Source organism: Miniopterus natalensis, chromosome 2 (assembly GCF_054644295.1).
Source record: "Miniopterus natalensis isolate mMinNat1 chromosome 2, mMinNat1.hap1, whole genome shotgun sequence".
NCBI classification, from domain to species: Eukaryota; Metazoa; Chordata; class Mammalia; order Chiroptera; family Miniopteridae; genus Miniopterus; species Miniopterus natalensis.
This window is the reverse complement of record NC_142082.1, coordinates 92,480,438-92,552,249: the sequence shown is the minus strand read 5'-3', so window position 1 is coordinate 92,552,249 and position 71,812 is coordinate 92,480,438. Positions and strand designations below refer to the sequence as shown.

Sequence of the window (71,812 nt, the reverse complement as noted above, 5' to 3'; positions counted from 1 at the left end):
TTTTCATTGATTTCAGAGAGAGGAAGAGAGAGGGAGAGAGAGAGATAGAAACATCAGTGATGAGAGTCTTTGATCGTCTGTCTCCTGCACGCCCCCTACTGGGGATCCAGCCCAATCAAACCGTGATCTCCTGGTTCATGGGTCAAGGCTCAACCACTGAGCCATGCTGAGCCAAATATCTTTTGAAGCTGGTTTCTTGAAACCAGGAACCAATCAAGGCTCATGCATTGCGTGTTGTTTTTATTTCTCTCAAATCTATTTTAATCCAAAGCAATCGTTTCTCCTTTTGTAATGTCTTTGACTTGTGAACCCTGAGAAAGAATATACCTACTAAGAAGGGCTCCTGGTGGCTAACTGGGCTCAAATTTTTAAAAAACAGAGCCTAGCAGCCACTTCTACACAGGGGCCTCTCACACAAACTACACTTTAGGGAGAAACCTGCACTGACCTGCCTGCCTGTACTGTGTTCCTGCCATCTGAGCCAGCCCTTATAAAGGAATTCCTGGAATCCTATTTCAACCAATAGGACTGAGGCTTTCCCCATACAATTAGAGTTGCACAGCTATATTCCCGTCAACTTATTTATAGACCAATCAGATTGGCCTATTCTGACCAATCAGGACAGTATCTTTTGGACTAATCAAACTGAGGATTTGGAGTCCTTATTTGCATGAGGGTGGGCCAATCATGGATCAGGGGTGGGGACTTCTATCTACATAAGACAACTCTCCTCTGGCTTTGGGAGTACACTTTCCCTTTCCATTGAAAACAGAACTGTATTTCACAGGCTGAACTGAAACACTGAACAGGTCTTGCCAGAGCAGAGTGGAGCAGACCAACATAGGCGAGAGCAGACTGGCACAGAATGGAGCAGAGCAGAGCTGCCTGGACCCAGAGCCATCTCACAGCCATGCTCTTTTCACCGTCATGCTGTATCCAATTGAGCTGTTTTGCACTGAATAAAGTTTCCTTTGCTGCACCCCAAATTGGGGATACCTGTTAGTGTTGAATTGGCACCAACAACCATCCATCAACAGACTCTTGAGATAGACCAATTCTCAATGTACAATATTCTATATTGTGAATTTGTCTAATTATTTCCCTACTGTGTTATTTAACTTGTTCCTTTATATGTATATTTTCTGTAAACGGAAAGTTAGATCTTAAAGATTTGCTTAGATCCTGATTAAAACTTCTTGGCAAGAATGCATGGCTCTATCTTAATAATGGAAGCTGTGATCAGATGGCTCTTTCCCGGGTGGAGGACAGGCAGAAAGGAGGCAAAAGGTGGACTGAGAGGAGCCTGGTCCTTCCCTCAGCAGGTGACTATAGCAAATCTCAGTTTGTGCCGGTGCAGAAGGGTTTTCGTTCACCAACTGGGGCTTAAGAGGTGGGCCTAGGCTTTGTACTCTGGTTTAAGAGTCCAGTTGTAGGAAGCAGTTGTCCAGAGAACCATGAGCTTCAGCCCCATGTCCCTCCCAGGAGCTTGGTGACAGCTCTAGCACCCTTGTCCTGGATCTGAGTGGCAGTTGTGCAGTATGATGTAAGAGAAAAGGGCAGACTTTGGAGACAGATTGAGCTGTGCAATTTGTCAACTTTTTGGTCTTGGGCAAGTTATTTGAACTCTTTGAGCCTTGGTTCCCCTATCTGTGAAATGGATACTGTAATTATCCTACTTACCAGAGTAGTTTTAGGGATTAGAACTAATGGACCAGAGACACCTGGCACATGGGTGGGTGCTCAGTAGATGGAAGCTAATGTTAATGAATAAAGCTTTGGGCACAATAATGGGCAAGTGGCCAGTACTTGGGGCTGCCCCTTTTATACCTCAACAATAGGGTGACTGAATACTATTCTCCCAGGTGTTGGGGTGGGGTGAGGTTGAAGCAGCTGTAGCCTTCCTGGCACAAGGGACTATTAGTCCTCTAATTAAAGCAAGCCAGTGGGTGGAGGCTGGCAGCAAACAAAGCCATTTAGGTCTTCAGAGCTGGCCACCAGTATTTGGTTATGCAGTATTTGGTTATTTTTACCGGCTTGTTAATTTAATGGAGGATTGCTGGTGGAAGTGCATCTGCTGTGGCAAGGTCTGTGCCTTTGTCATGTGTTTCCTTGGTTAACCTCACTGTCTTTTGTAACACAGTTCTTAGGGCATATAATTTGCATAGAAACTCTAGAGTTAAGATGAGGAAGAGCTCACCTCTTGAGATTTAAAAACAAACATCAACATTTAATGTTTGAGTATAGCTTTATACATGAGAAACTCACCTCAAATATAGTTAATGAATTGAGCAAATGATGGAAACCAGGGACGTGTCCTAATGTTGGCAACAGGATTCATGATTAGAGTGTTATACTCTTGTCAGGATGCTTTTGGTTTCAAATAACAGAATGTGTAACTAGAATTGATCTAAACAGTAGGACACATCTCACATAACAAAGTAGTGTTTCTTGAGAAACTCAGATTTAGGCCCCTTTTCTTAGGAATTCAAGGAGGATTGGTTATGTTAACCAGTGGTTGTTCGCATCAACTCAACACCAACAGAAATTCCTAATTTGGGGTGTGACAAAGAAGAAAACTTTATTCAGTGCAAACAGCTCAGTTTTGATATAGCACGGCTATGGAACAGCTCAGTAGTGTTACAGCTCAATTATGAAGCAGCACAGCTATGGATCTGCATGGTTGTGAGGTAGCCCTAGGGCCAGGCCCCTGTCCAGCTAGACAGCCCTGCTCTGCTCCACTCCACTCTGCCTTGTGCCAGTCTTCAGTGTTTCAGCCAGCAGGAGAAACACAGTCTTCAGTGGAAAGGGAAAGTGCACTCTTAGAGCCAGAGGGGAGCTGACTTATACAGTCAGAAGTCCCCACCCTTGGTCCCTAATTGGTTCTCACATTTTGATTGGTCCAAAAGGCACTGTCTGATTGGTCAGAATAAAGCCACTCTGATTGGTTGGTGAAACTGCTGATGGGGATATAAATGCACAGCTCCAACGGAATGGGGACAGCCTCAGTTCTATTGGTTGAAATATAATTCAGGAACTCCTTTATAAGAGCTGCTTCAGCCCTAGCTGGCCTTGCTCCGTGGTTAGAGCTTCAGGGGTGGACTGAAGGGTCCCAGGTCCAATTCTGGCCAAGGGCGCATACCTTGGTTGAAGACTTAATCCCTGGCAACAAATCTGTGTGTCTCTCTCACATTGATGTTTCTCTCTCTTTCCATGCAGTGGAAAAAATATCCTCTGGTGAGGATTTTTAAAAAAACAGAGAGCTGGCTCAGTGGCAGGAACACAGTGCAGGCAGGCTTCTCCCTGAAGTGCAGTTTGCATGAAAGAGCCCTGCTTAGAAACAGGCTCTGTTTTTTTAAAAATTTGAGCTCAGCCCAGCTGGGCGTGGCTCAGAAGTGAGAATTGACCTATGATCCAGGAGATCATGGTTTGATTCCTGGTCAGGGCACATGCCTAGGCTGTGGGCTCTATCCCTAGTTGGGGGCATGCAGGAGGTAGCAGGTCAATGACTCTCTCATCATAGACATTTCTATCTCTCTCTCCCCCTCTCTTTCCTCTCTCTGAAATCAATAAAGATATATTTTAAAAAATCTGAGCCCAGTGAGCTAGCAGTTCTTCTTGATAGGTATCTTTTTTTATCAGGGTCCACAATTAGCATCCTTCTATTCCTGTTGTTAAAGCCATATTCATGATGAGTCAATGCTTCTGATGAACTACTAGTGTCTTTTGGAAGTCAAACACCAGAGACACAGGGGAAGTTAAATGAGGATGCTGTGACCCTACAGTCTTCCCTCCCACCTCCACCCAGCAGTTATTCTATCAGTCTCCAGCAGTGGCTTGTGTATTGAGATGGGCATTAGCTTGGGGCTGGCTGGACTTCTAGGGTTCACTGGCTCTGGGCCAGCTTACTCACGCCATCCCCATTTGTTTGGTTTTGCCCTACTGATCTCCATTCTATCCCAACAAATGTTCCTAAAAGGGCCATGGGACACTCAATAAAAGTGAATTCTAATTTACTTGGTTCTGATAGGTTTTAAAGATATTCCTAACATATCACCTGAAATTAAGGCATTTTATTTTGGTCTGGGTCACTGCCCTGTGGATTCATGCTTCTCTGTCTCTGGATCTATTTAGTTCATTGATTTATTTTGTTCATTAGATTCCACAAATAAGTGAGATCATGTGATACTTGTCCTTCTCTGACTGGCTTATTTCACTTAGCATAATACTCTCCAAGTCCTCCATGTTGTCTCAAAGGGTAAGAGATCCTTCTTTTTTATACCTGCATAGTATTCCATGGTGTAAATGTCCCACAGCTTTTTTATCCACTTATCTACTGATGGGCACTTGGGCTGTTTCCAGATCTTAGCTATTGTGAATAACACTGCTTTGAACATAGGGGTGCATATATTCTTTCTGACTGGTGTTTTGGGTTTCTTAGGTTATATTCCTAGAAGTGGGACCACTAGGTCAAATGGCAATTCCATTTTTAATTTTTTGAGTAGACTTTACACTGTTTTCCACAGTGGTTGTACCAGTCTGCATTCTCACCAGCAGTGTACTAGGGTTTGTTTTTCTTCACACCCTCTCCAGCACTTGTTGTTTGTTGATTTATTAATGGTAGCCATTCTGGCAGGTGTGAGGTGTTACCTCACTGTCATTTTAATTTGCATCTCTCTTATGATTAGTGACTTTGAGGATTTTTTTATATGTCTCTTGGCTATTTGTAATTCCTCTTTGGAGAAGTGTCTATTCAGGTCTTCTGCCCATTTTTTAATTGGGTTGTTTGTCTTCCTTTTATTGAGTTGTATGAGTACTTCATATATTTTGGAAATTAACCCCTTATCAGATGTATCATTGTGTGCCACACAATTTAGAACTGGTGGTATACCTTTTGTTTCATAAGAGTTTGCCTGGCATCCCCAACAAAAATTTTGAGCTCATTCAGGACTGGAATCAAATATGTATGATATTTCTTTAACCCCCACCACTCAATAAATACTTCTTGATTAGATTAGGCGATATCTGCATAACATTGAGGCCTGGTCTCTCATCTAGTCTTTACCTTCACAATACTTGGCATAGAGAAGTGCTCAATAAATGGTTTCTACATAAAGGACTGATTATTTTTCTGTTTACAAAGGACAAGAGAGAACTTTCTAAAATTTTGTAGGGGTTATTTGAATCTAAACTTGATCTGCTGCCCTGGCTGTTGTGGCTCAGTGGTTAGAGTGTTGGTCTGGATTGGAGGTTTGATCCCCTGCCTGGCTGGGGCACATGCTGGTGGCAACCAATCAATGTGTCTTTCTCACATCGATGTTTCTCTCTCTCTGTCTCCCTTTCTACCTTACACTCTCTCTAAAAATCAATGGAAAAATATCAGATGAGGATTAACAACAAGTTAAACCAGATCTGCTGATTCTAACACATTTCTCTATTCTCTCCCATGGTCACTTCCTTCAGCTAGTGAAATGGACTGGGGTTATTAGTATTCCTTACTCAGATATTGCTGTGTCCCCCCAAATTCATATGTTGACACCCTAACCTCCAATACCTCAGAATGTGACTATAATTGGAAATAAGACCTTTAAAGACTTGATTAAGTTATAATGGGGCTGGGCTGTTAGAATGGACCCTAATCCAATCTGATGGCTGTCCTTATAAAAAGAGAACATTTGGACACACACAGACACACCAGGGTGCACAAGCACAGAGGATAGATCAAATGAGGACACAGGGACAAGGAAGATGTTTCTAAGCCATAAAAAGAGGTGTCAGGAGAAACTAAACAGGCAAACCCCTTGGTTTTGGACTTTTAGCCTCCAGAACTGTGAGAAGCAAATTTGTGTTATTTAAACGACCCAATTTGTGGTATTTTGTGTGGCAGCCCCAGCAAACTAATAGAGATAGAGAAGTTGAGATCCCTCAGAAGGGAAGTAATTTTTATCAGTGAGTAAGTGCTCAAGCTTTCTGGAAATCCCCCATTGTCATTGTCTACATAAGTGAGAGTTCCCAAACAGGTACTACAGTCCCACTGAGTCCTGGGCTTACTCCTTCTGATGCTCCCTACAAACAAAAAAATGGTCTCTGTCTCCATCCAGAATTCTTCCCCATCCTGGCCTCTCTCTCACACTCTTCCCCCACATCCATGCCTTACATTGTAAGGAAATGCAAGGCTCAGACTTCATTGTGATTGAGGTGACTCCTCAGAACATCCTTCCATGGCTTGGTTCTCTCTGCACAGGTGGACCACAAAAGGCTGTCCATCCACAGGTTGTCTAGTTTAAGCTGTTACTATCATCAGGCAAGCCGAGTGAGGTAAGGGCAGGCAGAGGCCAAGCTCCCTAGATACCAGCCAAGAAGCTGTATCTAGAGGTGGGCATTTGGAGAGGTGAGTCTGAACAACTCATGGGAAAAAACAGATGAGACATAATGGGCAAAAGATCAAAAGGTGACCAGTGAGTGAAGGCCTACTTAGGTCACTTGGAGAATGACCTGCTTGTTTAAGAGATCCAACAAGAGGCCTTGGCCCCAAGGGCAGTGTTAGGCAGACTCTCCCTGCCAACCCCCCCGCAACTTGATCCCCAGAGCTTTTTCCTGTGTGTCTATCAGACTCTGCTCTTCCTTTATCTCTGAAAGACACCTGGGAAAACTGTTTTCTCAACTGAGTTCCTATTTCCCGAGGTCAGCTGTGTATCACACTCTGCCAATCTTTGCTTAACAATGTAGAATCTGAACTGAGCACACAAACTCCTTTCAGGCTCTTAAAAACATTTTGCAGTTAATAATTGAAGGCACCTCTTGGTTCACTCAGGCTTGCTTTGTGATTTGGAATGTTTTTTAGGTAGGCCTTTAACTGACATAGTGCCACACTTCTGAGGATAGCATGCACTGCCATTACACAGTGCCCACCCCTTCCAGTGTGGCCCCCATAGTGTGTTATCAGGCTGTTCTGAAGATGTGGTATGACAGCTGATCCTCTGAAAGGGCAGTTTGCCTCTTCCCTCAGTACTCACCAAGTTTGCCTAACATAGCAGGGGGCATGCACTATGTTTGTGCTTATCCAACACCAAGAAAGTTTCTGTTGTTACCTTAAGCCCTTGAGACTTAGTGGCCACCTGGACATCTGCGAGGACAAGTCTAGGGCCCTCCCCACCTTCTGAAATGCCTCTCCTCTCTCTCTTTACTAACTCCATCTCTCATCCTAGTCATTTAAAGGAAGGTGGTATACAAGCTAGGGCACAAGATGGTTCTCAACTGTGAGCATGCATCAGAATTACTTAGGGGTTGTTAAAGCACAGATACCTGGGCACCTCCCCCAGAGTTTCTAGTCAGTAGATCTGGGAAGAGTCTGAGATTTAGCATTTTTAACTAGTTTAAAGGTAATGCTGATGATTCTGGCCCATACTTTGAGAACCCCCAGGCTGGGATAATAGACTGTAATATCTCTTTGAGTGTGTGTAACTAAGCATTTGATTTTTCCATGCTTTCATTAAAACTCTCTTGAGAATGGATCAGGGTCATAGATAGGAGTTAACACAATAGAACCAACAGTGAATGTGTGGCCCTAGTTTGTCCAAAAATGTAGATGGTACTGTGTCTGATTTTTTGCAGGCCTCATCTTGACTCATGGTCTAAATTTCATTCAAGGAACAAAAAATACAAATAAGGAAGAGATTTTCTGAGCACCAATTAAAAACGGAATTTAAAAAAATATTGAATGGTTTTCCATTACTGACATAACAAATTAACACAGATATAGCAAACTAAAAGCACACATTCATTTTCTCACAATTTCTGTAGAAGACCAGGTGGGCTCAGCTGAGTCCTTTGCGACAAGTCTCTCAAGATCAAAATCAAGGTGCCTGACAGGAGGCTCTGGAGAATACTCTGCTTCTGAACTCATGTTGTTGGCCAATCCCTGTTTGTTTGCTGGCTGTCAGCTGTGGGACAATCTGTGCTCCCAAAAGGTGCCTATTTCCTTCCCAGGCTTTCCATGTGATCCCTACAGCAATAGCAATCTGAGTCCCTCTGGCACTTCCAATCTATCTGCCTTTTGCTGAATCTCTCTGACTCCAGCCAGAGAAAGTGCTCTATTGGTAAGGGCCCATGTGATCAGTTTGGGCCCAACCAGGCTAAATTCATTTTTAAAGTATGTGACTATAATAATATCTACAAAGTTTCCTTTGCTATATAATACAGCATAGTCACATGGTCCAAGGATTAGGACGTGGACATCTTTAGGGAGCCCTTATTACCACAAATAAGTAATATGGTTAAAAAAGCTCAGAGTAACATAAAAATGTTTACAGGGAAAAAAAGTCTTACTGTCACTCCCTGTCCTTTGCACCTGATTCCTCACCCATCCTTACCAGCTAACCACTATTTTTGGTTTCTTGTGTATTCTTCCAGAGTTGGTTTTTGTAAACAGTCATGAATATGAACATTATTCTTCTCCCGACTTACATTGAAGGTAGCATACTGTGTACTTCTGTGCCTTAAATGTCATTTGCAGATATTTTTCTTACAGTGCCTAGAGAAAGTTCTTCACCTGTCTCTGTAAAGCATAGTACTCCATAAATGGGTACTATAATTTACTTACCCTGTCTCCTGTTGATGGACTGCTGATCTGTTTCCAATATTCTGCGACATAATCAATAGCTGTCAGTGACTAGCTTCACACAAACATTATTTCTTCCATGTGAGCACTGATTTTTTTTTTCCAATTCTAACATCTCAAAGGTTAGTGACAAGTTGGTTTGGTGACAGTCTCTTATAGGCACCCATCTTGCTTGGTGGCCCAGGAAATGGAGGCTTTAGCCTGAATTTGTGAATCTAAATCATTGCCATTGCTGGCTAGTCTCAACTCCTCCAAAAGCATTCTCAGCTTTTCTGTAGGACCTCTGACCATCCCATTGCTCCCCCATACTACACACCTCCTGGGGGTGCCATTAACCTCAAGTTGATATGAGTAGTACCCCCTGAGGTTATGGCACCAGCAAGTATAAGCTGCCACGCAGTCCCCAAGCCATTCTGTCTCACCCTGTTACTCTGACTAGAAGGAAATTCCATTTTAGGTCCTTCATTATTATTCCCTCTGACCTTCTGGCTGATGTTCATGCTCTTCCTTTTGTTATCAGAGAAATGTGTGGATGGTCTTTCTCCATTGCTAGTGGGAGTGGGGTATCCCCTTCCCCACTGGTTACTCGGAGTTTGGTCTTTATGATATCTTGAGAAAAAGAATTTTCTGAGCTCTTTGGTCCTGGCCGAAGAAGCGAGATGATGAAGGGGACGTCATTGTTTGGCAAGTGCCGCAACAAGATGCACATGTTGTGCCGCCGCTGTGGCTCAAAGGCCTACCACCTTCAGAAGTCCACCTGTGGCAAGTGCAGCTACCCTGCCAAGCACAAGAGGAAGTATAACTGGAGTACCAAGGCTAAACAATGAAACACCACCGGGAATGGTCACATGAGGCATTTAAAAATTGTATACCACAGATTCAGGCAAGGATCCCGTGAAGGAACAACACCTAAACCCAAGAGGGCAGCTGTTGCCACATCCAGTTCATCTTAAGGGTTTCAATGATTAGTTGTGCAATGAATGTCATGGTTTAAAAAAAAATAAAAAAAGAATTTTCTGAGACTCACATGGGAGGATGAGTGATTTTTAATTGCATGGAATTACATCCTTAGGTTTCCAAAGTCCCATTTCCCTTAATCCAGTCCTGGAAGAGGTGCAGCTGGGTATTCAGCAGAGCTAGAAGCAAAGCCAGTATCCAGAGTTTCCATTCCATGGTAGTGCATTAGCCTAGTTATAGTCCGTTAGTCCATTTTGTGGGATCCACATGGGTGTGGGCCATGTGGGTGAATGCAGGGGAGCCAAGATAGTGCACCCTTACAACAAGATTCCAAGAGTCTCATGTGAACCAAGAGTGCAAGAGGATAAATTCCTTTGTTTAGGAGCTTAAGTATCTCAAATGTTCCAGAGTTTGCAGTGGCACACCTACTCTAGCCAGTGACCTGTTCCCAGGTGTGACTGACAGACGATGTTACCCAGACTTTACTGGGCATGCATCTTGTCTAAACTGCAGCATCCTGACAAAGCTGCACAAATGGCATGCCCGTAATATTTGGCCCTTCCCGTACTCCTTTCCAATTATTTAACAACTAGGTTCATTACAACTGTTAGATGAGCCAGGTACAGAAGCCAGGTACAGAAACTTAGGTACAGAAACTCACTAGGGCAGGAAGTCCCAGATGTGTAGCAAGGGGTGAAACTGGGAAAACAAGAACTTTGTCCGCAGGGTAATCTATCCTCTAGCATATCACTGGTCATGCAGTTTAGACACTCTGAGCATTCCTCCCTAAAGATAACATCTAGGCCTCAGTTTTATTTCAGCTCCAGGCCCAGAAAAGCAGTAAAACCAGACAAGTGGTGCCCTGACTGCCCCAGGACCAACTACATTGACTAATGACCCCCTGCCTTGGCACCGACCAATCAGTGGAGACCAGGACCCTGAAAGAGCACACCTGGAAAGCTGATGAATATGCTGTTGAGAAACTCCCCTGAGACCTCCCCTAAGATCTCCACCTTCAAGAAAGACATAAATATGCTCAGGACAAAGGACCCAGCACATGCTTCCCATCAGGGGAGGATGCCAATGATGGGAAGCATGCCAACGTAGTCTCCATCCCTTTGAGGGGACCCCACAAGACTTGCAAATGGGAGCAATGAGCAATGAGAGCTTGTCCCAGGCTTACCCCCTGAACCTGTCTCTAAGGTCCCGAACCTGTCTCCAAGGCCCCCTTCTCTCTGACTTCTCAGTGAGCTAAAGCAACCCAGTCTAAGTTCTCCTGCTGATTCTTCTATGCTGTTCCCTGTTTTACTGTCCCAAGAATATTTTTGCTGCCATCATGGACCCAATACCCTTTGGCTCAGTGCTGTGTAGCCCTTCCCTTTGGCTATCCCCATCCCCTTTTAATAAATTTAATTGTTCTTTATTCACCAGTTTGAGATGGCTATTTAGCCTACCCACACACCACCACCGACCATTAACCTTTCAACAACTGTATCATTTTGATCCCTTTGGAGATCTCTGGCTTCTTGGCCAATCCATCCTTTCATACTTTTTCTGAGTTTTCTTCACCTGTCTGGAGAAGATTCATAAGCTGATTGTTCTTCATCTACAACAGTACACTCAGCTTATTGCAAGGCTTGGGCACTCAAGGCACTCATAATACACCTCTTGTCTTAAGCCAATTTCCTGTCCACCTCCACACCCACATTTCTGTGAGCAAACGTCTCATCTCTACCCCTTCCTATTCAGTTCTACAGAGGCCTCAACTTTCAGCTTCATTATGAGACAGAAATGACTGAAGTCTTTTTTTTTTTTTTTAAATCCTCTCCTGTGGATATTTTTTCCATTGCTTTTCAGAGAGAGTGGATGGGAGAGAGAGAGAAACATTGATATGAGAGATGCACATTGATTGTTGCCTCCCACACACACCCCGACCAGAGCCCGAGCCTGCAACCGAGGTGTGTGCCCTTGGCTGAAATTGAACATGGGAACCTTCAGTCCATGGGCTGATGCCCTAACCACTGAGCAAAACCAGTTAGGGCAGAGCGGAAGTCTCTTGAAGAGCTCCTCAAGTCTCCTGCTCGGCTCATTTCTTTAGATTCTTTCTGGTGACTCACAAGCAATGAGTCCCCGAAAAAACACACACACACACACAAAACCACTTTGCTATTACCATTGCAAATGACTCCATGAGGAAGTCTTTGCACAATCAGTATCGGGCAGTCTTCCATGCCAGGGAGGAGCAGGGTTGCTCCCTAAGTCAGGTTCAGGGGCTAGGGGAAAGCAAACTGAAACAAAGACAGGACCTGGAAACTGGGAAGATCAGAAAAAGATAAGAAGTGAGATGAATGCAAACCTATTTTAAATCCATTGGAATGGATTTCCTTGTCTTCTCTCAGTGCATCAGATGGGGCAGGGCTTCTAGATGAAAGTTAATATGCCTGTCACCTCTCAGCATCACATAATGTTTTTTACTTGCTTTCTTTTGCTGCCAACCTGCCTTGCACCATCCTTTTTTTCAGTCCTTAAACTTTCCACTTCTGGACCTTTGCATATGTTCTTCCTTGGCCTAAAGTGCTTATTCTCCCTCTTGCTAACTTCTACCCAATCAGATCTCATTTTAAATGTCATTTCCTGTGGGAATCTCTGGATTGTGTTTCCCTGTGTTGCTATTCTTATCTTTCCATATGCTAAATGTAATTATTTTCCTGTATATAATTAGTTAACCATTTATTCATGTTCTTTCTCTCTCTATAGACTGCAAACTTCATGAGAGCAGGGACAACACACGTTATATTGCCAGGCAAATAGCAGATCTCAATATTTGGTGAATGAATGAGTAGAGCTAAAGCAGAGGCAACAAATCAATCATTTCTTTAGCAGTGAGCACTTAATAAATGCCAGGCTCTGGGAATATAAAAATAAAATTCAACATAGTTCTGAAATCAGGAAATCCACAGTTGAGCACCTTCTTGAAAAGAAGAATTAGCTTTGAGCATGAGAAGCTGCTGGAGGAGAGAAAGCCTGGGATGCTAAGGCAGAATATTCCTCATTTGCTGAGTTACTGCATTCAGTTCTGAGAGAGTACATTCCTATCCTATTTTAATCTCCGACAACCTCTTGGTTTTCTTCTGTCTCTTCCTTTCCACCCTTAGTTACTGACTCAGGAATATGGTCTTCTTTCTACATGATGACCTGCCCCTAGAACTTTTTATCAACTCTTCTGGGTTTTAGCATCCCCTTTTGGTCTTTTTCTTCTTGGCCCTGGTGGTTTTTTAACAATGCACTGGAGCTCACCCAGTGGACCCCTTCCCTCCAGCCAGAGTCAGTTTATCACCCCAAGAATAACTGGCGCTTAAAGATTCATTATTTCATTTGCATATAAAAAGTAATCCTTTTGGCCCAGATGCAACTTGTTACTTATATTACAACTTTAAAAATATGTAAGGCCCTTCACTTACATTTTAACACAGACCTTGCTAGGTTCCACGTTTGGGGATAACCTGATCCTAGCCCACAGGTGTTCTGGGGGGAGCTATTACTTGGAGGTTTTGTCCGAAAGTCAACTTGGAGGCCTCCTTGATTAAGATTGTGGTGGCGGTGATGGTCTTCAGGCAGCTGGGCCACCCTGCTGCTACTGGGTTAGCCTTTTGGACAAATAGGCTACTGGCCTCCTCCAGGGTCCCAAAGTTTGAGTTAGGACCCCTTTTGCTACTCCTTTGGTTTCTGCCACATGTAGTTGGAATGGTCTATCTAGATCGGGCAGAGCCAGGGCGGGGGCACTGGTCAGAGCCGCTTGAACATCTGGAAAGCCTCTTCCTCAACCTTGGTCCAAATTAAGTCGGACCCTGGGCCTCCTGGCCGCAGCCCAGAGGCCCCTCAAGAGAGTCTGGCAAAACCTGTCGAGAGCCTCCTTTCCCTGTTCCGAATTTGGATCCCAAGTGGGCCGGCCACCAGGAAACACAGCCTCTAGCCCGGCGGGGTCAGTGGTCGGCTGGCCATCTGGCCCCAGGACTAATTTCTGGACCTCCACCCTTATCCTCTCTCTCTCCTCCTAAGTAAAAGGGTTTGCAAGAGTTGTTGGCCATCATCCCAAGTCAGCTGGTGTGTGAAAAAGACCGACTCAAGGAGGGAGATCAGGCCCTGGGGGTCCTGAGAAAAAAAGGGATTCTGCTGTTTCCAGTTATAGAGGTCGCTGGTGGAAAAAGGGACATAAACCATAAAAGGCCTCCCAGCAGGGCCGCCTGCCCCTACAGGCCCAGCCTATCTTAGGGGGAGAATCGGGGCTGCCTGATCTAAATTATCTCCCTCCATTACTGGGACTCCAGATCCATAGGAAGAACCTTGCCTAGTGTGGGGAGGGCTCAAGGGGTCTCTAGGTGTTGGGCTGAGGGTCCCGTGGAGTCTGGAGAGGGAGGCCACTGGCAGCCAGCAGCCAGCAGGGGAGAAACATAGGGAGGCAGCCAGACAAGGGGAAAGTCGTCTCCTCCCTCGTCCTGCAGAATGGGAGGTTTCTTTTTTTTCTCTCTGCCCTTTGGTCCCACTAATAGGACCGTCTGTCTCTGTCCCATTTTCTTTTCGGAATTCTTGCACTTTTTTAGTCAACAGGGTCTATCAATGAGAAGAATATCAACCCATAACTGAATGTAGGGGATTTGGTCGGGATGGCCAGGATTCCCATAGACCTTATTGTGTACTTTATACGCAATAACTAGATCAAAAGTTCCACTCGGCGGCCACCCCACCCCAAATTAGGCCATTCACTGTCACAGAATTTCTCAAGATCAAAGGCATTTACTTCAAATCCATAGCCGGCTGCCCACTGTTGGCAATCTTTAAAATTATTGAGAAAACACTGTAACGGCGCACACGGAGCCAAACTGCAGCCGCTGGCCAGCTAATAAAGGCTCCAAAATTCAAACACAAACTCTGGTGGTCGTCTGTTGTGGGTCCCCCCAGAACACAGGTACAGGCCCTAACCTAACCACTAGCCTGACTGAGAGGTTGGGAAAATACTGGGGATGAGGGAGCCTTTGGTCAGTCTTGGAAAGTAGGTCATAATTGTGGTAGTATATTCGTTTTTTTTTCTTTTTTTAAAATATGGAACGAATTTGTGTGTCATCCTTATGCAGGAGCATAAGATATCGTTCCAATTTTAGTATATGTGCTGCCGAAGAGAGCATGTGAAAGTATATTCTAATACCTATTTGGGGATGGTTTTGTAGGCAGAGACCACCCTGTACCTCCTCTCTACCTACCTCCTCTACTTGAAATTGTCTCTGGAGTAATTTAGTCTCACCTTGGAACTTCCCAGTTAATCACTGTCCACAGTTTGTTTTCCTCCTATGGCTCTCACTTTCTCTACAGAATGGATCTGGAAGCACATTTTCATCAGTATTTGGAGAAAGAAATAAAGAGAAGGTGTGGCACTCAGAGGACAGATGCCCACATCACAGCATGGGCTGGTTTGGTGGGCTGTGCCAGTGCCTGTCTTACACTTCTCTTTAGGAGAAGCTGCAGCCCATGGAGGCTGTTAAAAAAAAAAAAGAGAAACAACTGAACTAGATAGTGTTGGCAACAGGGGCGGGGGTGGGGGGGCGGTTAGAAGGGGTCAAACAGGACCTGGGATCAGCAATCTTGGTAACTTGAGTTCTGGCTAGGAAAGAATTCACAGTCAAGACTCAAACTAATAAGAGAATATTTATTTATAAAATCACAGAGGTAGAAGAAGTAATTAATAGAAGAAGTAGCCTTAGGAAACAAGTTATAGAAGTGAAGGAAGGGCCCTTGGAGCTTAGAAGTGAGAAAGGTCAAAGTGAAACACCTGGAGGGGTGGGCAAGGGGAAAGGCGCAGGTGTGTTCCCAGGAGGGAGAGTGGGCTGGGTCCTCCTTCTGAAAGGTTTTAAGGGTGGAGATTTTAGGGGATATCCCAGGAGAAATCTCATTATAATATTCAGCAGCTTTCCAGATGTGTCCTTTCAGGATTGTGGTCTCCATTGATTGATTGGTCAGCATCAGGGCAGGGGGTCATTCATTAGTCAATGCAGCTGGTCCTGAGGCCAGCCCTTGTGTAGCTTGTCTGGTTTTGCTGCTTTTCTGGGCCTGGAGCTGAAATACAACTGAGGCCTAGATGTTATCTCTAGGAAGGAAAGGTTAGGGGGTCTAGGGGAGGAAATGTCACCCTGGGGATGAGGCTCCACCCTACAATTGTCCATTGCTAGGCACCCAGGGCTTTCCACCCTGGTGACCTTCTGTACCTGGCTCTGCTCATGTCTGTTTAACTGCCTACCACAGTTGCCAGTTCCATCTCTGGTCAAGGAACATACAACAATCAACCAATGAATACATAAATGTATTAACAGAAAGGGAACCCAGCCCTTAGGGGATCTGCCTAGGGCCCTGCAGTAGTGTGTGGGTTCTTGACTTTGTGCAGGAAAGATTTTACAGAGTTCTGGTGATTTTGAGAGTATGTTTATTAAAGCTGGGACAGTGAAACAAAAAAGGACTTAGGATGGAAGAAGCAACAGGAGAGCCTAGGCAGGGCTGCTTTAGCTCACTGGGAAGTCGAGAAAAGGGGACCTTGGAGATAGGTTCTGGAGGTTAGCCCAGGAGGAGTTGCCACTGCCCCTTGCTCCCCTGGTTGCAAGCCTGTGGAGTCCCTTTGACTTTAAGAGATGTGTGCCTATGGGGGAAGAAGAGGGAAGAGAAAGGCACTGGGACCTTTGTTTTGAGGGTTTTTGAAGTCTGGGCATTTAGGGGAGATCTTGGAGAGGAACTCTAGAATATTCATCAGCTTTATCCTGATGTGCCAAAATGAGATTTATTCCCTTAACTTCCTCAGTCCTTGGGTGTGATTGACAAATGGCACTGTCTCCCTGAGTAGGGTGATTTAAGCTATTTACCTTCTGGTTGGGGAGAATTGTGAACTATTTACTCTTAAGTGTCCTTGGTTACAGAAGATAGGATTTTGCGATTAACTAGATGGCTGTAAACTGCTTGGCCATTGAACTCCGTTTCCCTTTTCTGCTTGTTCTGGCTTACTAGCCTGTTTCAAGTGAAACAACAAGAAGTCGATTTTTCTCTCTCAAATCAATAAATAAAATTTTTTAAAAACCAACAATGGGCCAAAATGGAGTGACTTTTTCTTTTTTTTCTTTTTTGTTAATCCTCAGCCGAAGATATTTTTCCCATTGATTTTTTAGAGAGAGTGGAAGGGAGGGAGAGAGAGAGAGAAAGAAAGAGGAACATCAATGTGAGAGCGACACATCGATTGGCTGCCTTCTGCATGTGACCTGACCAGAAACAGGATCAAGCCTGCAACTGAGGTACATGCCCTTAACCAGAATCGAACCCGAGACCCTTCAGTCCTCGGGCCGATGCTCTAACCACCTAGGGCAAAAATGGAGTCACTTTTGCTAAGCTAAGTCACCAAACCAAAATTTAATAACTAACTTAATTGCTTTTTCAGCTTCTCCCAGGAGTGGAATTTTAAACCAGTCTGTAATGCGGTGATCAGTAGTAGTGAGATGATCTGTCTGATAAGATTCCCTGCCTTTCCCTAGTGGAAAGGTGTCCTAACCTGAAATGATCTGCTCTTTTAACTTCTTAGTCCCCACCCTCTTTCTGCCTATAAAAACCTTCCATCTTGCCCAGCTGGCGTGGCTCAGTGGTTGAGGTCATGGTTTGATTCCTGGTCAGGGCACATACCTAGGTTGTGGGTCAGTAGACGGGACGTACAGCAGGCAGTCGTTCAATGACTCTCTCATCATTGATGTTTCTATCTCTCTCCCTCTACCTTCTTCTCTCTGAAATCAGTAAAAACATATTTTTAAAAAAAACAAAAACCTTCCATCTTGTACAACCCTTCAGAGCAGCCTTCTAATTGATGGATGGGATGCTGCCTGATTCATGAATCTCTTAATAAAAGCCAAATAGATCTTAAAGTTCACTCACTGAATTTTCTCTAATAAGGCATTTCTTTCACTTCATGCTCTAGGAGCATAGGAGCCAGGCATTGTTCTCTAAGGTGCAGTTCCTCCTTGGAAAGTTTCTCGCTGGAAGCACAGTACAGAGTTTCTGGGTGGTTGATCAAAGCACAGGGGTTTGGAGATGGACAGAGAAGCTCTGTTTATGTTTTATAAGAGTTTATTTGAGCTGAACTAATGATGTCTGCTGAGGAGCAAGATCTCAAATGTTCCAGATAATAACAGTTTTGCAGTTTCTTTTTTTGCATTTGAAATTAAGGAGGATGTAAGGAAGATTACATGGAAGAAGGAGAAAGCAAGGCAGGGATTGGCTTATAGGGTAGTTAAGATTATGTGTTCTCTTGAGGGGTCTAAAAGGGTGGTCAGTTATTCGAAGGAGGGGTCTGAAAAGAGGCATTTCAAAGGTGTGTTAACCTGAATGCACAGAAACAATAGACAGGGCTTGCTTGAGGCAAAGGTAAATGTTTTACTAAAGAAGTTATATGCCTGGGGCGTGACTACACACCATGGCCTGTCCAATTAGGTGATTAGCTCACCCTGTGAGGTCCCTTTCCATAGAACCTCCCTTTTTCATTTACACATTTAGATTCTGAACTCTGCTGGACTGGTTTTTGCTGACCTTCCTTCCCAGTAAACAGTGCAAGGCAGCAGAATAGTTGAACAGGCCCCGTGACAGGCTGAGGAAGGCACACACTCCTCAATGTCTTCCTCCTTCCTTGGATGCTACTCAGGGTCACGTCAAATCTCACCTTCTTTATGAGGCAGCCAATAAACTCCCTTCTTGACTCCAGAATAATGTGTGTTTTTTTATGTGTGTAGATAATGACATATATTGCTATTTAACTTTTTCCTGTGCCCTGTCTCCTAAAGTGCAGCGGTTTTCAGCTCTGGCTGCACAAAAGAATCACTAGGGAAGCTTAAAAAAATACCAGTGTTGCCCGGCTGGCATGGCTCAGTGGTTGAGCATCGACCTATGATTCAGGAGATGGAAGTTCAATTCCCAGTCAGGGCACATTCCCCAGGTTGTGGGCTTGATCCCCAGCAGGGGATATACAGGAGGCAGCCAATCAATGACTCTCATCATTGATGTTTCTATCTCTCTCTCGAGCTCTCCCTTTCTCTCTCTGAAATCAATAAAGAAATATTTTTTTAAAAAGTTAAGATTCTTAAAAAAACCCCAACGGTGCCCAAGTACCAAGCACAAAGCCCAGGGAGTCTGATTTAATTGGTCTGGGGTGGATGCAGACATTAGTGACTTATAAAAAACTTTCCAGGTGATGCTAATTTGTAGTACAGACTGAGAACTTAAGGGCTGGGACCAGCATTCAGCAGGATCCTCTTAAGTCGGTGGATAGAAAGGTTTGTCACAGGGTCCTCTGGAAAATAAGTAGCCTGAGGATACATACTGGCCCCTGGGCAATCATGGGGAAAGGGCAATAGAAGTGTCCAGTTAGAAGGTGGTGAGGACATGTGGTGCACCTTGTTCACTCCTGGAGCAACCAGGGAGGTGCTTATAGGAGGTCTGTGATGTACACATGAGCTCCTTCTCCTCTGGGTGAAGGAGATTGAGTTCCCACACATCATCCTTGCTCTAAAACTCTCTTTCCCTCTGAATGATCCTTTGTGTGTGTTTTTTATATTTCACACCCCACTTGCTTTCTCTTCTCTTCCTTAATTTTTAAAAAAAATATATCTTTATTGATTTCAGAGAGAGGAAGGGAGAGGGAGAGAGATAGATAGGAACATCAATGATGAGAGTCATTGATTGGCTGCCTTCTGCACGTCCCCCACCAAGGAATGAGCCCTCAACCCAGGCATGTGCCCTGACTGGGAATTGAGCTGCGATCTCCTGGATCATAGGTCAATGTTCAACTGCTGAACCACACCTGGCGGGGCTTCCTAGGAGAATTTAAACAGTGTGTAGGTTTAGTATACTGTATTGGTCCTGGCTCAGCCACTTACTATGTGACTTGGCAGGAGTTTATCAATGTCTCTGAATTTGAGGTTTCTCATCTGTGAGATGGGGATGAACTGCTTGCACACTTTCTAAAGTTACTGTGGGAATTACAAGAAATGGTTCCCATCTACAAGAAAGCCTGAGAGAATGTCTGCTATTCCTGCTGGTTTTTTTTAGCCGGTTCCACCTCTTGGTAGCTGCAGAACTGACTATATAGGCTGGTTATTGAAACCTTAGGGCCTCAGTTTACACATCTTATACAATAGGGACAACAACTGGTTCTTCACAGAGTTGGAAGGCATTAGTAAGTTAAGGGCAGAGTACAAAAGAGGTGGTTAAGTACAAGGGCTCCCCTGCTCCCCACTTCTCCCTCATCTCCACCTCATTCTTTCTATCCCCTCTTACCTCTGTCTCTAAGTCTTCTCTCCCTCCTCTCTTGATCTTATTGAATAGTCATAGATTGGAGGCCCTGGATAGAGCTTTTGGGATTAAGGAGCAGGTAGATATAGGACAGAGATAGGATAAGGAAATGTACTTTAGAGATAAATTACCTGCTTCAGTCAGAAGTTCCTACTCCCCTGTTCCTATATTTCTTCAATGACAAGAATTAAAGCCTGAGAGAGGCAAGGGAAACTATGTGTCTTCTTTCATTCACTTCTTTTATTAATTTTTTTATTGATTCCAGAGAGAGGAAGGGAGAGAGAGATATAGACATTGATGTGAGAGAGAAACATCTATCAGTTGCCTCCTGCACATGCACCAACTGGGGACCGAACCTGCTGTTATAAAACAGTAAGAAGCTAGGAAAATTCCAGAACAAGCTGAATAGGTAAACTGAGAAAGATAGTTAAACAGCAGTTTGCAGCCACCTAGTAAACCCTATATTCCCTAAATCTAGGTTACTTAAGAGGGTAAATAGCTTAAATCATCCTACAAGGGGAGACAGATAACAGAAATCCAATTAGTTCCATTTGCCAACCACACCCAAGGATAGACACATTAAGAGAATAAATCTCATTTTGGTACATCTGCATAAAGTGAATTCATAATCTATTGATTCTCCCTTAAGACCTCCCCTAAATGCACAGCCCTTAAAACCCCTGAAGATCCCAGCATACTCTTCCTCCAGGGAGCATGCCCATACCATTCTTTTCCCTCTTTTCTTCCCCCACAGGCATGTATCCCCTAATTTTTAAAGTCCCCCATGAGACTTGCAAGCAGGGGAGCAATGGTCCTTGTTTCACTGTCCTAGTATGTTTTTGCTGTGGTCAATAAATTCTTGGCTTTCTTTTCTGCATTTTGTCTCTTGATTGAAATCTTTCCCTCAAGAAGACAAGAGCCAAGGTCTCCTCATCTCACTGGTAACACTGCCACCTTTTGGTGTATTGGATGATGTTCCAACCAACTGAGCCACACCAGCCATGGCATTTCATTCACTTCTTCATCCACTGAACAAACACTGATGGAGTAGTTGTAATGTGCCAGGCACAGTGCTTGGAGAACAATACATCCTTTGCTATCAAAGAAGGGGTATCCTCGTGGTGGAAACACAGGTACCTGGAACATTCCAATATGGTGTGTTAATATTAGGAGTGGGCTAAGCACAGGAGCAGCATTTGACCAGCATCTGACCTGGTCAAGACTTCTGAGAGTAAAAGCTGAGACTGAAGTTGGCCAGGTGAAGGGGGAAGGAAAAAATTTTCCAGACTCAGTGAGGATATGAATATGTGCAAATGCTGGAGGCTAGCAGGAGCTTGTTTGGGGAATGACAAAGAATTCAGTATGACTAGCTAGAGATTGTGGGGTAAGAACTAGAGGTGCCATGGGGGACTTATGGAGGGTTTTTAGAAGAAAAGAGACATGATCTGATTTGCTTTATTAATAGAGTTTCTCCTCCAGAGAGAAGAAAATCCTGAAAGAGCTAGGCTTACAAGCTAGACAAACAAGATGGAGTCTTTGGTACAGGCAGTGCTCACTCAGGTGGATATTTAGGTTTTAAAGGCAGCTAGTCCTTTTTTTCCCCTGCTCAAAATAAGCAGGACCATGAAGTGTGGGCAGTCCTATTGTTGCCTTAACACATGGTAATAAAAGTTCTTCACCACCTATTCCCTAAAAAATTGGGGAGGATAAAGTCCTTCACCCCAGGAAGGCTAAGGTTCACACGTCTGCAGTAGAGAAAATGCCGGCGAAATTGTGCACAATTACACTAGAGGCCATTTCTTGTCTTTGGATCCTAAACCCACTTTGAAGGTCACAAGATGCAGGTATTGGAATGACTAATGATGAATTCCTGAACTAGCCATTGGAAAGGACTAGATAGAATACAGGCTTACAAGGTATAACAGATGTAATAAGGAAAAAGTTCTTACTTGCTCCCCCTCCCCCTGCCATAGGAAAATAAAAATAAGAATGGAACAGAGAAGATTATTCAGAGTGTAAAGGTGAATGTTGATGCATGTAAAGAATGTGTTGAAGACTGGAAACAAAACAATGGGGGACAAGGTGACTCCAAGACAAGGATTAATCCCTAGGGATGCTTCAGTGTTTCACAGAAAATGGAGAAAAACTAAATGCAAACAAACAAGATATGTCATTGGCATTTATCATTGCCTCCCAAGCTGCCATGTGTGCAAGTTGAGCACTGCACAATTCTAGGGGGCACCATTTACATCACTGACATAGATTCACCTACTTATTATAACAATTTTTCAACAGATGGCACACAGAGTCCACATGGGCCAATGGCTGTGCCACCCTTCGTAGAACACTCTGGTCTCATTTACCTCTTCTACATTACGCCAGGTTGAGAAGACCCAAATGTCTACCACCTGCAACAGAGTTTTCTTTTTCTCCATACTTTCATTCATTCATTCCTACCTGCCACAGCAAATATATTTTGGTGTCTACTCTGAGCTAGACACTGTGCGGAAGAAGACATAGAAGTAGCAACAGTTCCAAAAACCCTCAGGCAACTTTCAATTTCATATGGAGACATGGGTTAAACAATCAGGAAGATATATAAGTACAAAATTACAAACTGTGGTGCATTCTGTGGAAGATAAGAAAAGGATGCTATAAGAACAGTTTGGGGGTCTGGTGAAGCTAGCAGTATAGGTAAACACAGGACTCACTGTCTCCCACAACTGCATCAAAATTATAACTAAAATACAGAACAACCATCATTCAGAACCACCTGAAATCTAGCTGAGTGGAAATCCTGCAGCTAGGGAATTAAAGAGGAAGCACATCCAGACTGGTAGGAGGGGAGGAATTGCAGAACTGGCTGGTCTCACACCCAGTGAGTTTAAAATTGGTGGTTTAAAATTGGAGGGATATCTTGGCTATGGAGGTTTCCCTGAAGAGTGAGGGGTCCCAGCCCAGGGTTCCAGTATCTGGAAGGTAAGTCCCCACAACTTCTAGCTGTAAAAACCAGCAGGGTTTGTGGCTGAGTGACACAGAGGTTGTTTGCCCCAGGCAGTTCCTCTTAAAGGGCCCACACATGGACTTATGCGGACTCACTCCCTCTGAGCTCCAGCACTGTGGTAGCAGTTTGAAAGGAAACTGGGACATTCAAAGAGGAACTATTTTGTTTGGAATCAGGACGAGAGATGGAAGGTTGGCTTTCTCCCAGACAAAAATTCTGGCAGAGGTCATTGTTCCTTAGCTGAGCCCTGCCCCCACAAAGTCAGCAGGTGGACACCATATCTGAGTCTCCATCAACTTGGCTCACACTTTTTGCCCCACCCTGGTGAGTCCTGGAGACCCCATCCCTCCCTACTTGTGGGCTCATCCAAGCCATTTCCAGTGGCTTTTCCATATAGCTTGCCTCTCTTGCCTCATGCTTTGAACTTTCCTAAAATCAAACAAGCAGCAACTGTACCTCTCAGTAAGTGGCCCCAGGCCCGGAACTAGTGGCAACCCACCTTAGCTCATAGCTTGGCCTCTCCTGGGCACCTCCAAGCCCAACACAAGTAGCAGTCATTGGCAGATTGCTTTGTAGCTCATGCTGGGTGGCCCTGGGCAGGGCACAGGCAGTGGTTGACTTTGCACTTCTGGGAGGCTCCAGAGCCAGTGCACCTGGTGGTCAGCTACAGACCACACCAGATCACAACCCTATCACCTCCATGAGTGATACACTCAAGGGATGGAGTCTGTGAGCACCAAAGCCCCACTGAAGCAAGACCTGCTCCATAGGGGCATCTCCTGCAAAGCAGCTCTTCTGCTGTAGTTGTAGATGATTTCATAACTGATTGGCCTGGGGGTCAATCCCAGTGTTGCCAACATAAACCAAGGCTCAACTACAATAGGACAGTGCACCCAACTCACATAGGGGTGCACCTGGAGTACTCAGCGAAGGTGATGGGGAAGGCTGAGCCACTGGGCCCTACAGGACACCTAGGACATCTACTACACAAGATCACTCTACCAATTCCAGGAGACACAGCAGCTCTGCCTAATACAATGAAACAAACACAGGGAAGCAGCTAAAATGTGAAGACAAAGAAGCATGTTGCAAATGAAAGAACAGAAGAAATCTCCAGAAAAAGACCTAAATGAAATGGAAGCAAGCAAACTACAGAGTTCAAAACAATGGTTATAAGGATGCTCAAGAAACTTAGTGAGAACTTCAAGAAACTTAGTGCGAACTTCAAGAAATTTAGTGAGAACTTCAAGAAACTTAGTGAGAACTTCAAGGAACTTAATGAGAACATCAACAACATAAAAAAGGTACAGTCAGAAATGAAAGATACACTAATTGAAATAAAGAATAATTTACAGGGAATCAACAGTAGAACAGAGGATGTTGAGAATCAAATCAAGAATTTGGAATATAAGGAAGCAAAGAACCCCCAATTAGAACAGCAAAAAGAAAAAATAATCCAAAAATTTGAAGATAGTGTAAGGAGCTTCTGGGATAACTTCAAGCTTACCAACATTTGCATCACTGGGGTACCCCAGAAGGAAAAGAGAGGGAGCAAGAAATTGAAAACCTATTTGAAAAAATGACAGAAAACTTCCCCTACCTGGTGAAATAAATAGGACTACAAGTCCAGGAAGCATAGAGAGTCCCAAACAAGAGAAACCCAAAGAGGACCACTCCAGGACACATGATAATTAAAATGCCTAAGGTTAAAGACAAAGAGAGAATCTTAAAAGCAGCAAGAGAAAAGCAGTTAGTTACCTACAAGGGAGCACCCATACAACTGTCAGCTGATTTCTCAACAGAAACTTTGCAGGCCAGAGGGATTGGCAAGAAATATTCAAAATGATGAAAAGCAAGAACCTACAACCAAGATTAGTCTACCCAGTAAAGCTATCATTTAGAACTGAAGGTCAGATAAAGAGCTTGCCAGACAAGAAAAAGCTAAAGGAGTTCATCACCACCAAACCAGTATTACAGGAAATGTTGAAGGGCCTTCTTGAAGAAGAAGAAGAAGAAGAAGGAGAAGGAGAAGGAGAAGGAGAAGAAAAAGAAGAAAGATCAAGAATAGGAACAATAAAAATGGCAATAAATACATATTATCAACAATTGAATCTAAAAATCAAAATAAATGAACAAGCAGAACAGAAACAGACTCATAGATACAGCGAACATTTTGACAGTTGCCAGATTGGAGAGGGGTTGGGGGGATTGGTGAAAAAAGTGAAGGGATTTAGAAGTACAAATTAGCCATAGTCCATGGACACAGACTGGTGAAAGCCTGGGATGGGGTTGGAGATGGGTAGAAGGGGCAAAGGGGGGAAATAGGGGACATCTGTAATACTCTCAACAATAAAATAAACAAAAAACAAAAAAAAAAAAAAAAAGGAAAAGAAAAAAATGCCATGAAAAATATAACAAGAGGGATTAACTTTACATGGGAGGCTGTTCCTTGAAAGCTTCCCTGAGGAAGAAATATTCACCTTGGGGTCTGAAGGATAAACAGGAGGAGTTGGACTGCCTGCAAAAAGAGGGAAAAGACAATTCCAGGCAAATGGAATTACACTAAAAACTCTTAGAAGTGCAAACATTTACCACTTCTGAGATGCTAGAAGAAGATTGGTCAGTGGACAAAAGGGAGCAGGAGGGGAGAGAGTGGAGAGAGGTTCCAAGGCCAGATAAAGCATGGCCTAGAGACTACAGAAAGAGTTTAGATTTTATTTTAATTTATTGATTTTAGAGACAAAGGGAAGGAGAGAGAGACATTGATTTGTTTCACCTATTTATGCATTCATGAGTTGATTCCCTGAGTGCAGATTGATCCCACAATCCCGGTTTATTGGACAACTGAGTTATCTCACCAGGGCTTAGATTTTATTCTTGACTAATTTTTTTAAAAATACGTCTTTATTGATTTCAGAGAAGGGAAGGGAGAGGGAAAGAGAGAAATAGAAACATCAGTGATGAGAGAGTCATTGATCAACTGCCTCCTGCATGCCCCCCACTGGGGATCAAGCCCCGCAACCTGGGCATGTGAACTGCAATCTCCTGGACTGTAGGTTGATGCTCAACTGCTGAGCCTCTCTGGCCAGGCAGATTTTATTCTCAATGTAGACTCTGAAAGATTTCAGCAGAAAGGGACAAGAAGGACATGCTGAAATTTGTGCTTTTAGATTTGAAAAATAAATGGAAAGGGGACAAAGTGAAAGTTCTTGAAGTAGACCAGGTGAAGAAGCTGGGGCTTGGAATTGGGGTCATGATTATGGAAATAGAAGTAGATGACTAGAAATCCATATTGGAGGGGAGTAGGCAGGGTCTGGTGAAGGTTTTGTGTGGGAGATGTAGACAACATCGGCCAACTCATTTTCTATGGTACGAATCAGATTTCTGGCAGAAGCCATTGTGTGCACAGATGTAGCACTTATTGAGAAGGAAAAAATTGAAAGAGGATCATGTGGGCTTTTTGGGGGGGACTAGGAGGTAGGTAAAAAAGTCAGTATGGGCTAACTTGAGTTTGAGATTTGAGTTTGCTCTGTTACCCTGTCACAATATCAACAGACATGAGCTTAAGGGCTTCTCTCACTAGGTCTCCCTTGCAGTGTTTGCTCCCCAAAAAAAGGACAATAAAAATAAATATTTATTGAGCATAAACTATTTATGAGCCAGCACTGTGCAAAGTACTGGGAGTTCAGCAGGGAACAAGATAACATGAAAAAAGGTGAGTGTTCTGGGGATATAATGTATAACTTGATAACTATAGTTAACAATACTGAAGTGTATACCTGAAAGTTGATAAGAGTAATCTTGGGTATGTATGTGTGTGTTTTTTTAAGATTTTTTATTGATTTTTAGAGAGAGAAACATCTATGTGAGAGCCAAACATCAATCAGCTGCCTCCTGTATTCCCTTTACCCAGGGTTGAGTCTGCAATCTGGGCATGTGCCCTGACCGGGAATTGAACCTGCAACCTTTCAATGCACAGTGACAACACTCAATCAACTGAGACACACTGGCCAGAGCAAATCTTGGGTGTTTTTAACACACACACACACACACACACACACTGGTAATTATGTGAGGTATGAATGTGTTAAATAACTTTATTAGTTTCACAATGTATACATATATCAAATCATCACATTTTACACCTTAAAATAAAAATGTGATTTTTCAATTATATCTCAACAAAGCTAAAAATATGTAAACAAATAAAAAGATAACATTGAAAGCAGTAGAACTGAGCAGTGGGGAGCATGACCTTTGGAGTCTGTCTGCCTGGCATAAAATATTTTGCTGAATCTGTTTCATACTTCTGCATCTGTAAACTGGGCAGATTACCCACCTCAGAGTTGTCCTGAGGACAATGGTGGCAAAGCATTTGAGTGTAGTGCCTGGTACACAGTAAATACTACATAAATGTTAATAACTTTTTTTAAATTTATCTTTATGTTGAAAGTGTTACAGGTATCCCATTCCCCCCCATTGACCCCCTCCACCTCGCTCCCACCTCCTCCCCAGGCCTTCACCCCATTATTGTCTGTGTCCATGAGTTATGCATACATGCATATAACTTCTTTGGTTAATCTCTTCCCACCCTCCGCCCCCCTTCCCTCTTCCCTCTGAAATATGATTGTCTGTTGTATGTGTCAATGTGTCTGGATCTATTTAGTTCATCAGATTCTTTTGTTCATTAGCTTCTTCTTAAAGAAGACCCTTCAACATTTCATGTAGTACTAGTCTGGTGGTGATGAACTCCTTTAGCTTTTACTTATCTGTGAAACTCTTTCTTTTCTGTGATAGTTTTGCTGGGTAGAGCAATCTAGGGTGTGGGTCCTTGTTTTTAATCACTTTAAATATTTCTTGCCACTCCCTTCTCGCCTGCAAGGTTTCTGTTGAGAAATCAGCTGACAGTTGTATGGGTTCCCCCTTATATGTAACTAACTGCTTTTCTCTTGCTGCTTTTAAGATTCTCTCTTTGTCTTTAAACTTAGGCATTTTAATTATGATGTGTCTTCCTGTGGGCCTCTTTGGGTTCCTCTTGTTTGGGACTCTCTGTGCTTCCTCGACTTGTAGGTCTATTTCTTTCCCCAGGTAGGGGAGGTTTTCTGTAATTATTTTTTCAAATAGGTTTTCAATTTCTTGGTCTCTTCTCTTTCTGGCACCCCAATAATATGAATGTTGGGCCACTTGAAGTTTCCCAGAGACTGCTTAAACTATCTTCATATTTCCAGATTCTTTTTTCTTTTTGCTCTTCTGGTTGGGTGTTTTTTGTTTTCTCATATTCCAAATTGCTCATTTGATTCTCAGCGTCCTCTACTCTACTGTTGATTCCCTGTAAATTATTCTTCATTTCGGTTCATGTAGCCTCCATTTCAAATTGGTACTTTATTATGTCATTGATGGTCTCACTTGTTTTTGTAATACTCTTACTAATATCCTTGAGCATCCTTATAACCATAATTCTGAACTCTGTATCTAGTAGCTTGCTTGGTTCTTTTTTTTTTTTAATATATATATTTATTGATTTCAGAGAGAGGAAAGGAGAGGGATAGAGAGATAGAAACATCAATGATGAGAGAGTCATTGATTGGCTGCCTCCTGCATGCCCCCAACTGGGGATCGAGGCCGCAACCCGGGCATGTGCCCTGACCGAGAACTGAACTGTGATCTCCTGGGTCATAGGTTGATGTTCAGCTGCTGAGCCTGGTCAGCCAGGCTTGGGTGAGATTTATTGAGAACCTCCTCTACTCCAGGTACTTTGCATGTGTTCTTCAATTAACTCTCACAGTGGACCCTGTGGACTCACATTTAAAAGAGTAAAAAACAAAAAGAACAGAGTCTAGCAGCCATTTCTACAAAGGGCCTCTCACACAAACTACACTTCAGTGAGAAGCCTGCAGTGAACCGCCTGCCTGCACTGTTTTTCTTCCATCTGAACCATAAAGGAATTCCTGAATTATATTTTAACCAATAGCCTGGGATTTTCCCTATCCACTGGCATCTTCATCAACCAATCAGAGCAGCTTCATTCTGACTAATCAGGACACTGCCTTTTGGACCAAACTGCCAGGATTTGGAGTTCTCATTTGCAATGAGGACAGACCAATCAGGGAACAGGGGCAGGGGCTTCTCTCTATATAAGCCAGCTCCTCTCTGGCTTGGGTAACCACTTTCCCATCCCACCAAAAATTGAAGACTAAGACTGTCTGGCATGGTTGAGTGTTGTCCTATGAACTAGGAGGTCACAGTTTGATTCCTGGTCAGGGCACATGCCCAGGTTTTGGGCTCCATCCCCAGTAGGGGATGTGCAGGAGGCAGCTGATCGATTACTCTCTCTCATCATTGATGATTCTCTCTTTCCCTCTCCCTTCCTCTCTGAAATCAATAAAAACATATATTTTTTTAAATTGAAGACTGAGTTTCCTTGACTGGACAGGGCAGGGGAGCATAGCAGGGCAGAGCAGAGTAGACCTGAGTAGGTGGAGCACACCAGAGGAGAACAGAGCTCCCTCACCCCAGGCTGCCTCACAGATGTACTGTTCCATAGCTGTGCTGTATCACAATTGAGCTCTTTGCACTGAATAAAGTTTCCTTCTTCACCACACCCCAAACTGGAGATTTCTGTTGGCATTGAATTGGTTCCAGTGATTATTGGTTGACAACCCTATAAAGTTCGGGCTTCTCCCTTATTGTCCTGCCCTCTCATCCCTGATTTCTCCCTTTTTACCCTCTGTCCAGGGGATTGCCACCCAGTTCAAAATCACATTTTGAAGAGGGGTACACTTCCTGATGTTCAAGAGCAGAATTTAGAGTGTCTCCTTGTGGTACTTGTTGTCCAAAACCATGTTCTGGATCCTACAAAGACAGGACACACACAAACACATACAGACTGTACCCTCAAATAAGCACAAAGCCACACATGCACAAAAACTCACATAAACACACAAACAAGTGTATAACTCCCCCCTCGCCCCCCCCCCCCCCAGGAACAGAAAAACACTTCAACATACACATGCATGTAAACCTACACACTTGATCCTACTTGCTGCCTTGGCCCTGACAGGTCCCATCTTCCTTGCTTGTGCAACATGAGGTTGGAAGGAAGTGAAACCTTGACAGGAAGTGAAACAGAATGTGAGCTTTTCTTCTGCTTCTGACACAGCTGTTGGGGGGGAGGACTAAGCAAACAGTCTACAGTTTCTGGAGCTGCTCTGAGGTAACTGGGATCTCCTGGGGTGGGGGTCTGGGTGGAGCACTGGGCTTGTGAGGTTACTGCAGGTAACTGGGAAGTTGGGCCCTTAGTCTTTGTTAACCTGGTGGCCACCCTCCCCACTCCTCACCTTTCGGTGTGGAAGAACAGTAGGGATTTGAAAATAGTTGCGGGCCCAAGGACATCTACTCAGAGTCACAGATGTACATGGTGTTCCTTTGTTCTTAGTCTGTTAACAAAGTGTTTTTATAGTTTTTTGTTTGTTTTTTGTTTGTTATTCTTCACCTGAGGATATTTATTCCATAGATTTTTAGAGAGAGCAGAAGGGAGGAAGGAGGCAGAGAGAGAAAGAGCAATGTGAGAGAGACACATCGATTGGTTGCCTCCTGCACACAGCTGTACAGGGGCCAGGGATCCAGCCTATAATCCAGATACATGCCCTTGACTGGGAATTGAGCCAGGGACCCTTTGATGCAAGGGCCAATGCTCTAACCACTGAGAAACACCAGCCAGGGCTGTTTTTATAGTTTTCATTCATTCTCTTTTCAAAGTAAAGGAGTATTTCACAGAGAGAGAGAAAGATGAAGTAAATATTACAGTAAGGGATTTTTTTCCCCTTATGCTTGACCAAGCTGATACTAACCAGCATTAGATAAATTTTGTCTGGCAGGCCAAGAAAAGTCCCCATGAATACTTTTGGGGTCCTTAGAGAGGAAAAAGGTGGAGATTTTGGAACCAGGTGGCCTCTGTATAGTGTCACTAGGGAGAGAGGGACAAGGGGCTGAGGCTATTGAGTGAAGGGTGCAGTGTGGGGTAGATGGAATGACAATGTGGATATCATTGTCCTCTTGCCCTAGAGATTTCAGTTGCAGGCAAACACTGTAGTCTGAGGAGAGATTCAAGGACTTGATGAAATTGAAGGGGTTCTTCAAATGTCTGACTCTCTGATTCGAGGGTATAGCACCTACTATAACTGTGAGACTAGAATAAATCGTCACCTATTTCCTTCTTAAAATTTCCTCTGGTGTCTGATATATCATGGAATAATTGAATGTTAGCCCTGGAAAGAATCTTGGGTATAATGTATTTCAATGACTACCAAATTTTCATTTTTGTCATATCCTTGCACCTCTTTTCCTTTATTTTTCTTTAAATTAACTTGCTTAAAAATTTTTATTTAACCTAAACAGTGATATTTTGTATCATTGATGATACATGTACCACACTTTGAGAACCACTGGTGTAGTCTAATTCACCCATTTTACAGGTGAGAAAATTGAGACCAATAGACATTAAGTGATTTGACCAAGGTCTCACAAAGATATACTAATTTGGAACTGTTCCTGAGCTCTCCTAATTTACAGTTTTGATTCTCTGCAGTATAACATATCATACTACAAGTACATAGAAACAATTATTAAATGTAACTCAAATAGATAACCCATGTGAAACCTGCTAAACATAGTTTCTGACAAGGACTCAATAAATGTGTTTCTTTCCTTCCCCCCTTAAGTCCCTGTTCACTGATAACCTGAACTAGTTGCTCCCTGGAAGCTATTAGAATTGTTTTAATGCTAATATTCTGAAATATTGAGATGACGTACCTTGGTGTCACTGTTGAGTAATTGATTGTGCTGTGCTAGGTACTCAACAAGTCTTATCAATCTAGAGATACAGGTTTTCAGCTCTGGGACAATCTCTCCCCCTTTAAAAAATTTTTATAAATGCAATTTCTTTATTAAAAAGCTCCCACCCTTTTTGTTTTTGTACAATTTGCAAAACTATTCTGAAAGAGAAATATATGTGCACAAGTCTGCAAAGAGTGCTAATTTGGGATATAGTTAAATGCTTTACAAGTTACTTTAAAAAGACTGCCACAACTGGGCCATTATATTGCCATCTTTTTTTATCAAAATATTTAATTCCATCCTTCCTTCCACTGCCTTAAACTATAAAGCATTTTTTAAATTAGTTGTGATTAAGGAAGGACTACGCCTACTAGAAAATAAGAGAAGAAAGTTCAGTTAGTTTGAGGTTTCAGAATCTCCTCCAAACCAAGACCAGTATCTTTTTTTTTTTTTTTAAATATGTTTTCATTGATTTCAGAGAGAGGAAGGGAGAGGGAAAGAGAGAAACATCAAAGATGGGTCATTGATCAGCTGCCTCCTGCATGCCCCATACTGATTTTAGAATTGTGGTTACTTTTAAGCTGAAATAAAATTCATGACCTATTAAAATGTTAAAGACTATTTTGTTGTTTTTTTAATATATCTTTATTGATTTCAGAGAGAGGAAGGGAGAGGGGGAGAGAGAGATAGAAACATCAATGATGAGAGAGTCATCATTTATTGGCTGCCTTCTGCGTGCCCCTGACTGGGGATTGATCCCGCAACCTGGGCATGTGCCCTGACCGGGAATCCAACTGCAATCTCCTGGATTGTAGGTTGATGCTCAACTGCTGAGCCACACTGAGTGGGGCTGGGACAATTTCTTGTATTATTTATTTCATTTTTTTTTTTCTTCTGAAATATCTGTTATTTAGGTCTTGGATTTTCTAAACCAATCACTATCTCATTCTCTTCTCTCTTTTTTTGTCCTACTTTTGAAGAGATTCTCTTCAATTCCACCTTTTAATATTGTTAGTAAATTTTTTAAATTTTAGCTTCCATATTTTAATTTCTAAAGCTCTTTCTTATTTAGTTTATTTTTTTGTTCCTATATTATAGACACAATATCTTTTCTTATTTCTGTAAGGATAGTAATTATAGTTCTTTTGACTTTTTCTTTTATTTCCTTTAGTTCTCTGTTTCCCTTTGGTTCCTTCTCTCTGTGTGTTATCTTTAATTTCTTTATCATATTAGAGACTTCCTTCATATGTCTTGTGATACTTTGCTCTTTGGCTATGTTTAAAAGTGGAACATTAAAAATCTGATTACAATGTCTTGCTCTGTGTGTGGGCAGGGCTTGCTGATGGAAAACCTCCAATATTAGGAGGCCTCATGGTAACCTTTTATTTGGGAAACCCCTCCTTGCCTGTACCTGGAGGTCTTTTCTCTGGGGTCTCAGAGAAGAATCCTTCAATATGCTGCCTCCTGTTAATCTGAGAACAAGGTGTGAGAAGAAAACTGACACTTAAATCTGTAGATTTTCACTTACTCATTACCTTTTTTAGCCCCACTGAGTTCATCTGAGAAATTTCCTCTTCCAGGCATCCCAATGTTGGTCTGGGGCCCATCTGGGCAGCCAGCCCTCCTCTCTCTGCTTTTGGTAGTGGTGACGTCCTTTTTCTGCTCAGCCGTGTCCACAGATGAGAAACGAAAGCAGCTGGTAATGAGAGAGAAGATGATGCAGTTGGGGGGGCAGCTGGTGTTGAAGAAGGAAGAGGAGCTGGCTAATAAGAGGCTCATGGCCCTCAAAAAGGCTGAGATGAAGCAGGCCATGAAGACTCAAAAGTTCCCACCCAGCATGCACTTTTTCCAGGCCAAGAATCTCATTGAGAAAAGTGAGGTATTTAATATCCTGAAGAAGATGCCAAAAGGTAGAGGTTTGGAAGGACGATTTGGGGTTCTGGGAAGGTAGGGGGAAACTAAACTTGGAACTGTTATTTATTGTTATTGGAGCTGCTATTATTCTAAATGGAGCAGAGAGAATGCCATTCAGCTACTTTGAGTATTGTTTTTGCTAGCAAACTAGGAAAGGGAAGTGTTCAAAGGTGGCTGCTGGTCCACCCTGGAAACCAAAAACCCTGCTTCCAAGGGGACTCAGCCTCAGAGAGAGAGCAGGAAGTGGGCCCTGGATAATACTGACCTTCCCTGACAAAGCTGGAAAAATATCCACCAGTAAGATAATATCCTGGGCCCATAGGACCCTAGTTTTCCCTGCATATCTTCCCTCACACCCCTTTCTCCTAGTCTTTTCCCAAGGGCTAAGTTACTAAATGGAATACATGAAATAACATCCTGAATAAACACATTTCTAGTACTATATTTCTACAGTATAAACACATTTCTGTGTATAGTAAAATAATTATTCTGCACACATAAATAGTTTGTAGTTTATAAGGAATTTACTTTTTTTTTGTTTAATGTTATAAATAGAGATTAAAAAAATAAAAACTGTGAGGTTGGTAAAGTAACATCCCCAGTTGATGGAGAATGTAAGGTTTAGAGAGGGTGACACATCAAAGTTCACACAGCAGGGATACCTGTCTAGGGGCCAGTGTCAAGGCCAGGTGCTAAGGTGGAACAAGAAAGACAGAAGGACAGTGTACACTGTACCTTGAGGGGCACTGGGGTCAAAATTGGTGTCAGGTCTGAAGGACAAGCATGGAGCCCCAAATGGCAAAACTTGCAGACCAGAAGCTCCAATGGAAAGTAATGGGTGGGTATTGGGGAGCAGGTTGAGAGGACTGGGGTGGGAGCAGAGATGGAGGCTCATTCTTATTACATCCTTTCATGCAGTGTTGGGTAGCAAGGTTTCATTTAAAGGCTTGGGGTCTCAATGGAGAGCTAGCAGCTGATGAAGCCCCAACAGGAACCTGAACTCAAGTCCCACACCACTCCCTGCCCTTCTTCTTCCTTTTCCAGGGGCTGCCTTGCATGTCCATGACTTCAGCATCCTGAGTATGGACTGGTTGGTTAAAAATGTCACGTACAGGCCCCATTGCCATTTCTGTCTCACCCGAAATGGAACCCTGATGTTCAAATTTGCTCACCCAACTCCCCCAACTCCAGCAGAATGTTTAGAGTGGATTTTGTTGGAGAAGTATCGAAAGAAACTGCAAAACGTCACTGAGTTTGACAACAGGTGAGTGGTGGTTCATAATGTGTCATGCGCCTATCATAGGTGGGTAGAGTGAGGTTGTGTCTCCCTTGGCCTTTAAAAATCAAGAGACTTTTTCTTTTAACTTTAAGGGAAACTTTGCTTCACAAAGGCATTCAACACCTTTTCTGCCCATAGGAAGTTTCTGGTATATTTAAAATCCAATTTAATCAGCAAAAGGTATTAACAGCAATACTGTTGTTGCATCAAATGAAATTTGTCTAGTTGCTCAATAAGACCAGAAAGAAGAAAAGTTCCCAGCTCCTAGAGTAATGACAGTCCAGCTGGTGGATGAAACAGCTTGAAAATATTATGGAGCAATTTCTTAACAAACTCATATAGTAATATTATAAGTAATAATTATTTTCATCATACAACCTCCTACAGAGTGTTTTCATGAGGTTATTTCCCTTGACAAATAAGAAATATGAAGCTCAGTGTGGTTAAGGCCATAGGCCATAAAGCTGGTAAATGGCTAATGTCAATGTAAAAACTGTCCAAACCTGTAAGAATTTTTATTTGAGCCGAGCTGACAACAATTGCCAGGAAGCGAAATCTCAATGGATTGAGAAAATGCTCTAGAGAATGTCAGTTTTGCACCTTATTTTATACATTATAATCAAAAGAGGAGGAGTAAAGGGGTTACATGAAATCCATTGGTGATAGATTAGGGAGGCAGGAGAAAGCAAAGTGGGGAAATCTCTGGGATTGGGTGAAAAGTAAAATGATAGGCACATACTTCTTTTACATTTGTGGTATAGGATAGTTAGCAGTTAACAACACAATAACAATGAGGGGTTTTGTAGTCTCTGCTCTGGTGCAGTGAGGGGTCTGGAAAAAAGGAAATTACCCTGACATTCCAAAGGTATGTTATCATAGATGCAAAAAGACAAGAGAAAGGCTCAGTTAAGGTCAAGATTGACCTTTGTCAGGGAAGATACTAGCCTAGGACATAACTAGCTGCCATGACTCAGTTTGAGTTAGAAAGTTTTAATTTTAGACCATCCTATGTGGTTACTTTGGGTCTCTGAGTCTGTAAGGCTCACCACGCAGGCCTTCCCTGAGCTTGTCAGGTTTAGTATGTGGGTGGCCCCTTTTTGTTCACACTAATCAGGGATGTAAACCTGGCCATGTAGGGCCCCATCCAGGGTTATTTCTAACAAACCCCCTCCTGTATGCTAAGGCTGCCATAACAGAATACAACAGACTGGGTGACTTAAAAAATAGAAATTTATTTTCTCACTGGTCTGGAGGGTAGAAGTCCAAGATCAAGTGTGAACAGATTTGGTTTCTCCTGATGCCTCTTTCCTTGACTTGCAGATGACCACCTTCTCACTGTGTACTCATGTGGCCTTTCCTATATGCACATGCACTTCCAGTGTCTCTTATAACAGTCTTATTTGATATTTGTCTCACCTTTATGATTTCACTTAACTTTAATCACCTCCTCAAAGTCACTATCTCCAAATACAGTCACACGGGAGAGGGGGGAGTAGGGTTTCAATATACGAATTTGGTGGGGACAACACCCCACAAAGAGAACTTGGTCTAGGATGTAAGTACACTGGAGTCAGGTTGGCTAAGTATGCAGAGAGGATCAGAAGAGCTTGGTTGGTGATAACTTCTCACCTGAGCTGTATCCTGGGGAGTACAAAGCAGGTCTCAGGGTGGAGGCCTCCATCAGAGCCTGGATGCTTCCCTTGACCTCTCACCACTGCTCACTATTAAGCATCCTGGTTTTTACTGGGTGGGAAAAGCAAGGTGGGTAGGATTCCTGCAGGTGCTGGGAAGCAGTGGCCTAAAGCATGCCTCATTAGCTCACCTCCTTTGTGTCCTGGACAGCCTTCTGAGGAATTTCACTCTGATGACCAGGAACCCCGAGGTGACTTATGCGAACCAAGATATCGTCTGGTCTAAGTTTGAAACCATCTTCTTTACAATCTCTGGTCTTGTTAACTATGCACCAGTGTTCAGAGACTACATCTTCCAGGGCCTGGAGGAGTTCTACCAGGACAATGTGTTCTACCTGGAGCTCAGAGCTATGCTATTCCCGGTGAGTCTGTCTCTCCTCTCCCTTCTTCCGCTCTGGCTTGACTTTCAGATCTTATCCTGTAGGTCTTCACAGGCTCCCTAAAATGATGACTTCATATCCCAAGGGTATATGCACCTTTCCAGGGGCCAGCATGAGCAAGGAAACCTGAAATGGACTGGGCTGTCAAGCTTAATATGATGCTCAATGTCTTTTACCTCCCTTCTCTCATGATGGCCACTTTTCACCTTCTCGCAGATATATAGTTCCTCCTAAGTGCTCAAGGTTCCCAAGCCTTGGACTCTGAGCAGTGCCTCTTGCCTGACTGTTTCTTGACCTGTCTCCTTTCGTATAAAAGTTTAGCTTCCCTGAATCCCTTGGGACAATGCTCTTGGTATGGAGGATAGCTAAGGAATCTGGTAAATGGATCTGGTTGCCTGTAACAATGGGGGATGATAATTTTTTGGGGGCCCTTTCTGTGGACCCCAGTTGCATTTTACCTAGGGTCTTCTATGGGCAATGTGCCCTCACAAAGGAACTGGTGGAAAACCTTGCTCCCTCCCAGGTTTCCCATATACCCAATACAGTGTCTCCCAGCAGATCTCAGGGCATGGCTGTGGTGAACTGGCAGTGCTAACTGAGGTGTCTGCAAGGAAGGTAAGGGCCTGGTGACCCTTTACTCCTTTCCCTTTTGCCTTCCTCCTCTGGGTACTACAGACTTCTTATTTCTTGTTTGTTCCACCATAGAAGCTTCCTCCCTTTTTCTTCAAATCATTCTACACTCATTCTTTTCTTTAATCTCTGTAGATAAAGTTCAACTCTTCAGCACAAAATGAGAACCCTTCACATCTAGAGTGTATTCACCACTCCAACCTTATTCCTATTTTTCTCCTCCACCCCTCTTCCTTTATCCTTTCCTCCTTATTTCTTTCTTTTTCTCTCCCTTCCATCTATTCATCAGACATCTGCAGCCTCCTCCTCTGCCAGGCACTATGTTAGGTGCTGGGTGTACAAAGACACATAGGACAGAACCCATGTCCTTAAGAAGGACAATAGTTTCTCTCTGGGAGATTCGTGGGTAAAAAATGCATGTAACAGACATTCTTATAGTTGTTAAAGAACCATTTACAGAGTGTAGAGAGAATACAAAGAAGGAAATGGTTAGTGTTACCTGATGGGTGGGAGAAAAGACCAAATACGCATTATGGAAGAAGGAGAATGCTCTCGTGAGTCCTGGAAAATAAGGATGAGATCACGGAGTTGAAGGTGGGCAAAGGCATTTTCCTCAATGGGATCAACATAAACAAAGGTATAGGTGCTATAGACACTTATTTGGAGCCCATTTGGGACTACAAGGAGCTCATTAATGACTAGATCCTAAGATTCTAGGGCTACTCATTGAAAATAAGACCGGAGAGGTAGACAGGACTAATTATGAATAGTTTGGACACCATATTAAAAGTTGTATTTTACAGGTGAAAGGAAGTCACTGGATGGTTTTAAAAAAGAGACTGTGAACACATTCTTGCAATTTAGGAAAATCACTCTGGAAGCACTGGGGAGAATGGATTACAGTGCAAGGGTCCCCCTAGTGAAAAAGGGAGAGGACTGGAGTAGGCTGGAAGACCAGTAAAGAGACCAGGGAAACTGCAGGTGCAAGATGAGGACCTGAATGAAGACAGAAGCAACGAGTAGGAGATGGATTCAAGCCATGTGCAGGAGGAAGTCTATAGGTCCAGTGACAGACTACATGTGGTGAGGATTCTATTATGACTTGCTGGCATTCGACTTGAATTGATAGGTGGTAACGTTTATGAAGATAGGAAATGCAAGAGGAGCAGCAGGATGGGGGGGAGAAATGATCACTATGGTTTTGAACTTGCAGAGTTGGAGATGCTTATGAGACATCCACATGAAGATGTACAGGAAGTGCTGGAATACATGAGTTTGGAGCCCAGAGGAGAGTTCTAGACTGGAAATGTGTTTTGACATTTATCTGCAGAAAAGTGATCATTAAAACTGTGAGTGAAGATGAGATTCCCATAGAAGATATAGGATGAGAAGAGGAGTGGGCCAAGAGGGGAACCCTGCAAACAGCAAATAGGATGAACAGTTTACAACATGGACTGAGAAGGAGCAGTCACAGAGATAGGAGGGGACTAGGATAGAGCTCTCCCAGAGACCAAGGAGAAGGGGGTTTCACATGGTAAGGTGAGGTCAAGAAAAATGTGGATTGGAAAGAGCCCATTGGATTTGGAAATTATGAGGTCACCTTTGAGCAGTTTCAATGGCACGCTGAGAAGAGAAGCCCAATTTTCAGGAGTAGAAAAATGAAATGCATGATACATTGGAACCAGGTTTGGCTGACTAAAGGCCTTGCCTGTGATTTGAGAAAAAGAAAGAGGGAGGTAGCTGGGGAGGGAATGCGGGGTTCAGGAAGGTCCTTTTTAGGGTGGAGCTTACTTTGAACACATAAGGAAGAAACCTGGAAAGATTAAAGGGTAGAAAGGCAATAAGAAATGACATGATGTTCCTCGGGACAAAAGAAGAGATTGCTGCAGCGCGCAAGGAGTGAGACTGTCTTTGAACCAGAAAATGTTCTCTACAACCTGAGAAAAGGCAGGTGAGGGGCAGATATAGACACTGGAGGGATAAGATGGGGGAGCTGAGGGGAGGAGATCCTGCCTGCCTCCCCTGTATTTCTATAACAAGCAAGACAAGGATAATCACTGAGATTGAGGGTCAGTGAGGGGAGATTGAGGGTGTTTGAGAGAACTGCATAGGGGGATGGACAGGTTGCTGATCCCAGAAAGATAAATTGATTCCCTAAAGCTCTGTGGGATGGATACAAAATCTCTAGTAGTTCATGCTAGTGTGTGATTCTTATCTGAAGTACCCTTCCCACAGGAATAGAAAATGATGTGATGGAGTCCAGGTTAGCAGGACAAACGAAGTGAAAGAACTGGAGTGAGGACCTGAGGGCAACGACAAGGAAGTGGTGGGAGTCAGCTGGAGAGCACAAGGAGTGGGTAAATGAGAAGAGCAGATGGAAGGGAACAAGGTGAAGGTAAAGGCATAGGAAGCTGCAGGGTGGCTGCTGAGGAAGTTAGCAACCTAGAAAGATAGGGCGTGTGGAAGAAACTAGTAAGTTTTACTTTAATGTATTAGAAGTGGATACACTGCTTGGGTGATAAACTCCAAGGTGAGACCTCTAAAGTGTGAGTTTGAAGGGGAGCATGTGTCCTTGGGAGGCAGCATGCCCAGGAAGACCTAGGGTGAAATGGCTCAGGGTGTCACAAAAAGGGACCAGGCATAGGTCTGCCCAGGCACGGTCTGGAATGTGTGAGTTCTTTGTGCAGGAAGGATTTCACAACATGAGTCTAGGTGATTTTGAGAGTATGTTTATTAAAGCTGGGGGCAATGAAACAAAGGAAGGGCTTAAGATAGAAGAAGCAAGATCATAGCAACAGTAGTGAGCCTAGTTGAGGTTGCCTTGGCCCTCTAGAAAGAAAGTCACAGAGGCAGAAGAAGTGAGCCAGCTGGGCTGCATGGACTCAGGGAACAAGTTACAGAGGCAAAAGGAGGGCCCCTGGAGACAGGTTCAGGGGGTGAGCGCAGGACAAACTGCTTCTGCGTGCTGCTTCTCTGGTTGCAAGTCTCTTGGGAACCTTTAGAGCTTAAGAGAAAGAAAGCAAAGATACATGTTTAAGGAAAGGGGAAATGTATGGGCATGCCTCAGGGAGAGCATTCACTGGGTCCTTTGTCTTATGGGTTTTTATTTGTTTTCTAAATGTGAGAATTTTAGGGGAGGTCTCAGGGGAGGATCTCAATAGAATAGTCATCAGCTTTCCAAGTGTGTCCTTTGATATGCAGATGGATCAAAATGAGCATATAGAGGGGTCAGGGTCATTCTCTGGTCAGTTTCACCTTCAAGGAATGTCATCTGAAAGGGACTAGACTGAGGCAGGTCTGTCGTGGGCACTGTCTGGAATTTGCTCCTAAGTGTCCTTGGTTAGGGAAAATAAGAACTTTTGATTTTTAATCTGGCTGTAAATTGCTCGGTCTTGTTTAGCTATCTGTCTCAGTTTCTCCATTCCACTTGCTAAGGAATTTTCCTTGCTTCTTACTATCCTGTCTCAAGGAAAATAGCAGGAGTTGGGGTGCAGAAGAGGTCTATCCTAAAGTAAGCTGAGAAAATGGGTCCTCAGAACACTCTAAGTTAAAGATGACTATGTTGGTTTGATTTTAAAGAAGGAGGTTTGGGGATAATAAAATGGAAAGGATTAGGAAGAATCCAAAAGAAGGAGACACTATCCAAAAATATATAGGGTATCCCCAAAAAATATCCCACACTTTAACAGCTGATAATTCACTTTTCACTCTTCAGTTTTTTTTGTTGTTGTTAATCCTCACTTGAGGATATTTTTTCCATTGCCTTTTCGAAAGAATAGAAGGAAGGGAGGGAGGGGAGAGAAAGAGAGAAACATCAAAGTGAGAGATACACACAGACTGGTTGCCTCCCGCACTCACCCTGACCAGGGGTGGTGGTGAGGAGCAATCTCTGTATGTGCCCTTGACTGGGAATTGAACCCATGACCCTTTGGTACACAGGCCAACGCTACAACCACTGAGCAACACTGGCCAGGGCCTTTTCAGGTTTAACTGATGTGAAATAATGGGTGAAGCCAGACTAAGCTTTGAACAAAGAAAATTTATTCTAAAGTGCCACTAGACTTTTTTAAAAAAATATATGTTTTTATTGATTTCAGAGGGAGGAAGGAAGAGGGAGAGATAGAAAGATCAATGATGAGAGAGTCATTGATCCGCTGTCTCCTCCACACCCCCTGCTGGGGATCGAGCCCCCAACCTGGGCATGTGCCCTGACCAGGAATTGAACCTCCATCTCCTGGATCATAGGTTGATGCTCAACCACCGAGCCATGCCAGCTGGGCACTAGACATTTTTTTATGGGGATACATAAAGGATAAAATTTACGATACAGGATTTTTGAAGATGGCGGCCCTGTGAGAAGCAGCAGCGCCCCCGCTCCAGCCACGGACTTGATTTCCTCCTAAAATCCTATGTAACCAGCTTGAAAAAAACAGAGAAACATACCTGAGTGGATGAAGTGTGAGTGGGGAGCACTGAGGAACCATCACAGAGTCCGGAAGAAGAGAAAGGGGAGAAAATTTTTTTCTTTAAACTTTATAAAAATCTTTTTTTTTTTAAACATTTTTTTAACCAATTTTTTTTTTTTTACAAAAGAATTTTGTCTTACTTAGCTTGTTTTTGGTTTTGTTTCAGTTATTTGCTTTGTTTTGTTTTATCCTTGCTTCTACTATCAAGACTTTCTTGATATCCCTGCTTAACGACTGGGACTTTATCGTTATAACCAAGTTTACTGCTTCCCTCTATAGTTTCCCCCAAATCTCTTACCAGACTCCCTGCCTGCCTGGGCTTTATCTCCCTCTCTCCTCTCAATCCATTGGCATAATTTTTTCTTCTTTTTCTTCTTTCTTTTTCTACTTTCCTTTCATTCTTTCATTTTGCCCCCTTCTGTCTTCCTGTCTGATTGTTAGTTTCTCTTCCTCTCTTTATTGTATATTTGTTTTCTCATTTTCAACTGTTATCCTATTCCTATTCTCTCCCTTAATTTTGTGCTGGCCCTTCTTTCAGAATCTTTTCTCTGCTTCTGTTATCTCCCAGTAGCTTCTCTATTTTTTACATTTTAGTTTATTATTTTCTAAATTTTCACCAGTATTAACAATATACACCTCTGGGCTCCACTGGACCCACAAGACAAAATTTACGATACAAAACCAGGCAACAGTAAAAAATTAAAGGCACACAAATACTGAACGAAATGATTCTTGATGTTTGTGATTCCATTGCTTTGAGTTATCAACAGTGCCTGAACCAAAATGGTCATCAGTTTGAAAGCAGGCATTGACAAAAAAATTATTCATTTCTGTAGATTCTTTTAAATTTTGGAAATGACTTTCAAAGTGTGTATACTTTTTTTTTGAACACCCTGTATATTTTAAAATAACTTGACTTTAGGGCCCAGCATTTGGGCCAGAATCAAAGGGTGATAGCGGTTTCTAGTACTATGAGATGGATGGACCTCAGATTTACAGACTTGAGCTGGTAGAAGCTCAGGTGTCCACATTGGAGAGCAGCATCTGTTGGGGAGCAACCCTAGGTGAGAAAGTGCTGCTAGAGGGTTCTTTTGGTCAGTCTATTGAGAACTTTATTGAGGACTTTTTTGGGGGGGGGGTGAGGATTTGGGGTTTGTAGGAGTGGGCAAGATTTCTAAATTTTCCATTTGGTAGGGTCACTTAGGAAAGTGACCTTTGGGTAGAGTTCTCCTCTACATTATATCCAAACTAGTCTGCTCATTTATTCAAATATTTGAGTATGCCAACACCCTGGTGACTGACCTTCAAGTTTGTGGCAAGACCCATAGGATGGTTTTGTTACCCTACCCTGTGGACTTTATAGGCTCAGAAATTTTGTTGTTTATACACCCAAAAGTAATAGGGCCCCAGAGAACTGAAACACATTGACCAATTCATAAAGACAAATGTATAAATAAGATTTTTCCCCCCCATTTTTCATTATGTTTTTTCAGAAAAACTGTCAATCAAACCAAACACACTTGTGCTTCCTGATTGGGGAAATTCTCTCCTTGAAGGCAAATTTTAACTTTTCCTGAAGCCAGAACGGTGTCAGTGAGCCAGAGCCCTAATAAGCCGTCACTGAGCTCTGAACATCTAATGGAGTCCATAACACAGTTCTTAGGCTTTGGAAAATCTGATGAAAGCTATCACCCTTTCCCCGGGAGAAAAAAAAAAGTACTAGAATAAACTGACTATTGTAGACAGTGTTTTCACATGTACACCTATAAAAACTGTTCTGGCAACAATACACTTTTTAAAAAAAATTTAATTCTGATTGGGATTCCTAAACTGACTTTACTACCCCCAGTTTGATTTAAAGGGTTCAATGACCCTCTAAGGAAAGATATACCTGCCCCAAGAACCAGCAATTCCAGTTTGTGGGTCAAGACTTTCTCTTCTTCTGAAACCAAGCTTCCTCAAGTCTCAACTCTCCCTTTTCTTTCTTTTTTAATCCTCACCAAAGAATGTTTTTTCCATTGCTTTTTTCTCCCAGGACCCTTCAGTCCATGGGCTGATGCTCAAACCACTGAGCCAAACCGGCCAGAGCTCAATTCTTCCTTTCTTTGCATCCTGAACTGACCCACCTTTCCCCTTAGATATGTTAATACCCTTCTTGAGGTTAGGAGGCCAGCTGGTGAGGATCTGATGTGTGTTTGATAGGTTAACTCTGAGAACCGACTTGTATTTCTATATTTGAGTTCTTGGGAAGTGGGAGTGGGGCTTACCTTTGGGCTTTAGTAGAGCTTTTGTTGAGTTTTGTGAGCAGAGTAAATAAGATCTGGGCACAAATAATCCTTTTAAGAGAAAAGAGAGTATCTAGTCCACCATCTGTTTGTAGTGGAAAAGACTCAGGCCGTACACCGGAGGAGGCGAAAGGAGACCTTTATTAACGCATGCGGTCCCAGAGGAGGCAGTCTCCAAATTCTGGGCCCCGAAAAAGGGCTTGGGTCAGCTTTATAGGGTCAGAGGTCGGGCCTGCTTTTGGCGCGAAAATAGTGGGCGGGGTTCCAGAGGTCAGATAAGGTTTCATGTACATTCAGGCGGGTAATCTGATACCTGAAATGAGGAATCTTCCTAAAATGGTGGCGGTTCCCGCCTCATTTCCCCCCTCTGATGCTATTGTTGCTGCAGCAATTATTGCATCATGATCTATGTCCCTATCCTCCGGGTCTTCAGTTTCCCGGAGTCTACGATAATGGACCTGCTGAAGGGCTAGAATCTTGGCGGTCGCCCTTCTGGTAACAGTGGTTTCTAGGGTCTGGATGCCCGTTCTAATTACATAAGCCCTGATAGATATTCCTATTAGGATGATAAGAATGGGCCCGATTAACGGAACGAGCCACGGGACCCAGGCCTGAGCGTCTAGGCCCCAATTCCAGTTCCTAGCCTCCTCTCTGCCTCTCTGTATGCTTCCTTTTAATTCCTCATGATTCATGTTACTTAATGGCCGTATTAGGTCCCAACATACCTGCCGCTCAGGTGGTCCATATCCTTGGCACTTCTGAGCCTGGTAGCCCCTAGTTCCCTGCATAACCCCTGTGCAGTAGACCTTATTATTCCAGGTACACTGAGCCTTGTTTGGTTTTACACAGCCTGGTGGCATGTCAGTACTATAGGAAAAGGGGCTTCCTTCAACTACATACGATACTATACCCGAGAGTCTTATTCTCTTGGGGTGCTGCACTGGCACCGGGGAACTGTGATAATGGCAGGGGCACTTATAGGAAGCAAACTATATATCCACACAAATAAGAAAAATTGAGGTATAGTCCCCCAGGGGCTACCCGCCCCCACAGGTTCCAGTCCTGAGGTGCTGTTGCCACCAGTCCTACTCCGAAGATTGTGGCGAGGAGCCCGGCAGCTGCGAGGTACCATTCTGGACAATGATCCATTCGTGGTATGGTACTTTCCTTAGCTTCAAGGAGGGTAGCCATGGCTGGGGCCAGTCCTCAGGTTCTCCTTTGACCTCAGGATCGGCTGCCCTCTTGACTCCGGTGTGATGGACCCAGGGCGCTGCTCCTGCAATCTTAAGGGCAGTAGGGGTTGTTAATATGACTAAGTGGGGTCCGGTCCAAGCCAGCTGGAGTGGCTCCTTCCTCCAGTCCTTAACCCACACGTAATCTCCTGGCCTAAAAGGGTGCGCTGGCCCCCCTCTAGGGACTGGGTCTGGGCCTAGTCCGGCCTTGTGTACCTGTTCTAGTGTCTTCCCCAGTTTCTGGAGATGCCTAGTCTGATTGGCTTCCCCAATTACTCGTAGTTCTCCCCTCGGGATGGGCAATATTGCTGGTGGTCGCCCATACACGAGCTCGAAGGGTGTGTAGCCCGTGGAGTTAGGAGCATTTCAAACCCTGAACAAAGCTAAGGGGAGTAAATCAGGCCATGGCAGGATAGTCTCTTGATGGAATTCTGCTAGTGTCTCCTTCAGAGTTCGATTCATCCTCTCCACCTTCCCTGAGCTATGAGGTCTGTACGCCGGGTGTAACCTCCAGGTTATTCTTAGTTGCTTACTAGCTCCTGGATGACTGCCGGTGGAGGTCGGCAGTCCAAAACGGGGAATTAATTCTCTTAAAAGGGCTTTTACTACCTCTTGGCTTTTCTCAGTCCGGGTGGGGAAAGCCTCTACCCACCCCGAAAAGGTGCAGATAAGGACTAACAGGTACTTGTTTCCGTGAAGTCGACCTGCAGGTCCTCAAAGGGCTGCTGTCCCGTGTTGAATGCCGAAGGTCCTTTGTGGGCATGGAGCAGCGTTGTTCCGCGTGTAGGTTGTACACCGGGCCACAGTTGTAGCGCATATGCTGGCCAGGTTGGGGAAGTAGTAATATTTCTTTAGCAAGGCCTCCAGGGACGTTTTCCCTAGATGAGTCAGGGTGTGGCATTGCCTCACTAGATTGCTCGCCTGGGTCTGGGGCACATACAGCCGCCCATCCGGCAGTTCCCAGATGCCAGTCGTAGTCTGAGTACACCCCGTCTGGATCGCCCACTTTTGTTCCTCAGAAGTACAGTCCGATTGCATAGGGCTGAGATCTAACACGGCTCCTTCTAGAGCTGGAGCGCTGGCTGGGGCACTTGCACCCTGGGCTGCTTCCTTAGCCGCTCAATCTGCCCGCCAGTTTCCTTTTGCTATTTCTGCTCCTTCTCTCTGGTGCCCTCGGCAATGGATTACTGCCACCTTGGCCGGAGCCCACACTGCCTCTAGCGGCCCAAGTATTTCAGCCCTATTTTTAATGTCCTTCCCCTCAGCGGTAAGTAGTCCTCTCTCCCGGTAGATGGTGCCATGGATATGTACAGTGGCGGAGGCATACCGGGAATCTGTGTATATGTTGACCTTCTTCCCTTCCAACAACTCTAGGGCCCTGATTAATGCCCACAGTTCTGCCCTCTGCGCCAACCACCCGGCTGGTAGGGGTTTTGCCTCTAGTGTTTCTTTCTAGTTTCTCGTAGAGGCGGTACTCCTTCCTCTCCCCTGGGAATGAGGACTGCCATCAGACGGTAACCCGACCTGTAAGTGGGCTTCCCCCAATGGCTGAAAGGAGATCTGGGCCCCTAGTTTGGCCAGCAGGTCCTGTCCCAAGAGTGGGGCTGGGCACTCTGGGAGGTACAGGAATTCATGTCTTACTTGATGGCCCCCTAATTCTACTGTTCGGGCTTGGCAGAACCTCTTTGGGCCACTTGATAGTCCAGTTGCCCCTATAATGGAGATCTCACGCCCCGACGGAGGGGCTATGGCAGTGGTTACCACAGAGTGCTCAGCTCCTGTATCTACCATGAAAGGGAGAGTTTGGCCCCCCACAGTTAACTTGACCATGGGCTTGTGGGGGCCAAGATTCAGGGAGCCCGGCCTGTCCTAGTCTGAGTCTATGCCCACCAGGCTGAGGACAGTTGGGGTGGGAGTCTCAGGCTGAGGAGCGCCCTGGATCTGCCTCTTCGTGTTGGGGCACTCCCTTTTCCAGTAGCCCCTCGGGGTCAAATGGCGTATAAATTTGGTATGTCTCACGCAGTCACTTGTAGAAATCTCCCGGGCATTCATCTGGTCGTTGGGTCACATTGGCGACTTTAGACATATTGGTGGGCCTTCTGGCTCCTGCTTGGACGTCATGGAGGAGGGCTTCTCGATACCTCTGTAGCGCCGCCCTGCCCTCTTCGGTGTGGTGGTCCCATTCTGGCCGGACTTCAGGCGCAGCCGTTCTGGCCCACTGCGCCGGGTCTAGTGTCCCCACTGGTGCCGTGGATTCTAGGTATTGGAGGGCCCCCGGAGTATGCGCCGGCGCTCCTCTGTAGTGAATAGGGTGAGGAGTAGCTGCCGGCAGTCGTACCACGTGGGCCAGTGAGTCTGCATAATTGACTCCATAAGGTCCATTAAGGCCTGCGGTTTTTCAAAGTAGACTATCGTACGCCCTGGTAGCTCAGTCCCATCGGGCCCGACTTGCGGGGGCCCTTGGGTCTCCCTTAAGGGTAGCTGTAGGGCCTGCTTGGGACGGCGTCTGGTTGCTATTGGTGAGGCTGGGGCTGCTTCCGCCTGACACCGTGGTGAAACTGACGGTGGGGGGGTTTCTAGCTCCGGGGCCTTTGGTTCCGGAGCGTTCGGTTCCGGGGCGTAAGGCGGGGACGTGCTAAATGGCGGCTCTTCGTCTGGGTCACTCCTGTAGATTGGCGGGTGCTGGCCTTCCCTAGGGCGGGCCACTAGTACTCGGGAAGCCTTCTTCTTGGCCCCGGCGACCCTGACGGTTCGGGGTGTCTGTTTCTGGCACTGTTGAAGCCAGCTCGGTAGCTCCCGGGCTAGTTCCTGCCACCTGTCTATGTCTGTGTACTGGTCGGGATGTCCTGGCTTCCCTGTAACTACTAGGTGTACTGCCCGGACGATCCCCAGATTAGGAGTTCCCTCAGGGGGCCAGCCTGCCCTGAATGATGGCCACTCAACTGAGAAAGTGTCGAGCTGATTCGGGGTCATCGAGGGGTCATGTCCCCTGAACCGGTCAAAGTTCCTAAGCATACAACCTAATACCGTCGATGAGGGGCTCCCCCATAGCCCTTCTTCCCACGTCGGCGCAGACAAACAAGGGAGGGGGATTCAGGTCGCCCACCTGGCCGCTCCCCTCTCGGGGACTTAGGTGCCTCTTAGCTTTGGCAGGTCAGTATAAACCCCTGACCCGGAACAGACTCGCAGGGAGGGACGGGGTCCCCCAGAGCCTGACGCTGCCCTGAGCCGTATGAGGTCACCACGGAACCGCAGGTTGGGGCCCACTCAGACTCCTTGGGCGAGCGCCCGTAGAGCCACACAGACATTCACTCTCTACATTCACGCTCCAGTCAACCGAGTTTAGACATCCCTGCCTGATAGGATGTCCCTGCCTGTGGCCAAAGGGCCAAGAGAGATGATCAGTCTCTCCTTCCACCCGGAGGGTGGGCCTGGTCTTGGGCTCCTGGTCCCCAGGGCACTCACCGGTTCCGAAGAGATCTCATCCCATGTCCAGATCCGTTCGTCCTCCCCCAGCAGCCTGGGTGGGTGGACTCTGCGAGTGGCCGTCCTTGGGGCTCCGGACGGGCCGGGACCCAAAAAGACCGGGGCACGCGCTTCCCTCCCGCCTCTGAGCTCCGCAGACCCCCCGCGGGTCCCTCACCGGTGGCAAAGCGCCTGCACGCGTGAGACGTTTCCCGGTCAGGGAACAAAAATGTAGCGGAAAAGACTCAGGCCGTACACCGGAGGAGGTGAAAGGAGACCTTTATTAGTGCATGCGGTCCCAGAGGAGGCAGTCTCCAAATTCTGGGCCCCGAACAAAGGGCTTGGGTCAGCTTTATAGGGTCGGAGGTCGGGCCTGCTTTTGGCGCGAAAATAGTGGGTGGGGTTACAGAGGTCAGATAAGGTTTCATGTACATTCAGGCAGGGAATCTGAGACCTGAGATGGGGAATCTTCCTAAAATGGCTGCGGTTCCTGCCTCATGTTAAGAGAAGAATTTCTGAAGGAGATGAGCTGACACTGGACCTGGCCTATGTAGGGTGTTAGAAACTGCACTTCCCAGGACAACTTATTCCCATGTTTTGGTCTGAAAAATGCTTCTGTCTCTAAGCATAGGATCCAACCCCTCTAAGCCTAACCTCCTTTCAGGCTTTGACTTAAGTCCCGCCTCATTAGCTTGTGGCTTAGGCCCCTTCACCATCTTCCCCTTTGTCTCTATAATGTTACTTCCAGCACCTGCATTTGTTGCCTTGTGTTGTTTGTGTCATGATATATGAGCCCTGGTTTCCCAGCTACATTGTGAGGTATTTCAGACTAGCAGCCAGATCTGACATTGCCTGGTGTCTTCAAGAACACCAATAGTGATTACCGTGCTTGTCAATGGTGGTCCTCAAACTTGGGTGTACATACGAATAATTTGGACCCCGACCCCCCAGGATTCTAATTCTGTGCTCTAGGGTAGGACCAGGAAACTGCAAAGTTAACTAGCCCCTCCCCCCTCCTCAGGTGATTCTGATGCAGATTGTCTCACCCAGGCCACACACTAGACCTTTCAAAGCACTTTGTCTACATCATCTCATTTGAGCCTCACAACAACCCCACATTTTACAGATATAGAAACTGAGGCTGGGAAAGGTCAAAGAACTTGACCAAGGTCATATTGATGGTAAGGAGTGACCAGATGGAGTCTGAGCACTGTGGCAGCCACACTCCTCTCAAAAGGAGCTCTCCGAGGGAGCATCCAGCTTGATTCTAGTCCTTCTACAGAGGAAACTAGAGCTGCCTAGGATGTTCTGAGCTGCTGCTTCAACCAGGTGGAGCTGGCCCTGCTAGGGGAGTCACTTCCTGCAGCTTTCTCAGTGTGGGGAGGCAAGGTACCTCAACCCTGGAGGAGCCTCGAGCTCTTTAGGAGGTGAAGGGCAGCAAAGGGAGGGTTTGGGTCTGGGTTGTTTTGAAGGCTGTTGACTTTCATCTTGAGCCTGGGGGAGGGGGAAATATTTAGGAGAAGTTTCTGGGAAATTGGATTAGAGGGACTGAGAAAGGCCAGAGTCTGGTTTCCTGTTCAGCCCTCCCCTTTTCTGTGGCTGACCCCACCAAGTGGGAGGCTTGGGCTCCAGGGCATTTACCCTGGGGACCCTGCCCAGCTCTTCCCCCTCCCCACTCTGCCCACTCCCACCATCCTCCAGCCAGCCTTCATAGAAGGTGGAGGGCTCCTGGGTTTGGGGATTCTGATAGAGGATGAGGGGGATGGGGCTTGACCATTTGTTCTGGCCTGACCCTGGAACAAAGGCTTCTTGCAGTACTCTGTGCCTTAATGCCCCCCATTAGCCAGAGTAGGGGGAGCCATCAACACATTAACAACTAAAAACCGTCTGCTCTGGAATTCTTTTGCTGAACCGCACTGTCTCCCCCTCCTGCTTGTGGGGCTAATTCAGGGCCTGGAATGATGTTGATGGACTATCCTGGCTGCTCAGCCTCCTATTGTGTTACTAATGCTCGATAACAAAGGCTACTTGCCTTTAGCAACAGTTGCTTCTCTGGTTTTATCTCCTGGACTCAAGTCCCTTCCCCCACAGCCAAAATCTGAGGCCCAGAATGGGTCCTGGCCAGTTTTCAGAGTGGAGCTCTTGTAACCCAACAAGAGAATCTACTGGAGATGGCCCTGCTGGCACTTACTGATAGGGGTCTTAGGGAGAGACAGGTCTGTGGCAAAGACAGCTGTTGATGGTCGTTCCAGACGTTACTGGCTGCCGTCACTTGAGAAACAAGCTCTGCTTCCTCACCTCCCACCTCCTTGGGTTTTCCTGGATTCTTAGCAGACCCTTCATTAAAAATTCCACCTGACTTTTTGCTGAAGTGACCACTGTTTTATGTTTTTGGTATTGCTCTGAAAGAATACTGACAATAGCATTTATTTTACCATGCTATAATTGTGCGGTTTACCTGTCAAATCAATGAAAATGGTAGGTCTTAACCTTAGCTGTACATTAGAATCGCCTGGGGGAATTAAAAAAACAGGCTCTAGCCAAGAGATTTCCTGACTAATTCTAATGTGCAGCCAGGGCTGAGACTTTGAGACCCCCTGACACTAGAGTATAAAGAGAGGGCAGGGGCCACTCTAATGACCAGAGACACTCAGGGTCAGCAAGATTCTGAAATTCATCAGACCTCCAGCTCCAATTATGCAGTAGAACTGAGTTTCTTAACCCTTTTAAGTCTCAAAATTCTCATCTATAAAATGAAATTACCTAATAGTGTAGTTTTGAATATTAAATGAGATATGATATAAAGCTCTTGGCATATGCCTGGCACATAGTAGAAGCTCAATTAATACTTGTTAAAGGAATATTTTTCTAGTAGTGAAAGCTATTTGTGTTGAGAATTAGAAATTCTGAGTCCTAGTTTCTGGTCTTATGGAAACTGTGTAACTTTGAGCAATTCTCTCCTCCCAAATTCCCCTTCAGTTCCCTCCAGCTTCAGAATTCTATAATTCCATGATATGATAGATAATACAACTTTGTAATCTTATATTGGTTTATGAAAGTAGTATGAAGTTTGGTTAATTTCTCAACAAATTTACAGGCCCTCAATTAAACTATAGTTACAAACTGAGATAATCTAAATTGAGTCCACTGTGTTTTTAATTCAAGAGGGCTTCTTACAAAGATGGAACAGCTTTCGTATCATTTAGTCTTAGATGGATCACTGATACCACTTACCTGTACTTACAGATGGTTAAATTCTTAGATATTAACTTATCTTCCTAGGACAACTGCACATTTTGAGTTGTTTTTCCATATCTGGTGATAGATTGGTAATAATATTATTATCATTAATAATTATGATTATTTCTAAGTTCTTTACAAATATTAACTCATTTGATCCTTGCATGATTGATTTGGAACAGATTGTTTCTCCACTGGGAGCCTGAACCAGAAGGCTGACCAGAACTCCCAAAACAGCTGACAAGTTTCCTGCAACACCTGGCTTCACAGTAGAGCAGTGTTCTAACCACACAAGCTGGGAGGCTGGGAGAAGATGCAGGTGTCCTGCCTGGAAAGGGTCTCCTGCTGGTTGAAGTGGGAAACTTTTGATCATTCAGTTTAATTAATGGAAGCCTGCAGTTTCTTTGCCAGAAGCCAGAGGCCCAAGAGCACAGGGCACCAGGAGACCGGGAAACACTCTGGATGCAGCATCTGCAGCCCCAGGAGCCAGATCCCGTCTCTGTGGCTCTCAGTGCTATGGGAAGTAGCATTGGGATTGGAACCCTGGCTTCTCCGGCATTAAGTACTGGAATGACAGAATTGATGGCTTGAAACTACTGACATAATGAAGGCCTCTTGTGTTATTGGAGAAATGTGATAACACTAGTGGATAGTCTTTCTGCGTTGCTAGTAGGAGTAGGCTCCTTATGATATCTCAAGGAAAAGAATTTTCTGAGACTCACGGGAGGATGAGTGATTTTTATTTGTGTGGAAGTACATTTCTGGGTTTGTAAAGTCCCATTTCCCTTAAACCAGTCCTAGAAGATATGCAGCTGGGGATTCAGTAGAGCTAGAAGCAAAACCAGAGTCCAAGGTTTCGTTTCCATGGTGTAATTGGGTCCAGCACAGCATTAGTCCAGTTGTAGTCCATCAGTTTATTGTGTGGGGTCCACATGGCTATTGGCCATGTGGACAAATGCAAGAGTGAGAGCCGCATAAACCAAGAGTCAAGCTTACAAGAGAGCAAGCCAAGAACAGTGAACTCCTTTGTTTAGGAAATTAAGTATCTCAAATCTTCTCTCGATTGCAATAGGCACTCCTACTCTGGCCAATGACCTGTTCCCCGGTGTGACTGACAAAGTACCTTCCCTATGTCACCCAGACTTTATTGGGCATGTGTCTAAACTGCAGCTTCCTGGCAAAGCCTCACAAATGTCATGCCCATAATATTTGGCCTTCTCTTTGCTCCTTTTCTGTTAATTAATAACCAATGGTATCAGTTGCATCATTTGTATATCTCTGCATACTTGATTAATTTGCCAGGAATCTTCTTTTAGGTAGAACGGTCATTTGTTGAGTTTTTAAAAAAAGGTTCTTTCTTTTGTTTCCCTTCTGTTCAGTTAGCACTGCTCCACCTGCCACTTATCCAACATCTATCCACTATCTATTCTCTAAAACATACTGCCAGGGGCTTAGTACTTTTAAAATTCCAAGTGGACAGCACTCTTCTTAAGTTAATGCTTATTTATGGAGTTCCCACTCTGATGCTAGAGAAGGGGAGATGGGAAGATCTTCCAGTTGGGGTGTCTTGGCAGGTGACTCTGTAATGACAGCAGTCAAGGCAAGGGGCAGAATTCTGTTCTTCCCTGCTGCAGATCAGGTGGTAATGCCAATATGACTTTAACAATTCTAGGTTCAGTTAATTCAATGGTTCTCAAACTTTTACATTAAAAAATTGTGAGTATCCCAAAGAGCTTTTGTTTATGTGGATTATGTCTACTTTATCCTGTATAATATATTCTAAATTAGAAAATACAGCTGAGAAATTTTCAAAGCACAAGACTATACAACCCATTATTTGTCACAGCAATATTGTCACACATGATTAAGCTCTGGAAAATTCTCTCATTCTCATAAGAGATTGAGAGTGAAAAAGACAAATAATATCTTAACATTTTTATGAAGAGAGTTTTGACTTTGTAGACTACCTGAAAAAGTCTAGGGAAACCCACAGGGGTTCCCAAACTACACTTTGGAAACATCTGGGACACAGCATATAGGTTTTTGCAACATCAAAGATTTGAAGATTCTAACAGAGTGCCTGGACGTCTGTTGAAGCCTTGATCAGTGACAGGAAAGCTCTCTTTTAAAAAATCCTTGATTAAGTAGGAGAGAAAGAAAGAAACTTTCCCTTTATCTTCTTTGGTTGTGTTGTTGGGGCCTGAAAATTAAATTGATAAAAGCCACATCAACAGGAGAAAAGACATACAAATTTTTTTTTAATCCTCATCTGAGGTTATTTTCTTAATTGATTTTAGAGAGAGAGAGAGAAGCATCGATGTGAGAGAGAAACATCAATCGGTTGCCTTCTGTACGTACCATGACCGGACCGGGATCGAACCCACAACCTGGGTATGTGCCCTGACCAGGAATAGAACCCACGACCCTTCAGTGCACGGGACCATGCTCCAACCAACAGAGCCACACTGGCCAGGGCTCTACAAATTTTATTTGATATTAGTTTTTATGTGCATGGAGGCCCTCATGGAAAAGAGGTGAAGACCCCAAGATGTGGGTAGACCAGGTACTTACATAACTATTTTAACAAATGAAGATAAATCATAAAGAAGTGACAAGACAAAGGAAAAGGGGTTTCGACTTCTAGGAGCAGTAAATTGTGGGAAGGTAAATATATGGGGGAAGGTAATAATAGAAGATAAAGTTTATTTTAGCAAGGTTTGTGCAGATCCACCTAGGTGCCCACTTTCTGTCTCAGTCGTAAGGGTTGTTCTCCTGGTATGGAAGAGGGGCAGGGGACACCTCCACAAACAGAAATTTATGTCCTACTTTTAGACAGATAAGAAAAGGGCAAAGAGCTCTCTCTGGGCTTGCTGCTTCTTAATTGCCTTCAGCTCAAAATAATCCTTTTGTAACAGTGGCATATTTGGGGATGGCATGTGATCATACTGGGATCATACTGATCCTGTTCAGTAAACCATAAGAATAACGGGTAATACTAGATACTGGGTTAACAGTACCTAAGGTTCTCCCTCTGGAAAGTCCTGACAGCCTTAATAGTCAGTAAGCCTAAGCACGTTCCCCCTGAGGCAAGCAATCAAGGAACAGTGAGCCCAGTGGGCTGAAATGGCCTTGGATAGGAGTGTGTGGAATGCGAGGTTTCACTGGGACAGCTGCAGAGGAAACCAAAGAGCAAGGTCAATGGTGCCAAAAGAAGGGGATGGAAACAGTCGCCTGCTCACCCAACTTCCCCCAACCCAATCTGCAAAGCTGAACCCTCTAGAACAAAAGAGTACCATGGCTATTCTGTGGGCTTGGGGAGGCTGGCCAGGGACAAAGGGCAGCACCTTCAGTGGTGCAGCCAGGAGGGAACTGGGAGGCCCCCTGGGCTAGGGAGAATGGTGTGAGGTAAGTGACTTGTGTGGAATGAGAAGAGAACACCCAGCTCCTGTGATGCCAAGGAAACAAGAGTTGACTCCAGTGAGGAGAAAGGATTTTTTCTCATTTAGGGTGATGGGGTAACTCTTGGCTCCCATTCTGCCTATCTCTGCCTCTTCTCCCTGATCCCCCATTAGCTCTGGCTCTGTGTAGGGCTACTGTTTCCTAGGATTAGCAACCTTTAGCCACAGACCACCTGGGATTAACTGGTTTGCTTGCAGAGCAGCCTCCCCTTTCCTGTTTAATAACTCCTACTCACTTATCAAGGATTCACTCCAATGCCATTTCCCCCAGGAAAGCTTCTCTGATCCTATCCAGTTAAAGAAACCCCTTCTTCCTCTGAGATCCCCTGTACCTCTAACACTTAATTCTTCCTGCTTTGTATTAGAAAAAAGGGGAGAGTCTGTCTCTTCAGTAAACTGAAAACTCCTTGAGGCCAGGCATCGGGTCTTATTAGCATTTGTTTATCTGTCCCAATGCCTAGCCCAATTCCTAACATACTTTAGTTACTTAATTAATGTCCATGGGAATAAATGGGACTTCTGTGTATCATTTCTTCCCACCTTCCCTCACCTTACAATCTCTGTAGAAACTTCCACATCTTGTCCTGACCTAGAACTGCCAACTCAAACTACCACTTTGAGGGGGGTGAGACCTAGCCCAGGGACTGGGGCTGCCGAGGGAGCTGCACAGATGAGCCCCAGCCCCACTCCAGTGCCTCTTACAGCAGTTTGGTGTGGCTCAACCTGCCAAGTGGGCACTTTAGATGAGACTCCTTTATACTTCTTCCACATTACACTTCTCCTTTCCCTACTGCATCTTTTTTCTTTGTTTTGCCTACTGCCTATTCCTGAATCTTTTAACTGTGTCACCCTTGATGTACCTAGTGGCTATGGCCCCCTGGGGGGTGCTCCACCTAGTGTGGGAGAGGGAAGATGAAGTGGGTCCTTGGACCATTCTTTCTGCCTTCTGTCCTTGCCCTAGCTGACCTTCATTCATTACATAAATACTTACTGAGCACCTACCATATGCCAGGGACTGCTCTAGGAGTGGGGTCCCAGCAATCAACAAGATAGGCAGATGTCCCAGCCTTGTGGCATCAAACAGCATCATCCCAGATGGATCTAGGACTTCTGATGAATGTCAGAGGCTGTCAAAGGCATTGAGCAAATAAATTGCAGTTTGACCTGGTTTTAGAGAGTATTGGTGATGGGAATGAAGTTTTCTCTACTCATCTCTGGTGTCTGTTGGGACCATGCTTCCTCCTCAAGGTATATGAACTTAATGGGATGATCCATAACCAAGAGTGGGCAGTGAAGACCTACAGAGAAGTGGCTTGTATGTTTGCAAAACAGCATCCTGGGTTTATTGGCATCAAAATCATTTATTCGGATCACAGGTGAGAGAGAACAAAGCTGACACTGCAAGAGTTGGGAGAGTGGGATGTGGGCAGAGTCCTTTGGCTGGGAAGGGAGAGAGGAGGAGAAAGAGGGGTGAGAAGGGAGACTAGGGGCCAGAGACACCTTGATGCCAGTGTCATGGGCAGGCCTGAGCACTTGTGTGTGAGTGCAAAAGCCTCTTGCTGAAATCCCTCTAGTTCGTCTTTACAACCAGACTGAAATGAAGAATGGGACAATTTTCCAGAGTTCTTGACAGGGATGGATTTGGGAGAAATCTCTCTCAGCTATAGCCACTTAAATGGATCACAATAGCCAAGCTGGGGTGGGTCATGGGGGCAATGGCACTGAGGGGTTGGGTAATAGTTATTACCACATACCTTGGACTGGACAAGACAAGACCAGCCACAGGCACTGAGGAAGCTGCTGGGGCACACAGCTCCCTCAGCGCCAAGTCATGCTGTCTCTCATGTTTCTCTGTCTGTCTCTCACAGATTCAAAAATGTGTCCCTCATTACGAAATCTGTCCAAACAGCCATGATGCTTCGAACCAAGTTCCCCAGGACGGTGGCAGGGTTTGACCTGGTAACTGTCTCTGCACAGCAAGACAGCTCTTTGTGAAGGGCTGGGCAGCACCCTCTGGAGAGGCTCAGGACCCCAACTGCAGGCCTGCTCAGGGTTCAGCATTGACCCTCTCTAGGGGCCTGCAGGGGATGACAGTCACCAGAGAAGGGAGAGCAGAAAAGGCCAGCCGGATAAAAAGAGAAGTTCCAGAATAAAGAAGGGATTCAGGGAGTTGGGGCAATAATTATGGATGGGCTTGGCCGTATTCCCCTATCCTTCTGCCGTTGTTCCTAGCCTACTCTGCTCACTGTCCTCTGCTCTTCAAACTGCTTAGTATAGTGCCTACAAACAGAGAGGCAACACTGTTTAAAGCTGTGTATCCATAGGTGGTGTCACCACCCCTTACCCCTCACCAAATCAAAGCCATAGCCATGTGCTAACAGCCAGGCCACACTTCCCCTCTGATGACTTGTTAATCTCATCAAGGAACCTAAATTAATTTGGACTAACTGGCTAAAAGGCATTCTGACGCTCTCTTACAAAATCTGTAAATTTTATCGGAGTCTTTGCCGAAGTGCTTGCTTTCAGACCAGCCAGAGCCCCAGGAAGTAGATTTCAAGGAACTGGTTTTTCGGACCCACAGTGTCTTCCTGGGATCCTTGGGGGTGGCTCAAAGGCTCTGCTCTCCAGAAAAGGAGAAGTCCCTCCCATCTCAGCTTTTACCTCTGTGTGCAGCACTGACAAAGGGGCTGAGCAGGAGAGCTTCTAGTACAGAGCTTCTGAAAGAATCTGTACAAGGACTGTAATGGACAAGCCCTCATGGGAAACTGGGGTCACATGGAGGGATAGGTAGTTGTTTTTCAAGGGATCCTATACTCCATTCTATTACATTGAATAGCCATATTTGTTTTATTATAAAAATGTGTAATTGTGCCCCCTCACAAATTAAAATTGGCATTCTGAAGGAGATAGCCTTTTTACCTAAGATACCCTTACTACCAGAACACAGCTACAAAGCCCCAGGACCTGTGTGGCTTAGCTGAAAAGCATGATTTTGGGGTAGTTGCTCTTCCCATTAGTTATGGCTGAGTAGCTGAGTCACAGAGGGACTCTGCCAGGAAACTGACCCATCCAGGGACCCACCAGGGATGAGTGGCCGAGCTGCACCAGGGATGAGTGGCTGAGCACGGTCCTGGTCCAGGGATCTCCCTCTCTTGCTCCCTCGCTTTCTTTCTGTTTCTTTCATTCTCAGTCTCTCACTCTCTTGTTCTCTCTCTTGCTCTCTTTTTGTTGCTGTTTCTTCCCTCTAAGGAGCTCAGGGCTAAACGTGGTCTGAAAAAAACAAGATGGGAAGGGTTGGGAGGCTACAAGGCACAACTTCAGACTGAGGATAAATTATTTTGCGGCAAGAATGCACTGCCTTTTCTTTCCTAATTCTGCTACTGGTCCTCCTCCCCCTCGTCCTCTTTCTTCTTTAATTGATTTTAGAGAGAGAGGAAGGGAAAGAAAGAGAGAGAAAGGGAAACATCAATTTGTTGTTCCACTTATTTATGCATTCAGTGGTTGATTCTTGTATGTGCCCTGACTAAGGATTGAACCTGCTACCTTGGCGTATCGGGATCATGCTCTAACCAACTGAGCTACCTGGCCAGGGCTTGCTACTGGTCATTCTTAAAAGTCTGGGTGACTAAGGCCTCAAGCAGTCATGGCAGGGTACAAGGAAGTGTGCTCACAGGCTGTAGGGAGCACCATCAGCAAAACGAGGCATGGACAAAACAGGCAGATTCCATGTCCCCTCCTCTCTGTCTTGCAGGTGGGGCGTGAGGACACTGGCTACTCCTTGTACTACTATAAAGAGGCTTTGATGATTCCAGCCTTGCAAGGCTTTAAATTGCCTTACTTTTTTCATGCTGGAGAGACAGGTGAGCCATGTGGAGATTATTAGGGACAGAGGAGGTGATGGATGGGAGGGCTCCTGGTTGTCACTCAAGAGTACTGATGGGATATTGGCGCAGTATATTATAGTTGATAGTTGTTTTCTGGCACTTGTCTATTTCATGTGCATTATCTCATTTTATCCTGACAGCAGGATTAAATCCCTGGAGAAGGAATAACAGTGCTAATAACAGTATCAGGCACTTTACATATATTATATCAGATTCTCACCCCAGTCCTGCTAGGAGGTGTTTTTATCCTTATTTTATAGATAAAGAGCTCAAGGCTCCAAACAGTATAACTGGTTGAAGGGTAAGTAGTGGAGTCTGAATTTGAGCCTTTATGATGATCTCCATTTTGTAATGGGTGAATTATGCCTGAAAGGCTAACTTACCTTTCCAAACTTACACACTGTAAGTGACCAAAAGGGACTAGAACCAGGCCTGCCCTGGCATCTAGGAAGCTCTGTCCACACTAATCAGTGCTGAAGAGGGACCCCATATTGCCCAACGGGTCTGACTGCTATTGTTTCTGAAATGCCATTAGCCAGCATATCTTTTTCTCCTAAAGCTCAATCCAAGAGTTTGGTCTTCTCTCAGTCCCTGCCATATTCCAGTTCTTAAAATGTGTAAATGCTAACCAAAAGGTGTTCCATATCATGGCTGAAATATCAGATCAAAACAAAGATTTTAGGGACCTAGACCAGGAGAAAAGACTGCTGCTGATCCACACCCCACCCCTCTTTCCAGGCATCCTTGGTACCCTCGGCACCTGCCACCCTCAGAGGACCAAAAAGATAAGGAGAAAGCAGTGGGGAGTTTGAATTTCACAACCAGGCTTAAAACTGTTTTATCACATCTCTCAGAGGAAGGGTCTGGGTGCGTTTTCTCTTTTTTCTTGACATTGCAAGTCAATTTAGATCAAAGTTATCCTAAGAGATTTAAAGAATTATTTGTGGGTAAGAGGACAGGAGTTGTTAACCTTGACAAGCTTGTGGTCTAGTTGGGAAACTCATACCTATGTGAAGTCATTTCAACAGTATGAAACACTGTGACAGAGGAGCCAACCAAATTCTAAGATGCATGATCCTAGGAGAAGATTTTGCTAGGACTTAGGTACTTAATATTCAAGATTAATGTCTTTTTAAAAAAAATAAGAAATCTTCAAAAGGAAGTTATTAGATAGGAAACCAGTAAAAATCTACCTAAAAACACATGGCCTGATCAGTAATGGGATTTTTTGTTTGTTTTATTCCTTACAGAAATGTGCAATTTTCATATTTTTATGTGGATCAGCTAGGATGCTTTTGGCTGCCAGCAATGGAATACACACACCCAATAAGGTTTACAATAAGGTTATCTATTATCTCACATTATAAGCAACCTCTGCTCTCCTCATTCAGTCCCGGATTTCATTTTACTTAATTACAGGATACTGAAGTTACATTCAGTATGTAACAAAACATGAGATGTTTCTTTCAGGGCACCTTGAAAAAAAATTTTTTTTTATTAGGGAGGAAGCCTAAGGAGCTCCTCACCAGTAACCTCTCAGGCCAGCATTAGGACTATCCTAGCTGCAAGAGAAGCTAGGAGAGTCTGGACCTATCATTTTCACCCTCTAAGTGGGCTGCCAGCAAGGAAGGTACAGCGGGGATGGCTAGTAAGTAGGCAGCCAATAGCATCTGCCACTGCTTTGTTTGTGCTGGCCATTGCAATTTTGCAATCGATATTGTCCCAAGAGTACTGTTAAAAAATATAAATTAAAGTAAGTACATACAAATAATTATATTGATAAAGTCCGCAACACATTGTTGTAAAGATTATAACATAAAAGTCCCAGAAAATAGCTCAGGAAACAAAAAAGTAGAAAGGAAGAATATGGACTATGGGGTCAGATAGGCCAAAATTTGAAACCTATTTTTGATATGTAACTAACCGAGTATCCTTGTTCAATTTATAAAGCCCATGTAAGTTTCAACTTCATCTGTTACATATATACATATATACACACATACATAAAAAAGGCATGCCATAACTCTCTTGAACAGTGTTATAAAGGAAATGTGTATATGTATTTGTGTTAATGTTCATTTATCTTCCTTTTCTTCCTTGGGGGGTCTGGAGCCTTTATCTGAGGATGACCTGTGGGTCAAGTCCATTCTGTTGAAGACTATCCTTTTATCCCCAGACTGGCAGGGCACTTCCATAGATGGAAACCTTCTGGATGCCCTAATACTGAACTCTACCAGGATTGGCCATGGATTTGCATTGACCAAACACCTAGCAGTCTGGACTGATTCATGGAAGAAAGACATTCCTATAGAAGTCTGTCCCATCTCCAATCAAGTATGCATGATCCATGGGACCCATCCAATATGATCTTTTCCCCTAACTTCAATCTCTGCTCTGATTCCCAAACTTTTTCCTATATAATTTTCCTCTCCTTAACTCACTTGTTTTCTATGTTCCTCCACTCCTTCTCACTCCCATTTAGTCAAGCTATTTAGGAATGGCCCTTTGCCTAAACCATTCATAATAATGAGGCAACAGTGAGGGTCCCCAGTGGTGTGGAATTTGGGGCAAAGCTGTGGACAAAGCTAAAGGGACATTGGGGGAGGCCAGTGAAGTGGCTTGGGCCATAGGTGCTGCTGCTTCCATGGTTGGTTGGGGTTCTTTGTGAACCTGCCTGTCTTGCTTTGTTCAGAAATGCTGCCCTGAGCAGGACGGAGAGAGACCAAATGCATGTGGTAGGGATGAAACTTGGAGAAAATTAGGAAGAGCATGAGTATTGGCTTTGTTCCTTGTGTTAGGACTTTGCCCAGAAGTCATCCCAATGTTCATAATAGGGATGGGGTTAAGTCCTGCCTTGTGATGACTCTTTTCATGGATCAAATTTTGCCTCCTTTTGGGCAGGTTCTGAAACTGGTGTCTGACTTGAGAAACCACCCTGCAGCTGTTCTGATGGCTACTGGGTACCCCATGGTGATCAGCTCTGATGACCCAGCTGTCTTTGGTGCCAAAGGCTTGTCCTATGATTTCTATGAGGCCTTCATGGGCATTGGTGGGATGACAGCCGACCTGAGGACACTCAAACAGCTGGCCATGAACTCTATCAAGTGAGTAACCTGGGTACTTCTCAGATCCCCACTCCCTCTTCCATCCCACGACTTGTATTTATCTCCATTAGAGGTTTGGGGCAGATGCCTAGAACGTTCCTGTGAATTTTCTCCACATTGTCTGTTTCATTATTGCTCTTGGACTTGGGAGAAAAGTGTTCTGCAAGTATCTGAGAATCCCTCATACTTCCTGTCCTGCTCCCCAACCCCTTCCCTGGGGCTGATCTGGGTACCTTTTCTTCTGCAGGTATAGTACCCTGCTGGATATTGAGAAAAAGGCTGCCATGAAAACCTGGGAGGAGAGATGGAATAACTTTGTAGCTGATCTTGCCAGAAGGCCCAAGTGAGAGACAGTTATTTTTTACCCCATTCCTCTGCTTCCCTCCACAAGTTGTCTCCACTTTCTCTCAATTATTCATTAATCCACTCCAATGTAGTCTCCACCTCCATTTCTTTATTTAAAAAAGACCTTGTGAAGATTATCAATGGCCTCCATATTGCTTAACATCTCAGAAACACTTGGTCAATTAATTGAACTCACGTTTTTGAAATAATTTTCTCTTTCAACCTCAGGGACATCAACTCTCTTGGTTTTCTCATTTTTCTTTGATCATTGTGCCCACGTCCCTTTTCCAGATGCTCCTTCTCTTTCTGATGTCTGTGTTGGATTTTCTCAGCACTTACTCTTTCCTCTCTTCTGTTCTTGTCTCTTTGCTTCACTTCTCCTCTTTCCTCTTCTCACTCAATACACTTTTACTAGATAGTCTCATTGATTCTTTTGCTTTTAAATACCATTTATTTGCTGATGCTTCCCAAATTTATTTATTCGCTTAGACTGCTCATAGGAATCTCAGAAACTACTATGTGCAATTCTGAACTCCCAGTCTCTTCCCTTTCAATCTTGTTTTTTCCCCATCCTGATAAATGGTACCTCTATCCATTCCACCCAGTAGCTCAAAGCTGAAATTTTCAGTGAAAATCTTGGTACTACTCTCTCCCCTGCTCTCTACAGCAAATGTATCTTGAATCCATCCATGCCTCTCCACTTCTACTACTATTGGCTGAGTTCAAGCTACTGTCACCTTTTGCCTGAATGATGACAGTAGCCTTCTAATTGATCTCCCCTTTCTTTTCTTGGCCTTTTCTAATTCATTTTTCACAGAACAATGACTTTAAAAAAATCAAGTTAATTCAGGTTACTCCATTGCTTACAACTCAGTTCACTTAGAAAACCCCAAATGTTGCCCGGCCGGGTGTGGCTCAGTGGTTGAGCATCGACCTGGGATCCAGGTGATCAGGGTTCGATTCCTGGTCAAGGCACATGCTCGGGTTGTGGGCTCGATCAATGACTCTCTCATCATTGATGTTTCTATCTCTCTCTCTCCCTCTCCTTTCCTCTCTCTCTGAAGTCAATAAAGATATATTAAAAAAAAAAAAAGAAAACCCCAAATGTCTTGGCTCTGGCTGGGTGGCTCAGTTGGTTGGAGTGTCATGCCATATACCAAAGTGTTGTGAGTTCGATTCCCGGTCAGGGCATATATGTAGGTTGCAGGTTTGATCCCTGGTTGGGGCACATGTGAGAGGCAACCGATCAATGTTTCTCTCTCACATTGATGTTTCTCTCTTTCTTTCCCTCTTCCTCCCTCTCTCTCTAAAAGTCAATTAAAAAATAAATGTAAAAATAAATAAATAAATAAATGTGACATGAGACTGCTTGATGGAAATAAAACCATGCATAATGTTCCAGAAAACTTAAAAAAAGAAAGAAAAGAAAACCCAAATGTATTAAACAGAGTATCCTGTTTAATCTGGGTCTCTTCCAGCATCATCCTACCCCGCTTACCCCTGCTGCACCAGACTCTGACCACACTGGTCTTCTGTTCCTCAAATATCCCAATCTCTATCTTGCATCAGGATCTTTTCTCATTCTCTCTGCCTGGAATGTTCTTTTTTCCACTTTTGTCTAACTCCTATTCACCCTTCAGGTTTCACTTCACTATCTCAGGAAGAATATATATATATATCCTCCATATGTATATGTGCATATATATGTGTGTGTGTGTGTGTGTATATATATAATCACATTCCCTAACCTGGTATTTTCTCTCACGGCACCTTGTTTGTTTCCTTTATGACTCTTATTACAATTTGTAATTTTATATTTATTGCTGTATTCATAGGCTCCCTCTCACCAAACTATGTGCCATGTGGGCAGGCACTGATTGTTTCATGTATACTGTAAACCCAGAGCCCAGCTCCAGGACCCAAACCTAGTCAGTACTCAGTAAAAGATGTATTGAATGAATGGAGATAACCTGTATGTATTGAGCTGGTTGCTGAGACAGGAGAGAGTAGGCAGAGTCTCCCCAAATAGAAGACCCCATGTGATCAGATTCTGGCTCCTAGCCTGGTCTTTGTAGAAGGGAGGCAAGAAGCCATCCCTGTCCTCACTTGACTAAAGATGTGAAGGAGAATCAAAGGATTCTTAAAAGTTCTAAGTGAATGTCTTCTTATCCATCATCTCTCGCCTGCATCTGAGCACTCAGGCAGCAGCCAATCCTCTCTCCATTTGTAGTTTATCACTGTTTGTTTCATGACACTGGGAAAAACCTTGCTGACTAGGGATCCTCAACCACTTGGTACCCAGATGGAACAAGATGACCTCTAAGATCCTAATCCTGAGGGTCTTTGATTCATTGCCTTAACTGTTTCTAGTAGATGGTGTATAGGTCTCAACTCAGTTTACTCACATTTATTTATTTATTTTGCTTTTATTCAGCTGACTTACATTTAATAAATGGCAAAAATAGAACTTAGGAGAGTGGGTTTCTGTAGCAAGTTACCATAACTACATAGGTTTCCCAGGGGTGTAAGGTATTTGGTTTAGACTCAGTATGATCTCTGACTTGGTAAAAATAAACCATGCCTTCATGCTCGGTTTAAAAGGCCGAGTCCTAGCAGAGAAATAGAAACACCAACAGAACTACCTCGGGGTTATGAAGATCTGGGAAACAGGCTGTAGTACCCTTGGATCTGAGTAATGTTTATGCCAGAGGGTAGACAAAGTTGATTTCACTCAGTTTTCCTGTAGGACTTTCCAGAGTACTCTGACATATATGACTTTTGGAAAAATGTGTGTTAACGGAATTTTTAAAAAAGTTATCTTTATTGTTGAAGGTATTACAGATGTCCCATTTTTCCTCCTATTGGTCCCCTCGCCCCAAATCTGCCTTACTACCAGGCCTTCCCCCATACTGTTGTCTGTGTCTATAGGCTATGCATATATGCATATAAGTTCTTTGATTAATCTCCCCACCCACTTCCCAACCTCTGTCTTCCCTCTGAGATCCCTCAGTCTGTTCCATGCTTCTATGTCTCTGGATCTATTTTGTTCTTCAGGTTATTTTATTCATTATTTTCCACATATGAGTGAGATCATGTGACACTTGCCTTTTTCTGGCTGGCTTATTTCGCTTAGTATAACACTCTCTAGTTCCATCCATGCTGTCCCAAAGGGTAAGAGATGCTTCCTTTTTACAGCTGCGTAGTATTCCATGGTGTGAATGTACCACAGCTTTTGAATCCACTCATCTACTGATGGCACTTGGGCTGTTTCCAGATTTTAGCTATTGTAAACTGAGCTGCTTTGAACATAGGGGTGCATAAGTTCTTTCTGATTGGTGTTTTGGGTTTCTTAGGATATGTTCCTAAAAGTGAGATCACTGAGTCAAATAGAGGTTCCATTTTTAATTTTTTGAGGAATCACCATACTGTCTTCCATAGTGGCTGCACCAGTCTGCATTCCCACCAGCAGTGTACTAGGGTTCCCTTTTCTCCATATCCTCACCAGCACTTGTTGATTTGTTGATGGTAGCCATTGTTACAGGTGTGAACTGATACCTCATTGTGGTTTTAATTTGCATCTCTCTGATGATTAGTGACTCTGAGCATTTTTTCATATGTCTCTTGGCCATCTGTATGACCTCTTTGGAGAAGTGTCTATTCAGGTCTTCTGCCCATTTTTAAATTGGATTGTTTGTCTTCATTTTGTTAAGTTGTATGAGTTCCTTATATATTTTGTACATTAACCATTTATGTTCTCCCATATGGGCTCCCTTTTCATTTTGTTGATGATTTCTTTTGCTGTGCAGAAGCTTTTTAGTTTGATGTAGTCCCATTGTTTATTTTCTCCTTTGTTTCTCTTGCCCTGGGAGATGTATTGGCAAACATATTGTTACGATAATTTCTGAGATTTTGCTGCCTACGTTTTTTTCTAGGACTTTTATGGTTTCACATCTTACATTTAAGCCTTTTATCCATTTTGAGTTTATTTTTGTGTTTGGTGTAAGTTGGTGGTCTAGTTTCACTTTTTTTGCATGTACCTGTCCAATTTTCCCAGCGCCATTTATTGAAGAGACTGTCTTGACTCCATTGTATGTTCTTGCCTCCTTTGTCAAATATTAATTAAGCATAATGGCTTGGGTCAATTTCTGGGTTCTGTCTTCTGTTCTACTGATCTATATGTCTGTTCTTGTGCCAGTACCAGGCTGTTTTGATTACAGTGGCTTTATAGTATGACTTGATATCTGGTATTGTGATCCCTCCAACTTTATTCTTCTTTCTCAAGATTGCTGTGGCTATCTCGGGGCTTTTAAATTTTTGAAGTGTTTGTTCTAGATCTGTGAAATATGCCGCTCGTATTTTAATAAGGATTACATTGAATTTATAGATTACTTTGGGTAGTATAAACATTGTAATGATGTTAATTCTTCCAATCCATGAACATGGTATATTCTTCCATTTGTTTATATCTTCCTCTATCTCTTTTGCAAAGTCCTGTAGTTTTCTGAGGACAAGTCTTTTACCTCCTTGGTTAAGTTTATTCCTAAGTATCTCAATTTTTTTGTTGCAATGGTAAATGGGATTTTTGTTTGTTTGTTTCTCTTTCTGAGTGTACATTATTGGTATATAAAAATGCCATTGATTTCTGGGTGTAATTTGCTACTTTACTGAATTCATTTATAAATCTAGTAGGTTTTGGTGGAGTCTTTAGGATTTTCTATGTGCAATATCATGACATCTGGAAATAATGACAGTTTTACTTCCTCTTTTCCAATTTGGATGCCTTCTATTTATTCTTCTTGTTTGATTGCTATGGCTAGGACTTCCAGTGCTATGTTGAATAAAAATGGTGAAAGTGGACACCCCTACCTTGTTCCTGTACTTAGGGGAAATACTTTTAATTTTTGCCCACTGAGTATGATGTTGGCTGTAGGTTTGTCATATATGGCCTTTATTATGTTGAGGTATGGTCCCTCTATTTCCATTTTGCTGAGAGTTTTTATCAAAAATGGGTGTTGGACTTTGACAAATGCTTTTTCTGCATCTATTTATATGATCATATGATTTTTGTCTTTCAATTTGTTTATGTGATGTATCACATTTTTTGATTTGTGAATATTGTACCAGCCTTGCATCCCTGGAATAAATCCCACTTGGTCATGGTATATGATCTTTTTAATATATTGCTGGATCTGATTTACTAATATTTTGTTGAGGATTTTAGCATGTATGTTCATCAGGGCTATTGGCCTGTAATTCTCTTTCTTTGTAGTGCCTTTATTTGATTTTGGAATTAGGCTAATGCTGGCCACGTAAAAGGAGCTTGGAAGTATTCCTTCCACTTAGATTTTTTTGGAATAGTTTGAGGGGGACAGATGTTAGTTCTTCTTTGAAAGTTTGGTAAAACTCCCCGGTGAAGCTGTCTGGACCAGGACTTTTGTGTGCAGGGAGTTTTTTGATTACTGCTTCAACTTCATCAGCAGTTATCGGCCTATTCAGGTTTTCTGACTCTTCCTGATTGAGCTTTGGAAGTTTTATTTTTCTAGGAAGTTTTCCATTTCATCCAGATTGTCCAGCTTGGTGGTGTATATAGTTGTTCACAGTATTTTCTTTCAGTCCTTTGTATTTCTGTTGGATTAGTTGTTACTTCACCTCTTTCGTTTCTGATTTTGTTTATTTGCGTCCTCTCTCTTTGTTTCTTGATAAGCCTGGCTAAAGGTTCATCAATATTCTTTATGCTATCAAAGAAACAGCTCTTGGTTTCATTGATCTTTTGTATTTTTTTTAGTTTCTATGTAATTTATTTCTGCTCTGATCTTTATTATTTCCTTCCTTCTAACTACCCTGGGCTTTTCTTGTTGTTTTCTTTCTAAGTCTTTACATTGTAGGGTTAGAGAGCCTATTAGAAGTTTTCTTGTTTTTTGAGGTAAGCTTGTAGTGCTATGAACTTCCCTCTAAGGACTGTTTTCATTGTGTCCCACAGATTTGGGGTTGTTGTGTGTTCATTTTCATTTGTTTCCAGAAAGTTTTTGATTTCTTCCTTGCTCTCTTTGGTAACCCATTCATTTTTTAATAACATGCTATTTAGCCTCCATGTGTTTTCATGTTTTTTAGTGTTTTTATTGTAGTTGACTTCTAATTTCATGCCATTGTGGTCTGAGAAGATGCTTGATATAGTTTCAATCTTCTTGAACTTGTAGAGACTTGTTTTGTATCCTAATATGTGGTCTATCTTTGAGAATGTCCTGTGTACACTTGAGAATAATGTAATTTCTGCAGCTTTGGGGTGGAATGTTCTGTAAATGTCAATTAAATCAATCTGATCTAGTGTGTCGTTTAGGGTCACTGTTTCCTTGTTGATATTTTGTCTGGAAGACCTATCTAGTGAAGTCAGTGGGGTGTTAAAGTTCCCTAGTATGACTGTATTGCTGTTGATCTCTCCCTTAAAGTCCTCTAGAAGTTTTTAAAATAAATTTAGATGTTCCTATATTGGGTGCACATGTGTTTATCAGCATTATATCCTCTTGTTGGATTGATCCCTTTAGTATTATGTAGAGACCTTTCTTGTCTCATCATGGTCTTCATTTTAAAGTCTATTTTGTTAGGTATGAGTATTGCCACCCAGCTTTTTTTTTCATTTCCATTTGCATGAAAATTTTTTCCCATCCGCCCAGCTGGGCGTGGCTCAGTGGTTGAGCGTCGACCTAGGATCCAGGCGATCAGTGTTTGATTCCCGGTCAGGGCACATGCCCAGGTTGCGGGCTGCAGCTGATCAATGACTCTCATCATTGATGTTTCTGTCTGTCTCCCTCTCCTTTCCTCTCTCTGAAATCAATAAAGATATATTTAAAAAAAAATTTTTTTTCCCCCATCCATTCACTCTTATCCTGTGTGAGTCTTTTGTTCTGAGATGGGTCTCTTGTAGACAGCATATATTTGGGTCATGTTTTCTTATCCACTCAGCTACCCTTTTTTTTTTTATTGGCACATTTAATCCATTTATATTTAAGGTTATTATTGATAAGTACTTATCTATTGCCATTTTAATTCTTTATGCCTGTATTTCTCTCTCTATTTCTACTTCTAATTACAGCAGTCCCTTTAACATTTCCTGCAATGCTGTTTTGGTGGTGATAAATTTCTTTAGCATTTTTGGTGTGGGAAGCTCTTTGTTTCACCATCTATTTTGAACAATTGCCTTGCTGGATAGAGTAGACTTAGTTTTAGATCCTTGTTTTGCATTACCTTGAATACTTCATGCCATTCCCTTCTGACCTGTAGAGTTTCTGATGAGAAATCAGCTGACAGCCTTATGGGACCTCCTTTTTGGTAACATATTGCTTTTCTCTTGCTGCCTTTAAGATTCTCTCTTTGTCTTGAATTTTTGGCATTTTAATTATGATGTGTCTGGGCATGGAACTCTTTGGGTTCTTCTTGATTGGGACTCTCTGTGCCTCCTGAAGTTCTGTGACTTTTTTCCTTGACCAGATTAGGGAAGTTTTCTGCCATCATTTCTTCAAACAAATTCTCTATCCTTTGCTTATTCTCTTCCCCTTCTGGTATGTCTATGATGCAAATATTGTTATGTTTCATGTTGTCCCACAGCTCCCTTAGACTGTCCTCCTGTTTTTTAATTGTTTTTTCTTTTAGATTTCTTATTGAGTGATTTTCTTCTACCCTGTCTTCTAATTTGCTGATCTGATTTTCAGCTTCTGCTAATCTGCTGTGTATTCCTTCCAATGTATTCTTTATTTCTGCTATGCCATTCTTAATTTCCTTCATAGTTTCCCTACCTTTTCTCATCATCCTTACAATCAGTATTCTGAACTCTATATCTGATAGATTGTTTATCTCCATTTCACTTAGCTCTTATTCTGGAAAATTATCTTGTTCTTTCATTTGGGTTTTGTTTTTTTGTCTCCCTATTTTGGCTGTCTATTTGGGTTTGTTTCTATATATTAGGTAGATCTTCTAGGACACTCAGTCTTTTCGTAGTGTCACTGGTGCAGGCCAGTGTCAGACACTGTTTGTTACTGGCCTTGAGTACCCTGTTTAGAGCTATCAAAAACCCATGGCTTGTGGTCCCCTCTGCTGGGGCTGGGTGCATTTGGACAGGGCCAAGATGCACACCAAAGTGTTTTTCCTAGTCCTAGGTCCAGAAGCAGATCAGGCAAAGACTCAAAGCACTCTGAGGTCTGCCTCTGCCTATAGGCTGATTAATCTGATTCTCTTAACGAGCCTCAGGCTGTAGAGCACAGCAGGCGTAAACTGCACAGACTGAGGCAAGAGGTTTTCCAATGCATCGGGAGATTGCTTCCTCCTTAGGCAAAAGCAGCCTGGCTGGCAAAGGTTGCCTGAGAAAGATGTCCTCTGAAGTTTGGGGAATGAGTCAGCACAGGAGTCCAGATGACTGACCTCTGATATCTATCTCTAGAGCCCACAACCCTGCATTATCCTCACACAGCTTTAGTCCACTCTGCTGTCCCCCACCAGAGGCCAAAGTGAGTGGCAGCACACGAAACTGCATTGGCCCTTTAAGAGGGTGCCTGCATTTCCAGCTATCTCTCCTTGGCAGAGAGAAACCTGGCTGCTTTTCACAGCCAGATGTTATGTGGGCACCTTTCTCAGTTCTATTGCTCTGGGCTGGGGAGTGGGTTTTAGACCCCA

General features: G+C 43.8%; 1 protein-coding gene and 1 pseudogene across 1 annotated transcript; both read left to right on the top strand.

Annotated features, from left to right (window-relative positions):
• The first annotated feature begins 9,276 nt into the window (after nt 1-9,276).
• LOC107537709 (large ribosomal subunit protein eL37-like) lies at nt 9,277-9,570 on the top strand (annotated as a pseudogene).
• Nucleotides 9,571-33,303: 23,733 nt separating this feature from the next.
• Nucleotides 33,304-63,150, top strand: ADA2 (adenosine deaminase 2). Its single transcript, XM_016213781.2, has 9 exons — nt 33,304-33,685; nt 34,734-34,953; nt 36,811-37,021; nt 57,064-57,191; nt 57,684-57,774; nt 59,567-59,675; nt 61,876-62,033; nt 62,601-62,803; nt 63,051-63,150. The coding sequence occupies exons 1-9, from the start codon at nt 33,364-33,366 to the stop codon at nt 63,148-63,150; spliced, it is 1,542 nt and encodes a 513-aa protein (XP_016069267.1). The 5' UTR covers nt 33,304-33,363.
• The last annotated feature ends 8,662 nt before the right edge of the window (nt 63,151-71,812 follow it).

Excerpts from the sequence above, each read along its gene's own strand:
- ADA2 (XM_016213781.2), top strand. The coding sequence starts at position 33,364 with ATGTTGGTCTGGGGCCCATCTGGGCAGCCAGCCCTCCTCTCTCTGCTT. Across the intron at positions 34,954-36,810 it reads GTCACTGAGTTTGACAACAG|CCTTCTGAGGAATTTCACTC; the intron begins GTGAGTGGTGGT and ends TGTCCTGGACAG. Across the intron at positions 37,022-57,063 it reads TCAGAGCTATGCTATTCCCG|GTATATGAACTTAATGGGAT; the intron begins GTGAGTCTGTCT and ends TTCCTCCTCAAG.